We start from the raw sequence: 72,089 nt of genomic DNA, 5'->3' as shown, positions 1-72,089 counted from the left end.
GTAATTTTCTCTCTTAGATCACTCTATTCTCTCTAGAATGTATTTCTGAAGCAATTCTTTTGATCTCTTTCATAGTGAGGCTAGGTTACTATTTATAGAGACTTAATACATGAGGGATAGTTTCCCTTTTGCTTATAATGCACAAAATAGGAAATTACAATAATACGATAATTACAATGCATGAAATAGGAAACTAGGATAGGTTGCCATTTTTCTCTGACTCAATCCCACGATTATAGAGATTCTCTTCGCATCTTGACACAACGAGATTAGTCTTTGAAGTCACCATCTCTTGTACGTCGCTCGGCATAAACATGTTCGTATCTGGTCGGACATCTTCTTCACAATCATGCTCGAATAGCTAACCAATGCTGGTTAGTCGTTTATAGACTGCTAGGGATATCTTCCTCTGCCCAGGTATCAAAAATATGGAACATGTGTTATTCAATTCTATTTCCACGTTGAGGTGCAAAAAATAGGATAACACATCTCAAATGGAAATTGACTCTACATATCAAGAGATACTGTTAGTTTACATTATTATTATTATTATTATTATTTAATTGTAAAGTATATAATTTTTGTGATCAATATGATTATTTCTCTAAAAATAAGAAAAGAACAAGTCATGATATGTTATATAAATAGCCATGACCTAAGAGTGTAAAAGGATCCATCTATTCTAATTTTGTTGTACTTAGAAACCTATAAAAAGAGGAGTCTATTGTTAACTCTCTCCTATTCTTGTGAGAGAGAACTTTGTCTATTCTAATCACTCAAGCGCTTGCTATTCTGATTGTATATTTGACCATTGAAAACAATTAAACTTAAGTTAGGGTGTTCATCCAATCCGCATTATTTTACTCATAGTACATCCGATCCGCACTAAGTACGAATTTCATATTTTGGATCCAATTCAATCCGTCAAAGTACGGATCAAATCGATTATTTTGGATTGATTACTTTTAATATTAAACTATTTAATATTTATAAAAAATATTTTTTTTTTCACATAATTAGCAACAAAATAAAAATTGAATATACATTTAATTTATTAAATTTTGAAACATAGATGTATTGTATATATTAAATTTTAAAATTACTATTTTCTTGCATTAAAATTTTAATTGTATGTATAATTTTTTAATTTTTTTTCTAAATATGTGTGAATTGGATTGGATCGATTATTTTTACATGTCAATCAACATCCAATCCGCACAAGTTCGGATTTTGAATTTTCTATCCGCACTTTGTGAATTAGATTGGATTGGATCGTGCGAATTGGATTGGATCAGCTATTTTATGAACACCCCTATTAACAGAACTAACTAATTACCCTGTGAACTACTATATAAAATTTATCACTACATTGATAAAAGTCTTAAGTTCATCTCTGCTCGTTACAACCTTCTTAAATTAGTTAGTTGACAAAAAACGCTTCAACATAAAAAAAAAAAATAAAAAAACTACAAACATGTGTTTATGTTTTAAAACTTAAAAGGAGCCGTATAAGTTTTTGGTATATATCCCAATCCAATACACTATCTCCTCGGTACAGTTGAATGCTGATTTTCTTTTCACTGTCCATAACAATGTAAAAAAAGCATCTTGTTCGGCCACAAGTATTAATAGAACACAGCTAGTAACTCTACCTCTTTAGAAATTAACGTCTCTTATGTATCCTAATCTTATACGCACCAAACTCTAATATTATATTTACATGTATATATAAATTAACGTGAGCATTACATTATCCTTCAAACTCTATTTTGTACTAAATATCACACTACATTTTGAGTACTTTCATGATTTTATAATACTTCACATGATGCATATCAATGATATCACAACACTTTAACCTTTCTATTTTCAATCATTCTAGCTAAAAAGTGGTTTTGAGATTTTTATTATTATTAGCCATGAAGCTGAGGAGTGGATTTGGCTTGTTTTTCCAACAATACAAGGCCTTGTTCTGGAAGAACATTTTGCTTTCATGGAGGAACAGAAAGGCAACATTCTTTCAGCTTTTTGCTTCATTCTTCTTTATCTTCCTCATCTTTGTGACTCAGAAAGCTATCGATGCTCGCTTCTCTTACTCCACTTCTCACAGGACTCTCATGGATCCTCAGCCTTTGGTTGCTCCTTCAATCCCACCATGTGAGGATAAGTTTTATATCAACAATGGTTGCTTCGACTTCATCTGGAGCGGTAATGGAAGCGCCAGAATTCAAAGAATCGTTGGCTCCATCATGGAAAACAATCCCGGAAGGCCAATTCCTTCTACTAAAGTTAGTATAATATTACTTGAAAAAAACAAAAATCTCATGTACTAGAAAGAGTACTGATCTTCCTTGTCACATATACAACCTTCATTTGCTTCTGCAGGTTATGTCATTTGAATCAACAGCTGAAGTAGATGAGTGGCTGTTTTCTAATCCTATGATGACCCCGGGAGCCTTGCATTTTTCTGAACTAAATGCTTCTGTAATTAGTTATGGTATACAGACTAATTCAACTCCATTAGAGAAAAGAGGAAACTATGAAGACCCCACATTCAAGTTTCAAATACCACTTCAGATTGCAGCAGAGCGTGAAATTGCCAGGTCTCTCATTGGAGGTACCAATGTTATTGCATGATCATAAACTAAAAGAAGCTTTAACTTTCAAAGCATTCGGTTCGGTCTGTAACTGTACATGTGTTACTTGTTTTGTGTGATGAGCTTTTTGCATTGTCAGATCCAAACTTTAGCTGGGTGATTTCATTTAAGGAGTTTGCACACCCTAAGGTGGAGAGTCTCTCTGCAATGATCACTGTAGGACCACCATTTTTCATTGCAACTGCAATGTTTGGTTTTGTACTTCAGATGAGTTCTTTGGTGGTGGAGAAAGAACTAAAACTTCGACAGGTACACTAACTCAGCCAAACAATAATCATCAGATAAATAATTATCACTTTTAATCTAGTATTCTTCTTATCTTGCAGGCAATGACAATGATGGGTCTTTATGATTCGGCTTACTTGCTGTCATGTCTCACATGGGAAGGAATTCTTACATTTTTATCTTCATTACTCATTCTTCTCTTTGGCAACATTTTCAAATTTGACTTTTTCTTGAACAATAGTTCTGCTGTTATATTTCTTGTGTTCTTCCTATTCCAGATCAATATGGTGAGATTTTTCTCTCTGATTATCAGTCTTTCTTCTTATTCATGGTTCCTTTCTATACTGTTCCATAAGTCTCATTGATACTAATTAACATTCGATAACAGCTCGGCTTTGCCTTCATGTTATCTGTCTTTGTAAGCGACTCGTCAGCAGCTCCATCTATTGGTTTCACAATATTCATTATCTCCACGGTTAACCAGGCACGGTCTCATTTCCTCCCAATACAACTTTTCATGAGTACACTAGTAACAAAACACTTCATTTTGTCTCTGCAGCTACTTGGACCGATCCAAATCCCCTACAATAGAAGAATATCAAAACCTTTTCGAATCTTTTGGTCACTCTTCCCACCTAATCTTTTCAACAAAGCTGTATATCTGCTTGCTGATGCAACTTCCACGCCTCAAGATATTGGGATCAGCTGGAGCAGACAAGCAGAATGTGCACCAAATGATAATGAGTGTGTCATAACAATTGTATGAGACTAAATTCAAAGCTTAAACTACAAATCTTGGCAACGGCTCTTTTCTTAACTGTTACTCACATCTTCTTTCATTTGCTTTGCAGAGTGATATTCGTACCTGGTTTGTAACTACATTTGTTGTCTGGCTTGGTTTGGCAATTTACTTTGATAACATTATCCCAAATGAATATGGAGTACGGAAATCTGCTTTTTACTTTTTAAAACCTCATTATTGGACAGGAAAAGCTGGCAAAAAACATGAAGGTAAATGTGGTATTCAGCTAGTACCAGTTCTAGTAGGCTGGTTTTTAGAGCTTATGCTTTTATATTCCTTTTCTCTTCGTAGAAGGCGTCATTTGTAGTTGCGTGGATTTACCTCCATCAGAGGAGCAGATTCCTGCATATGATAAGGATGTCCTTGAAGAGGAGAACATCATAAAACAACAAGTTGGTAAGAGTGGAATTAAAAAAGTTGCTGTTCAAATCCGTGGCCTTGTAAGGACTTATCCAGGGTCAGTGAAACTCAGCTGTTTTAAATGCAAAAGAACTCCACCTTTCCATGCTCTAAAGGTACACAAAACATGTTTGACTGTTGAGTGGTGTGGATGGAAACGCTATTTCAGCATTCAACTGCATTAAAAGGAAGGAGAAAATAAATTGATTGCTTCTTGCTCTCACTTTTTTAATCATGAGAAAAGTTGTTCTTTTTACCATGCTTTCATAAAAGGAGATGCCTATTATGAGTTGTGTATTTTTGGGATTTTTCATTGTATTTCATTTGTTAATGTCAAAAGAAGGATAGTAATGTTTGGCTTATGAAATACAACATTCAGGGCTTATGGATGAACCTTGCAAGGAATCAGTTGTTTTGTCTGATTGGAACCAGTGGGGCAGGGAAGACCTCAGTAATCAATTGTTTGACTGGAATAACTCCATCTACGAGTGGTGATGGTAATATATGCATATAATGTTTGTGTCAATCAGTCAAAACTAGTATTGGTAAAAAAAAAATGTATCTAACTCTTTTACATCTGTGAACTGCCTCAACAGCATTAATATATGGAAATTCCATACAAAGCTCTTCTGGTATGTCCAGAATCCGAAAAATAGTTGGAGTCTGTCCCCAGGTTATAGCCTTCTTCTATCCCTGGAAATTTTCTTTGTCATATGCATAGTTCAAAGTTTAAGTTTCACATAAATTATCTGAAATCTGAGTCTAACCCTTCTTTTTGTTTATTTCCATTTGTAGTTTGACATTCTTTGGGATGAACTATCTGCAGAAGAGCACCTCCATATTTTTTCTAGTATTAAGGGCATGCCCCCAGCTTCAATACAATCTGTATGTACTTAATGCACAAATATGTTTTGTCCAAAAGAAAGAAAAAAAACACAAAAAGAAAGTTCTTTCACATGAACCTTTTTAAGTCCAAGAGTATAATGCCTAGTTCAAGTGCCTGCTACTGATATGAAAAACAACAGGTTATACAAAATTCTTTAGAGGATGTAAGACTTACCGAGGCAGCCAAAGTGAGAGCTGGCAGTTACAGTGGAGGAATGAGACGTCGCCTCAGCATTGCAATATCCTTTATCGGTGATCCAAAATTGGTCATCTTAGACGAACCTGTACTACCTACACACATTAAACAAGCTCTTTAAATCTTCCTTTAATAAAATGTTTTCACAGTTACTTGACCTGTACGTTATCTGATTTCCCAATTGATCTGCAGACAACTGGTATTGATCCGATAACAAGACGACATGTATGGAACATCATACAGAAAGCAAAGAGAAAGCGTGCAATTTTATTAACAACACACTCAATGGAAGAAGCTGACATTTTAAGTGACAGGATAGGAATAATGGCTAATGGCAGGTTAAGATGTATTGGAAGCTCAGCTGTATTGAAGTCAAGATTTGGAAACGGTTCCATTGTTCATGTGAGTTTCAAACAAAGCTCTGATAGAAAAATTCCACCTCATACTAGAGATGTGGTTGATACAACTCGACAACACCGTGAGGCTGTGAAGCTGTTCTTCAAAAGGGTAATTTGAATAAGTTAATGGTTTGATTTGAACTTTGATCTTAATTTTACTGTAATGAAAGGTCGGTTTCTAAATGGGATTTTTCTTTTGTGACAGCATTTAGATGTTCAACCAAAAGAAGAGAACAACTCCTCTTTGACTTTTGCCATTCCTCGTAATAGAGAGATGCTTTTTCCGGTAAGCATACACTCTTCTAATATGTTTCTTCTAGCTAGAAAAGAAAAAGTGAAAAAAATGAAGATTGTCTAAATTTGACTCAATAATGTGGGCATAAATTTGAAACACATTGTGCAAGTGGATGATTGACGAGGCCACTTTATTAATTCTGCGTATTGGTATTGTGTTCCAATCCAACACAGGATTGTTTTACTCAGCTCCAAGATAGACAAAATAAATTCAGAATAGCAGACTTTGGTATCAGTTTTACAAGCCTAGAAGAAGTTTTCTTAAGTATTGCTCGGCAGGCAGAGTTAGAGACCGCCATAGCTGAAGGAAGATTAGTTACTATCACTTTAACATCCGGACTATCACTTGAGGTAAGCAACCTTTCTCTTTCACCAAAGAAAACATAATACCTTGATTAATCCTACAGCTACAATCAAAGAACACTTTCATAATTTGATTATTCTAACTCAGATACCTGTGGGAGCTAAATTTGTGGGAATTCCCGGAACTGAATCTGCCGAAAATGGCAGAGGCCTAATGGTGGAAGTACACTGGAAGCAAGACCAACTGGGAGCTCTTTGCGTCTCAAAAATCTCCGACGAAATTCCAATACCATTGAACGTAGAATCAATGGCTCCTTTGGTTGCGACTCCAAGCAGAAATCCCTCAGACCCAACAGGAGCTATTCGTGGAGTTGTAATTGATCCCAATCAGATTACTTCATAGTAACTAATGTCTTAATTCGTTAGCATACTTCAGTGATTTTGAGAAAAATTATAAACGTTCCAAACTAAACTATGACTCTTGTAAATTAATTTCCGGAATAGTATTTTTAGTGCCGAAAATTTCATAGAAATAAGTAACAATTGAAAATACATCCTTTTCCATTAGAAAATAGACAGGTGCCATATAAGGGAACATTTTTAATGATTGTTGATGTTGTAGTTCTGAAAAGTTTCTGCCACGCAAAAAAGTTCTCAAGGAAATATTAGTATTTTTGGTTCATCAACCTTAAAGATGCTTCTTAAATCTTAAAACTATTTATTACTTTTTTTGAGAGAATAATTTTTCCACTCATAATTAAGGGCAAGGCCAGAACTAAGAAAACGTGCACAGATATGCTGTTAGTCACTAGATCATGACAAACATCGAATTTAAATGCATTGTAGAATGATAACCACTATACAGGATGTACCATGAACGGCCAGAAATAACGTCAAAACCAAACAAAGGGTTTTAGAATTGATGCAGATTGTTTCATAATAAAACTAGAAACCTATGATGTACATTCACTCGCAAACACCCACAGTGCAATAAAATTAGAAAGGAAAAAAATATCTCTTTGGCTCCACACACCACCCTCTTAACTATAGACACAGTCACACAAGTCACAACACTTGAAATCACAAATACATAAAATCAAAAACTCCCAACGAACATAATTTGGCATTTGTGTTGAAACTCCAAGAAACGAGTGCCATTCAGAATCACCTTTTCCACTCAGTTTGGGATACCTTTCCTGCAAAAACAATCAGAGGTACAATATTAGTACACAAAATCAATTTAAATTAGCTTTCAGATACATCTATGCATCAAGAAGGGAGACAAGTTCCTCTAGAACATCAATAGCAAGGCAAAAATAGCAATTAATCTGGATGAACACGCAACATTATAATGATCCTTTCTCATCACGAAAGCTCTATAAGCAACATTATCGCAAGTTCATGCTAACAAGTGCAAGGAAAAAGGAAATCATACCATTTCCCTCTCTGGAGGGCAGAGATCTATCACTTTTATTTGCTCCCTTGCCTCCAGTTTGGACCAATCTCTGTGTTCTCGGTGATTGTGAGCTGATTTTGTTATTAGTGGAAGATGGCAGAGAGTGACGGCGATTGACACTAGTTTTCTCAGTTGTCTCTTGTCCAATCCTAGGGGAGCCTTGTGCTCTCAGCTTTGCCTTTGCAGATTCAGTGGCAGCCATATAGCTTGGCAATGTAGGACTGTTCTGTACCCCATTCTCTACACGTTCTTGCTTGGCTGGAGTTGAACTTTTTCTGCCAGACTTCTGATTCTCCCCACCTGAGTCCTCCTTCAAGCTCAATCCCCCATTTTCTGTAATAGAATTCTCCTCTTTTCTGGTGCTCTCTGTTAAAACATTTGATTTATCTATCGCTTGATCGCCATGTAAATTTTCCTCTTTACCAGTGCTCTCCATTTGAGGTTTTATGTCAACCATGGGTTGATCACCAGATGATAAATCAGAGACTGCTTCAACATCAGGCAAATTGGATGTCTCTTTCTTTTCCTTCTCAATGAATATCTCTTTCTTTTCCTTCTCATTGAATGTTGTCTCTTTCTTTGCCTTCTCACTAGATACTATCTCTTTCTTTGCCTTCTCGCTCAATGCAGTTTCTTTCTTTGCCTTCTCACTAGATGCAGTTTCTTTCTTTGCCTTCTCACTGGATGCAATTTCTTTCTTTGCCTTCTCAGAAGCTGTCTCTTTTTTTAATTTCTCACTAGGTGCTGTTTCTTTCTTTACCTTCTCATTACTATTACTGATGTACTGTTCCAAACCATCATGACTTGAACTGGTAATTTCTTTTTCAATAACTGGTTTTGCATGTTCAGTTTCAGCTTCTGATGGGACAGAGTTCTCTACTATAGGGTTATGAACCTTTCTCAAGTTTCGTTTGATCTTTTCAAGCTCAATTTGTGGATTTTCCTGCACTGGCTCCGCTGAATGGCTTGAAACCTTCCTAAAGTTACGTTTGGGTTTCTCAACTTCAGAAGGTGCTTGTGCTGATATACTTTCTACATTTGCAGGACTAGGTCTACGGGTTCTCTTTGACCTGCTTGCTTGGGGTTCTGCCATCTGACCATTACCCAGCTTTTTGTGAGACTTTGAATCCAGAATTTTCTTTGGTTGAGGAACCGGTTTCCAAAAGTAGGTTGATGACCAGCATTCCAACCAGCTGGAGACGGAATTTGGTTCACCAGATTCATAGTGTACATACAAAGGCATCACATTGGGTGATGTAGCAAGAAGCTAAGCAACAAATTGGACCATCAGATGGAGATTATGAAAAAATAGCAAATATAATAGATGGAAGATCACGTTAGATTTTGAGTAAAACTGCATATATATTTCTTAAACAGCAGTAATAAAACTAAAAGAAAGCTGGCTTAGACCCAAGGATTTTATCATGTCAGCAACAAAACTACAATTCGTTTTTCCAACTACATATTACTACATGATCAGTAAATGATACTTTTATTTTAAAACATCGATGTGCATGTGGAAATCAAATTCATAAAATCTGAGAAGTTTAAACTTTAAATGCCATTATTTCATCTAAGAAAGTAGTGACTTAAATGCTCTAAGTCTCCAAAGTTCCAACATGGATTCATGGAGAACCTACATGCAATTTATTATATTCATAAGAACTATGCAGTGTGAATAATAATGCTGTAACATGAACCTCAATTAGAGAGCTGGGCTGATAGCTCATTGCCAATCAATGCATGCAGGTAAGAATATACAAGTAGTTACTCATCAAAATGGGTACAAAACAGTATCAATAAGCATTGACGGTTCTTGGCCATACCTTACGAATGAAAGCGTTTGTTGACAACTTTTCCATTTGCACAGAAAAATGAACTCCAAAAGGATCGACAGGCTTTCCTCCCTAATTCACATTGGAAAGAAAATTATGTTAAGTTAAATCGACCTGGCTTAAGTGTGTTTTTAAGATACAGTTCAATAAGTTACTCCAGAAGTTTAACTGAATAGTCCAAGTAATTCAACACTTGTTACTTATCATAAAAAAGAGAATGCCACCAAAGACTTCCATATAACTGTGTATGCATCTTTCATTTTTATTTTTTTATTTTTTTTTTTTGTGACATTAAACCAATCATCGATTAAATGATCTAAGAACTGAAATCATGATCTCATTTTTTTTTTCTGTGATACTAAGCAAATTATCCAACAAATGAGCTTAGAACTGAAAGCATGATCCGCCCATACTAAAGCCTCCTCTTAAGGTCTTAAATCTCAATACATAAATGAAGTTGAGATTTAAGACCTAAATCTCAATATATAAATCTCAATTCATTTCTTTGAAGATTATACTTCTGGAAATCTGAAAGCATGACCCATAGCCACCTCTTATAACCACAATACATTACATACGAAAAGGATGGCCAAATCGCAAAATGACTGATTTATATAACTTAGGAATAGTGACTTTTCCATATAAGAAATTTGATATTTGTAAGTTGCATTATGTTAAAGTGTGTGAACTGTAGTGGTTCATTTTCTTTTGAAAAGATTTGTCACGTCATTGTATTAATGTGATGAGTGATCATATTTGAGGAAAATCTCCATTCCCATGAAACCCAATTCTTTTTTTACCATATAATAATAGTAAGCCCATAAAAGTGACATGCACTAAGAATGCATATAAAATGCTCTTGTACAATAATAGTGTAACACAATCCATAAATTCACCCTCAATGTCACATTTTCTGACTCTTTTTTGGTAAAATTGGGTGACACCTTGACTAACCAGACAATATATGGAAAACAAGAAATAATAACAATTTCCATACACGTACCTAGGAGAGACTCAAATTTTAGACATTGTGGAAGAAACACAAGCACTATTGTTTGTGCTATCCCTCTTGGCTACATTTATTAACATATTTCAAAAATAAGCAAGGACAATTAAGAGGAGATACTTACTTGAGGCATCACTACATTGCATTTCCTTTCCACTTCAAGCCCAATATCAGAACTTCTGACCCTTCTTCCACGAACAAGTGCTTGAAACTTGACAATTCCCAGCATACTGGACAGGGTAGCAACAGCTTGTCTCCTAACCAAGTGCCCTCGGATAAGTGCCTGCAACCTTATGATGCCTTTGAGGGCCCAAAAGGCTCGCCGAGCCTGCACATGATATGCAAGAATCAGTGCTTCGTATAATCGTAATTTCAACATGAGCAGCATTTTATAATCAAGATATCATATTGCAAATAATTCAAAACAAGCCATTTCACAAATGTTGCTAGTAAAATCTTCAACTAATTATATCCATCAAACACAAGAGAAAATTTTAGTAACAAAGACAGCATCTTGGTGCAATAGCCCACTGGATATGATTGAGCGTTATAAGAATTGTTGGTTCTATAAAGCTAAAGCACACAGTCAAACCTCTCAAAGTGGGGCTCAATCCCTAGTTTAATAATCATTTAAGCAAGCAAGAAAGATGCAGCTTAATAATAAACAAATGTATCATTAAATAGACAATAATAATAGGAATAAACTACACATTGAACAAATTGAAATAAAAATGGAGGACAAAGGTGCACTGGCTTTAAACACAATGATGGAATAAATCCATCCCAAAACTTGAGTACATCAATGAAGCAAAAGAAACAAAAAGTGTTGCATATGAATATGATAAAGGCCTCAACTATTAAACTTTTGTATTAGTGCTAGTACTTACTTAAAAATCTAGATCCTGACCCTCAGTCTACTGGAATTCTAAGTTTCTGGAATCCAACAGTTTACACCAAATACCAGCATAACAAAAACAAAAAATAAATAAAATAAAATAAAAGGGGCATGTGATTACCAAATAACCTCTGAAAGTAGCTTGCACAAGTGATGCAGCTTGCTCTTTCTTAATTTGCTCAGGATCAGTTGATACTTCTTGGGGCATGGATTCTTGAGTTTCTGCATTTTCATTGCTTAACAATACTACCCCCCCATCACCAGATGAAATATCAGCTTCCCTGTTCTCCAAGTCCAACTTCACTTCTGCTCTTTCAGTGGTAGTGGTACTAGCGAATGGATGAGAAACTACAGGAGGAACTGAAGTAAACTCATCTCCAGATGCCTTGGCTGCAACCACCACCTCTCTCTCATTTGTAGTTTTCTACACATGATGATCGAGAGCATATAAAACCAGTTACAATTTACAAATGTTCTAGTACAATAGAAGAATATGGCACTCAAGTTGTCTAAACATCATTTTTAAAAGAAATATCAGAATGAAGTAGTTCCACTGAATTAACTTTACATATAGAATTATATTTAACAAAAAATAAAAAAGAAAATATAGTATTACCTCTCTTCCTTTAGAAATTTGACTTTTTGATGACTTCTTCCCAAAGAGTACAGTCTTGATCCATTTCCCTGGTGATTTTCCCATTGCAATTCCAGGATATGTATCTAAAATGAAAAAAATATGAAAAAATAAGCCCATACACACAACAAAATCATAACAGTTAAATGACACCGTAATATTAAATTCAACAACAAATATAGAGCAAAGAGAAAGTCTCGTTGCAAACGTGTGATAACAAAATCTCATCAGACAAGAAACAAATAAAAGGGTCTGTATATAGCTTCTTTTCCACAAAATATTTCTTATATCCAGATATTAATTTTTAAGTGACTAAATTCGAAGAAGAGAAGAAAAACAAATTCTGTGCAAAAGTAAAGACATTAAAATCCAGGTCACATTTTTACTGTTTAATAGCTTGAGTACTTAACATTAAAAAACTGTAATTATTACTTATGCATGCCATCATCTAAAATATGATACATTAAGATATCACTTTAATAGATCCAAATCAAATGATTATGAATTTGAAGTCCAATTAACACACACTCCTCTCGGTTCGGGAGCTATAAAAGATTAGCCTAATAGTAAACCAATAAAACAGAAACTTTTCGCAATTAATTAAATTCAAACAAAAAAAACAAATGCGACAAAAACTCACAGCTGCATAAATTGCATCAATTATCAGCCTAATTCCATCAGCAACACAACCAAAGTGGAAAGAAAGAAAGAAAGAAAAAATAAAATTGGAAAGAGAAAAACTAAACTCAACCAAAATGCAGCTTTAAGAAACCCTAGAACGCACAAGATCTAAGAATGCAAAACAAAAACAAAGAATAACAATTTAAAACACAATCCAAGCTAAACCTTACCAGATCTGAAGCTCACCTAACTAATGCGGCAGTTCCAAACTCCAAATCTACCATTCCTGGAAACAAAACTCAAATTATCAGAACATCTTCTCGAGAAAAAAACCATCTGTGCATAAATAGATACACATCTATAAACAAGTCTAAAATGCTTAGATTTCTACAACTAAGAGCAACACATAAAGGTATAGATATAGAAAGATGAAAAGAATCGTACCATGAGTAGGGATGGTTTAGAGAGAGAAAAAGAGAGCTTCGAAATCAAGGAAAAATGTTCTGATCTAAAGCTACTTCAGTTTTCTTAAGCTCTCTTCTCTGCTCGCTTTACTCTACTACTCTGTACCTCTTCGACTGATGAGCCCAAAAAAAAAAATTAACTCAGAAATTTGAAAAATAAATATAAATTGGATAAAATAGAAAGAAAGATTCTGTGTTGTAAAGCCTACGATAAAACATTTCAATTCTCACAGTTATCACCACTGGTTTGAAGTACTTTTTGGGATGTGAAGTCCAAAAATGGAGCTTACGATGGAGTTGGATGTATTGGATAATAGAACCACTTTTGAATAAAGGAAGGTGGTGGCGTTGGTTGTCCCGAGTGCAGTTACTTCAGAAACAAGTGTCTAGCTTCTTTATTCCGAAGCATTAGGCGAAATGACCTTTTTCACCATGGTACTTGAAATACTTAACCCACGCGCGCGAGTGTGGATTTGAGAGTCAACTAGTTTTTCTTAAAACTTAATTGTGTAATAATAATCTTTTTTTTTCGTGTATTAGTGCAATAATCTCGTGACTACAAAATTCATATTATTATTATTAGAAAAATTAGTAAATCTTACCCTAAATTTTCGATAATACTAATTTTATCTCCTAAAATATAGGGCTTATTAAAAATTCCTCAAACTTTTACATCTACAGATTTTTAATTCTTCTGTTAAGTTCCGTCCCATTATTCCATTTAAATGATGACGTGTTTATAAATTAGTAACTTTATTCCCTAAACTTTAATAATTATCAAATCGTACCCCTCAAAATAAACATGAGAAATATTTAACACTTTTTTTAGTAAATCTCAAAAAAATAATTTAGATCTTAAGAAAAAATTATTTTGAATGAATAAAAAAATTAAAATTTTAAAACTAATTAAGCAATTTCAAAAAAAATATTTATTTTTTATTAAAAAATTTATTTAGATATTAAAAATAATATACTAAAAATTTAATTTTTGTAAAAACTAAACTTTACATGAACAAACTTAAGTATATTTTAAAAAATACAAATTTGTTTAAGTAAACATAAACAAAAAAAAAAAAAAGTTTAATTTATAACTTTTTTTTAAAATAATTTTATATTTTTATTGAATTTTTAATTATTGTTCTTTATTTGTTAAGATATGAGTTTATAAATATAAATAAGTTTAATTTTTTCTTTAAAATATTTCAGTTTATTTAAATTATTTATTAGATTCTCAATAATTTAGATTTGATTTTTTAAGATACTTGCTTATAAATAAAATAAAGTTTGAAAATAGATTTTTTTTGGAATAATTTGAGTTTTTCTTAAATAAAATTAATATTTTTATCAAGTTTTTAAATAATTTTTATTCATTTTTTCCATAATTAATAGAATATTATAATCACTTTAAAAAAAATAAATATTATAATTTTTAAAATTAATTTTTTTTTTTAAAAAAAAAAAAAGGACAAAATTTTGTATTGGTCAAAGTTCAGGGGGTAAAAATACTAATTTTTAACGGTAAAATAAACGGAACGTAACAGAAGGGGCATAATTATGTAATTGTTATATTTTAGGAAGAATTTTTAACAAGCTGTATATTTTAGGAGGTAAAATCAAGTAGTATCGAAAGTTCAAGAGGCAAAAATGCTAATTATTCTTATTATTATTACTACTTCTAAGTAACTACCCTTTGTAATATTTTTATCTATATATTGTACTTATATTTTTCTTTTTTGAAAAATGAAGTTATCATTCAAATAATAATTAAACAAAAATGATTGAAAAAAAATTCATCAAAACAAGTTTTTTATCCACTCTAAATGTATACACAACTAATTCATCATATGTCATGAAATAAGGATATTTAGGAAAATTAGTAAGTAAACTTGTGAAATCAAATAATGATCGTACATCAGTGTAACATAGAGAAAGCAAAGCTTAATACCAAATTACAATCAATCTTAAAGTGTAAATGTAGACCAAACAACAAGCAACTACTTCAGACTCGCATCTATAAAATTTGCTTGAATGATTGTAAGAGCCCCTACAAAAATATTATAGCAAAAATAAGAGTCCAATAAACTAAAATATATACTACGAATTAATAAATCTAAATTGATTTGATAAAGAGGAATATAAAAACTTATCTCATCAACAGGATATCTGAATCTTCATTAAAAAAATTAGGATAGGCAATAAATCTTTAACATTATCACAACATCAAACTTTTTTTATAACTAACAAAATTTAACATTAACAAAACACAACCGAACAATAACAATATATGATTTATAATATAACATTTTGATGTGTGTGTGTTATGTATGCATTTTTTCTTTTGGGTGTTGGTTCGATAATTGTATTGAAGATAAGAAGGTTGTTTGTTTGGTTAGCTTGATTTTCCTTTGATAATCGGGCCTCCAATCATACCTTTGCTGGGGAGGAATTTTTCAAAATGTGCGATCCTCTCCTTTCAACATTTTTTTGTGCACGAGTAGACTATTGAGGTTCTTCTTCTGTGGGCAATTTGCCTTTCTTCATTTTTGCTTTCTTTGTACATCATGCAATTTTCCATCCTGGTTACGGTGAGTTTGGTGCCTAATACTCAGCCCAAATAATGATTAGGCTTTTGTATCTGGAGGGAGCCTATTCTCAGTAATTAAAGGGCTCCATATTTTAAATCTTTATTTTTGGATTTAATTTGGAGGTGCTAACTGCCGAATTTCGTTCTTGTCCTCAAATGAACGACGCATTGCGGGAGCTTCATTCACACAGTTTTTACGCCTGTGATCAAGAAATTGATTCTTTGTAATTAGAAGAAAATAGAATAGTGAGTTCGGGAACCCAAAAGAGTTCTTCTAAGAAAGAGGAAATTGTCGCAGCCTCAGTGGTCCCGCTAGTATACATTTTTCATGGTATGGTCCTTATGTGGGATCATGTGCACCGAGCTATTAGATGGGAAGCTGACAACTGCAGTCGTCCATGAGGTGCGTGTTGGGTTTTGTGCCCTAAATAAAATACATTTCAATATAATCAGATTTATTAATAAATAAAGATTAGAAATCGCTTTTATGTTGCATGGTTCACATGATTTATTTCATGATTATATTTAATGTATAAATTCTATTAAGTTCAGAACATATATATTTGTTTATGATTATAGTGTCGTCAGCACAGTGGAATATAATCATGGTTATATGTTCAAAAGTTTAATTCCCATAATTTGTCAGTTCACTAGATTTAGACTGGCATGATAATCGGCGATAATGTATACTTACACCTTAGATAAGTGTTATGTTCTTTTCAGGGCATTGGTAAAGTTTACCAGTATCGGATGTATGGAGTATATATTGGAAGGGACACTACTACAAAAAAGCCTTTTCCCAACTGTTAATAAGAGAGTCAATTATAAAAACCGTTGGAAAATATCAGTAAAAAAATTTCCCAACGGTTTAGAAATGAAGCAAATAAACCGTTGGGAAAAACTAATGCCAACGGTGGAAAACTGTGACCAATACTAAATGAAATATAAAAAAATAAAAATAAATGCCAACAACTTATAACTATTGGGACTACTAATATAACTGTTGGGAATACTAAGTATTCCCAACGGTTTATAACTGTTGGGAATAAGTATTCCCAACAGTTATAAATCGTTGGGAAACAGTTATAAACTGTTGGCAAAAATACTTTTTAACATTTCATTTTTTTATGAGATTTTACTTTATTTAAGTAAATAAATAATAAAATGATTAATTGAAGTGAAGTTAAATATTGTATCAGATTTTACTTTATTTTATATAATTAAATAATAAAATTATTAATTGGGGTAAAATTAAATATTGTATCAGATTTTAATTTATTTTAAATAAATAAATTATAAATTATTTTTTTATTTAAATAATAAAATTATTAATTGGGGTGAAATTAAATATTTTATCAGATTTTACTTTATTTTAAATAAATAATAAAATCATTAATTGGGATGAAATTAAATATTATATCAGATTTTACTTTATTTTAAATAATTAAATAATAAAATAATTAATTGGGGTGAAATTAAATATTGTGTCATATTTTATTTCATTTTAGATAATTAAATAATAAAATCATTAATTAGGGTGAAATTAAATATTGTATCAGATTTTACTATATTTTAAATAAATAAATAATAAAATTATTAATTGTGGTGAAATTAAATATTTTATCAGATTTTACTTTATTTTAAATAAATAAATAATAAAATTATTAATTGGGATGAAATTAAATATTGTATCAAATTTCAAAAAAAAAAATATTATATCACATTTACTTTATTTTAAATAAATAAATTATAAAATCAAGATATATATAGAAAAGGTTCTAACCCTAATTTGAAAAACCTAATTCAAAACACCATCTCTCACAGTCGCACATCTCAAAGTTTCTATCTCCTTCTCTCGGTCGCACGCAACAATAGAGGAGACGATGATGGGCTTTGCACAGGGCACGATGGAGGAGACGTCGATAAGCTTTGCGCAGGGGTGGTGGAGGAGATCATGGCGACGGGCTTTGCACAGTGAGGGTTGGATCGGGGTGATCGTCGGGGTTGCTCCCTCTCTCGTGTTCTCAGACGAGTCGTGTTCGGCAACAAAATTCATGGATTTCGACGGATCCGATTGAGTCGACATCTCCGTTTCTGGATTTTCGGTGTGTACTCTTTTCTCTTTTAGTCTATTTCATATTAGGTTTTAATCTTAAAAGATTTTATATTTTTGTTCATCCATGTGAATGCATTCTTTGCTTCGGTTGGTCTATTTTGTGCTGGTCTATTTCGAAAAATCATTGAAATCTGAGAAAAATAAGATGAAATCTTATATGAGGGAGTTGAAGACTAGCTGAGTTTTTTTATTGTGAAGAAGACCATTACTGTGAAGAAGAACATCATTGTGCTGAGGTTGGAGACATTTTTTGTTTAGAGATTAAGTTGTAATATATTTTTTTTATGAACAACAAAATCTGTAATATTATTATTACATATTTTTTGTTCAGATATTATTATTATTGCATATTTGTTTAAAGATTAAGTTGTAATATTCATGTTTATTATTTATTTTCAATTGTATTTTTTGTTCAGAATAATATTGTATACATTGTGAATTATTAAAATATATTATTTTTTAATAAAAATAAATATTATTATATATATTTAATATTTAAAATATATATTAAAAAGTAATTTAATTTTCATAATATTTTTGCCAACAATTATAAATTGTCATTTAAAGTGGTTTTCTCCAACAGTTATAAACTGTCATTTAAAGTGATTTTTTTTCCAACAGTTATAAACTGTCATTTAAATTCTGTATTTTTATGACACCCACATAGCCAACGGTTTTAGGAACCGTTAGAAAATAGTACAAAAGATAGTTATAAACTGTTGGGAAAATGCAATTTTGTAGTAGTGGGACCGATATTGATCTTAGACAAGTTATCATAAACTTACAGTTATATCCTTCTAAGTCAATATCAATGGTTGATCTTAGGTCTATGGATTTTAATCCTGATATGGTTTGGTTCAGCTTAGTTGTATTATTTATGTTCTTCAAGTTATTCGTGGATGCTAACATATGGTTCTAACAGATATTTATATCTTGGAAACATGGTAGTTCAATTGAGTGGGAGTGCTAATCATAGATATGGAACCTATAGCTTCTATAAGTATTTAGGAGTGAAACAATGATTTTTTTCGAGCTTGGCTGAATAGAGATAAATGATTCAGGTCTCATTTGAGTAATTATATTAGTTTACTGAAGTATCATTTATAGGTAGCTAAGTGTTTTAAGGATAAAATACATTGAAGGGTAGAACGGTAAAATTGTCCCTATTCAATATAGATCATCTATAGAGGATCTTTGACTATTAGGATTGTAACAATGGATAATCATAACGTATCTATATTGTGGTACATATAGAGCATTCTATGTAATTGAAAGTGTTATTCAATTCTAAATCTATAGTGGCGCAAGGCGGAATTAATAAGTTAGAGAATTTACTTGGTAAATTCTATACCTACTTATTGAAAGCTCGGTTATATAGGTTCATGGTCCCCTCACTAGTTGAGATTATACTACTTGTAGACTCAGTTAATTGATTTTAATTAATCAATTATAATTCTAAAATTAGACTATGTCTTATTTATGAATTTTCACTAAACAAGGGCTTAATTGTGAAGAAAAGAAGTTTCGGGTCAATTTATTGATTAAGATGCTTTGTATGGTCTAATTAATATATTATATAAATGGCAATTTTATTTGATAATTAATTATAATTATTAAATAAATAATTTTGGCATTTATAGGATTGAATTAGAAAATATGGTATTATTGAAAGAAGAATAAGTGGTTGAAAATAAAGTGGCAAAATTGTAACTAGAGAATGGTCCATTTAAGTGTCCGACCATTAAGTGATTTTTGCTCAATATTTTATTCTTTTTTAATCCATATAATTCAACCCTAATCTCTAGTTGAAACACTATATAAAGAACATGATACTCTCATCTCATCCAACTTTGCCAACTTGACTTTTCAGCCAAACTTAAATCTAGTTTTCATTCTTTGACAACTAGTAGATGAGAGAGTTCCTTCTAGAGTGATTTCAACCTCCTTCATTGTTCTTCACCATATTCAAACCCTTAGTGAAAGAGTACTATGCCCACACATAGCAAGTCAAGTACTCAATCATAGTGAGTAAGACGGTGGTAACCAAACCCGAATGAGAGAAAGAGATCCAAGCTCAGATCTTGATAATGCTCTGCGACAGAAAGGAATCAAGGGCTAGAGATATTGAGCGGAAGGAATCATTATATTCCGCTGCAATCAATGTAAGATTTTCTAATCCCTTATGTATTTAATTTCATTGTTTTAGTGATATTCATATTTAGGATTTTAATCAACATACTTGTTAGTAAATCTAGATCCTGGTAAAATATTATCAACAACTGGCCTCAAAGTCATGGTAATGATTTACTTTCATGTAATATGGATTTAAAACGATGAATTTATTTGTTTGTTGATTTGGATGTGTTCATGTTTGTTGTTGGAATATATTTTACCAAGATCTAGATTTACTAACAAGTATGTTTTTAATATCTTAAACATGAACTTCTAAAATAATATAAAATAAACACATAAAAGGTGTGAGAAACCTTACATTGGTTGCAGCAGAATTAAATGACTCCTTTCGCTCAGATCTCTAACTCTTGTATCCTTTCTCTAGCAGAGTATCACCAAGATCTAAGCCTGAAACTCCTTCAGTTGTTTGGATTCTTCACAGTCTTACACACTATGATTGACGACTAACTTTCTATGGGTGGGCATGCACTAAATCACTAAGGCTCGGATTTGATAGTGAAGAAGGCTATGGGATTTTTAAATTAGAAGAAGAAGAAGTCTCGTAAACCTAGTTGTCAGAGAGAAAGAAAACTAGGTTTAAAGTCTTTGAAGCATTAATTGGATAATGAGACCTTTCTTTTCTTTTTATACTAATTCACATAGGGTTAGGGTTGATTTATTTGGAATAAAAAAAATGATAAAAATAGAGCAAAAATACCCTTTAGTGGTCGGCCATGAAGTGGGCCCAACACTAGTTAGATTTTTGCCATTTTTCTTAACTATTTATCTATTTTTCACAAATACCACTTTTTGCACTTTCAACCCTATAAATTGTTGGTCTTTGTGCCCTAAATAAAACTTTATTTCAATGTAATGTTTTTTATTCAATTATCAATAAAAAAAACAGATTTATTTTTATTACTTATTTAGTATGACTTTTGGTTCATGTGATCATTTATATGTTTATTTGATTTATAAATTCATCCAAATCCTTATCACATTGATATTCTTGTTTATTGTGTCGTCAGCACAGTGGAAAGTAATCAAGATTATGTAATTAAATGTATTCTTATGATTTATCAGTACACATGGTTTAACTGATATGATAATCTAAATTGTAGTTTACTTGCACCTTGGATAAGTGCTATGTCATTTCCAGGGCATTGGTTAAAATAAGCTTGGGTTGGATGCATGGAGTATGCATCGGAAGGGACCGATATTGAACTTGAACTAGATATGATAAACTTACCGTAATATCTATTCAATTCAATATCACATAGTTGATCATAGATCAAATGATCTCAATCCTGAGATGGTTAGGTTCTAGTTCAGTTGCATTATTTGTGTTCTTTAATCTATTATTTTAAGTCGACCAAATGGTTCTTCCCGTGACGTATAGGTTAAGAACATGGTTGTAACGCCCTAATGCTAAGGCACGCTACAGTGCTTTTTCAATTATTGTGCAATCTTTGCTAATCAAAGAAATTTCTCGAAAAACGTGTCAAATTAAAACTTTTGCTTTAAATATTAAACTTTGTAATATAATATAATATTTACAAATCCCGGGATCCCGATTTCAAACTTTTAAAAATTTACTGTTTAAACTTTACATTTCAAAATACATAACTTCCAGGTCGCACAGCGACTTTCAAAATACAACTCCCAGATGTCCCGAGACCGAACACTCCAGGTCGCGCTGCTTGACATGTACAATCTCATCCGAGCTCAGGTTCATTCCTGTTCAGCCTTCGCCTTTCCTTTACCTACACATGGAAGCAGAAACTGTGAGTCAACAGACTCAGTAAGAAATGCATATAACATACCATATAATTTTCGACCTGTAAATAGGAGCCCATACACCTATTTACAGAGCTTAACAGATGAGTATGAACGTTCAATACCAGGGTACAACCACTATACCACATACACATCGTACCTCACTGTACGAGTGTTGGTAGGGTTTATCCCGATCACTGAGTAACACTGAGTGATGTACCACACACCTTAGCATTTTCCCATGCTTGTGTTGGTATCACTGTATCGTACTCACAATCACAACAATCACTGTACCAATACACTCTATAACTTATTCATACAAGTGTTGGTAGTGCTTAACATAATTCAAGCATGCATATATAAACACATATACACACATTCAGATAATCACATCATACATTATACACAGTTCTTACCTGTTTTCCGAATTCAAGTGTGTTGGCCGACCTGAACGGAATTCACGTGCTAGATGGATGCCCTAATCACAATAATTGCAACACAGATGAGTGACTCGCTAAATCACTTTCCGGGACTTAAACTTGAAACTAAAAGTTTCCCTATCGATAAACCTCATGGCAATACCCTAAATATCTCAAAATTGGCCAAAACTAGGGTTCTGGAAATTCCCCCAACAGCAGACCGGTTCCCAACCGCATCCCGGCTTCGGGTCACCAACCGGTCGACCGTTGGTATCGGCCTCCCGTAACCGAATTCCGGTTCTACTGCTGGGAACCAAAAATCATCCCCCTTAATTCAAATCAAGTCCAAACCTTACCAAACTCTCCAGTATACCTATACAATGCATACACAATAGAATCCAAGCAGTATTTCACAGAACAAACCAATAAATCCAATTATGCCATTAAAGCTCAAAGCTTGAGTTTCAAAACTCAAGCTTGCTTAAAACCATTCTCAAGCATCAAAAACAGTAGCTAGGGACTCAAATCAACTCAACCTAACCCCAGAATTCGAACCCTAAGCAATTCAAAACCTAACAACCACTAAACCTAGAAATTCATAGTGAAACTAAACTAAAACTTCAAAAACTTAAGGGGAGAAGAACTAGGGTTACCTTGCCTTGATTCCTCTTGAATCCTTTGCTGAAAACACAGAATTCAGCTCCCAAAACCCCTTGCCCTTGCTGCCTTCGAAGAGAGAAAGAGAGAAGAAAGAGCTTCTCACTACTTTTGGTTTTTCTTTGTTTTTTTCCTCAAATGAAAATGATTTTTCCCCTTAATTAATTCTTGCTGAAAAACAAAGTGCTAGGTGTCACACACTCATGGCAGCCACCTAATCAACCATTAAACAAAATGTCTAAAATGCCCTTAGACTTAAAACTAGGGTATTTCTAAAGCTAGGGGTAAAATGGTCAATTTCCATAACCCCGCTCAATCCCGATAATTTATTTTCTCTAAATTATTTCCCACTATGAAATAGGGTTCTAAACTTACCCATGTGATCAATCTAGCCATCCATCGCATTTTTCGTTGTCGCCGAGCAAAAATTACAAAATTAACATATTTCACATATAAACTAAATAATACCCCTAGAGTTTAATAAAATCTCCGGAATTGAGAAATTATAACTCTAATATTTATTTCTAAATATTGGGGTCCACATTTAAAATTAATTCACAAATAATAATAAAATAAATAAAATTAGTGCTAATTGCCTTTTCTAATCCACATTACTAGAGCTATCCCCCCGTTAATAGGATTTCGTCCCCGAAATCTAACCTGAATAGCTCTGGATGTTGAGTCCTCATATCTGACTCTAATTCCCAGGTGGCTTCTTCCACCTTACTGTTCCTCCAGAGCACCTTAACCAGTGCAATAGTCTTGTTTCGAAGAACTTTTTCTTTCATATCCAAAATCTGAACAGGTTGCTCTTCATAGGATAAGTCTGGTTGTAGTTCAAGGGCTTCATAACTCAAGACATGAGTCGGGTCTGACACGTATTTCCTTAACATAGAGATGTGAAATACGTCATGAACTGCTGATAATGCTGGTGGTAAGGCTAGCCGATACGCTACCTGCCCGACCTTCTCGAGTATCTGAAATGGCCCAATGAACCTAGGGCTTAACTTACCCTTCTTCCCGAAGCGCCTAATACCCTTCATTGGTGAAACCCGCAGGAAAACATGTTCCCCTGCCTGAAATGTAACATCTCTGGGCTTCGGATCGTTGATAACTTTTCTGCCTGCTTTGAGAAGCAAGCATCCGAGCCTAGATCTTATCAATAGCTTCATTGGTCCTTTGTACTAACTCTGGACCCAGGTACTTCCTTTCTCCTGTCTCGTCCCAATGAATAGGAGAACGACATTTTCTACCATATAACATCTCATAGGGAGCCATCCCTATTGTACTTTGGTAGCTGTTGTTGTAGGAGAATTCAATTAAAGGCAAGTACTTACTCCATGAACCCTCAAAGTCCATGACACAGGCTCGCAGTAGGTCTTCTAAAATCTGGATAGTTCTTTCCGACTGACCATCAGTCTGAGGGTGAAAGGCTGTACTAAACTTTAACTTGGTACCCATAGCCTTCTGAAGACTCACCCAAAACTTCGATGTGAACTTTGGATCCCTATCTGACACAATAGATTTAGGGGCTCCGTGGAGACGAACTATCTCCTTCACATACAATTCAGCATACTGATCTACTGAATAGGTAACTTTCACTGGTAGGAAGTGAGCTGACTTTGTGAATCTGTCCACGATGACCCATACAGAATCATACATCCCTGTAGTTCTAGGTAACCCAGTTACAAAGTCCATTGCGATGTCCTCCCACTTCCATTCTGGAAGGACTAAAGGTTGCAATAACCCTGCCGGCCTCTGATGTTCAAATTCTTAATCTGGGGCAGTGTTAAACACTTGGACACATAGTCCACCACATCTCTTTTCATCCCATACCACCAGAAGTAGGGTTTCAAATCCTGATACATCTTGGTGGTTCCCGGATGCAACGAATAAGGCGTGGTGTGAGCTTCATCCAGTATTTCTTTCTTAAGCTCATCAACACTAGGAACACAAACTCGAGCTTTATATAACAACATTCCACTGCTCGAGACTGAAAAGCCTCTAGGCCGACCAGCCACTACTTCATCTCGAACTTTAACTAGCTCGGGATCTTCCAGTTGTGCCTTTTTGATTCTCTCCAACAGATCAGATTGGAGTGTTAAATTATGTAATCTCCCGACCACGAACTCAATTCCCGCACTAATCATTTCTGAGGCTAGTTGAGGGGCTATCATAACCGTAGTACACACTTGCCCGGGACCCTTTCTGCTTAGAGCATCGGCCACAACATTGGCCTTCCCGGGGTGATACAGTATTTCGCAATCGTAGTCTTTAACTAACTCCAACCACCTTCTCTGCCTCATATTCAAATCTTTCTGGGTGAAAAAGTATTTAAGACTCTTATGATCAGTATAAATCTCACACTTTTCACCATAAAGATAATGTCGCCAAATCTTTAAAGCAAAAACCACAGCAGCGAGCTCTAAATCATGAGTTGGGTAACGCTGCTCATAATCCTTCAGTTGACGAGAGGCATAAGCTATGACTCTGTCAGCTTGCATCAGAACACATCCTGCACTCGTCCGGATGCATCACAATAAACAACAAATTTCTCTTGATCTGATGGCAAAGCTAACACCGGAGCTGTTATCAAACGCTGCTTCAACTCCTGAAAGCTTGACTCACACTTATCTGACCACACAAATCTCTGATTTTTCTTGGTCAATTCGGTTAGGGGCATAGAAAGTTTAGAAAATCCTTCGACGAAACGTCGATAATACCCTGCTAACCCGAGAAAACTTCGAACTTCTGTCACAGACTTGGGCCTCGGCCAATTCTTCACTGATTCTATTTTGTTTGGATCGACCATAATTCCATTTTTCCCAACAATATGACCCAGAAAGGACACCTCGGACAACCAGAATTTGCACTTTTTGAACTTGGCATACAGCTTGTGATCCCTAAGTCGCTGTAACACCATTCGAAGATGATGCTCGTGCTCCTCTTCTGACTGAGAGTATACAAGAATGTCATCGATAAACACTATAACGCAGTTATCGAGAAAATCCTTGAATACCCTATTCATGAGATCCATAAAGGCTGCAGGGGCATTAGTCAATCCGAACGACATTACCAGAAACTCATAGTGCCCATATCTGGTTCTAAAAGCAGTCTTCGGTATGTCCTCCTCCCGAATTCTGAGTTGATGATAACCCGACCGTAAATCAATCTTCGAAAACACTGTCTTTCCCTGAAGCTGATCGAACAAATCATCGATCCTGGGCAACGGGTACTTGTTTTTAATCGTCAGCTTGTTTAGTTCCCGATAATCAATACACATTCTGAGGGAACCATCTTTCTTTTTTACAAAAAGAACCGGAGCTCCCCAGGGCGATACACTGGGTCGAATAAACCCAATATCAAGCATCCCATGAAGTTGTAACTTAAGCTCCTTGAGTTCTGCTGGAGCCATCCTATATGGAGCTTTAGAAACAGGTTCGACTCCAGGTGCCAAATCAATTACAAAGTCAATCTCTCGCTGTGGCGGCAATCCCGGCAACTCCTCGGGAAACACATCAAGAAAATCTTTTACCACCCGTACTACCTCGAGCCCAAATGTTTCAGTGTCTCATTGGAGTCAAATACTACCGCTAGAAATCCTACACAACCATTGCATAGTAAATCCCTAGCTCTTAGCACAGAAATAACCGGGATCCGAGACCCCTGAACCGATCCAACATAAACAAATGGATCTTCACCTTCCGGCTGAAAAGTCACCATTTTACGCCTACAATCTATACTGGTCGAATACTTGGATAGAAAATCCATTCCCAGTATAATATCAAACTCAGTTAATTTCAATTCTATGAGGTCAGTACTCAATTCCCTATCTTCGATCCTAATCGGCATAGACCTAATGCGCCTATTAGAGATAACCAATTCCCCGCTAGGCATTAGGGTTCCAAACCCTCTTTCTAAAATATCATAAGGCCTACCCAAAAGATCAATCACTCTTGTAGCCACATATGAACGTGTAGCTCCCGAGTCAAATAATACTGTAAATAACAAGTTGTTGACGGGAAGCTGACCTGTCACAACAGAAGGACTGGCTGCAGCATCAGCTTGGGTAATGGCAAACACACGAGCAGGAACCGGTTTCACCTCAGCTTTCGGCTCCTCTTTCTTTGCCTGGGGGCAATCTTTCTTGAAATGCCCCACCATGCCACACAAAAAGCATGTCTTCCGGTTACACTCTCCCGGATGATGTTTCTTGCACCGTGGACACTCAGGGTAGGAGTAACCCTGGCGTCCTCCTCTGCCTTGGTTCCCACGGAATCGCTTGCTTTGCCCCGAGCCACCAGAAGCTGGAACAACTTTTCTTTTCTGCTCAGTGGTGGAGTCACCACCATCCCTACCATAAACGGTGAGTAGGAGCTGGGGGTTCCACCGACACTCGGAGTCACCCGGGGCTCCTGAAGAAATTTTACTGCACCCTCGGCTCTCAAAGCCTTCTCAACCATATCTGCATACGTGGTTGCTTCAGTAGTGGTAATAACCAGATCATGCCGGATCTTTGCACTCAAACCCGCTAAATATTTCTCTTTCTTACTGAAGTCAGTGGGCACAATTCCTGCTGCCAACTTAGCCAACCGATCAAACTTTGTCGTATATTCAAAGGATCGACATTCCCTCGGTCCGAACTAGATCGGTGAACTCTTTCCGCTTTGCACTCGCGACCGCTTCGTTGTAATACTTGGAGTTAAATAACTCCTTAAATTCTTCCTGTGTCATCACCGTGACGTCCCGAGTGAGGGTTATCAACTCCCACCACACGAGAGCATCTTCCCCGAAACCGGAAAGTGGCGCAGGTCACCGGTCATTTCCAACCACTCCCATAAAATTAAGGATGCGTTCAATCATTGAAAGCCACCGCTTCGCCTTCATCACATCGTGGCCTCCCGAAACACCTGGAGGTGCTCGTTTTCGAAATCTTTCGTACAACGGTTCCATACGGTTGCCAACAATAGGTTGTTCTCGCCGGCACCGCAGAACCGCAATGCTCGAACCACTTGAGGAGGCACGGCAGAGGACCCCGCCGCCTCAACCTTTGGATCTCTTCATCTTGCTGGCGGATTCTATCTTGCATCTCCGCAAATCTTTGCTCCCAATCAGGAGGAGCTTGAGGTGGATTTACAGGGCGACCACCCTGAGCTCTGCCACGACCACGGCCGCGACCACAAGGATTTTGAGGATTCCCCTGACCGCCTCCGGTCTCAACCATGCCACCCTGACTTCTTGTATTTCGCGGGGCGTCCATTTAATAGGACTTAGTCTGCGAATCCATAAGCCAGGCAGGTTAGACAGCGATCAAAATTAACACCGCTCTTAATAACTTAAAGGCAACACACTTTCTTTTCTTTTTTAAGAAAATATATTTAATTTAAATCTAATATGCTTCCTAACATGCTTTCACATTCATTTAAAATACTAAACAAGTACGGGCTTACTGAACCATGAACCGAGCTTTCTCTGATGAAGATTGTACATAACATAGCAAGCTTCGGTAGACAAACCTGGCGGCTCTGATACCAAAATTGTAACGCCCTAATGCTAAGGCACGCTACAGTGCTTTTTCAATTATTGTGCAATCTTTGCTAATCAAAGAAATTTCTCGAAAAACGTGTCAAATTAAAACTTTTGCTTTAAATATTAAACTTTGTAATATAATATAATATTTACAAATCCCGGGATCCCGATTTCAAACTTTTAAAAATTTACTGTTTAAACTTTACATTTCAAAATACATAACTTCCAGGTCGCACAGCGACTTTCAAAATACAACTCCCAGATGTCCCGAGACCGAACACTCCAGGTCGCGTTGCTTGACATGTACAATCTCATCCGAGCTCAGGTTCATTCCTGTTCAGCCTTCGCCTTTCCTTTACCTACACATGGAAGCAGAAACTGTGAGTCAACAGACTCAGTAAGAAATGCATATAACATACCATATAATTTTCGACCTGTAAATAGGCGCCCATACACCTATTTACAGAGCTTAACAGATGAGTATGAACGTTCAATACCAGGGTACAACCACTATACCACATACACATCGTACCTCACTGTACGAGTGTTGGTAGGGTTTATCCCGATCACTGAGTAACACTGAGTGATGTACCACACACCTTAGAATTTTCCCATGCTTGTGTTGGTATCACTGTATCGTACTCACAATCACAACAATCACTGTACCAATACACTCTATAACTTATTCATACAAGTGTTGGTAGTGCTTAACATAATTCAAGCATGCATATATAAACACATATACACACATTCAGATAATCACATCATACATTATACACAGTTTTTACCTGTTTTCCGAATTCAAGTGTCTTTGGCCAGGCACCCGAACGGAATTCACGTGCTAGATGGATGCCCTAATCACAATAATTGCAACACAGATGAGTGACTCGCTAAATCACTTTCCGGGACTTAAACTTGAAACTAAAAGTTTCCCTATCGATAAACCTCATGGCAATACCCTAAATATCTCAAAATTGGCCAAAACTAGGGTTCTAGAAATTCCCCCAACAGGCAGACCGGTTCCCAACCGGCATCCCGGTTCTGGGTCACCAACCGGTCGACCGGTTGGTACTGGCCTCCCAGAACCGGAATTCCGGTTCTACTGCTGAGAACCAAAAATCATCCCCCTTAATTCAAATCAAGTCCAAACCTTACCAAACTCTCCAGTATACCTATACAATGCATACACAAATAGAATCCAAGCAGTATTTCACAGAACAAACCAATAAATCCAATTATGCCATTAAAGCTCAAAGCTTGAGTTTCAAAACTCAAGCTTGCTTAAAACCATTCTCAAGCATCAAAAACAGTAGCTAGGGACTCAAATCAACTCAACCTAACCCCAGAATTCGAACCCTAAGCAATTCAAAACCTAACAGCCACTAAACCTAGAAATTCATAGTGAAACTAAACTAAAACTTCAAAAACTTAAGGGGAGAAGAACTAGGGTTACCTTGCCTTGATTCCTCTTGAATCCTTTGCTGAAAACACAGAATTCAGCTCCCAAAACCCCTTGCCCTTGCTGCCTTCGAAGAGAGAAAGAGAGAAGAAAGAGCTTCTCACTACTTTTGGTTTTTCTTTGTTTTTTTCCTCAAATGAAAATGATTTTTCCCCTTAATTAATTCTTGCTGAAAAACAAAGTGCTAGCTGTCACACACTCATGGCAGCCACCTAATCCACCATTAAACAAAATGTCTAAAATGCCCTTAGACTTAAAACTAGGGTATTTCTAAAGCTAGGGGTAAAATGGTCAATTTCCATAACCCCGCTCAATCCCGATAATTTATTTTCTCTAAATTATTTCCCACTATGAAATAGGGTTCTAAACTTACCCATGTGATCAATCTAGCCATCCATCGCATTTTCTGTTGTCGCCGAGCAAAAATTACAAAATTAACATATTTCACATATAAACTAAATAATACCCCTAGAGTTTAATAAAATCTCCGTAATTGAGAAATTATAACTCTAATATTTATTTCTAAATATTGGGGTCCACATTTAAAATTAATTCACAAATAATAATAAAATAAATAAAATTAGTGCTAATTGCCTTTTCTAATCCACATTACTAGAGCGGTCATTACAATGGTAGTTCAATTGAGTGAGAGCGCTAATCATAGATACGAAATCTGTAGCTTCTATCCGGATATATAAGTGAAACGATGATTTCCTTCGAGCTTGGCTTAACAAAGATAAATGGTTGAGTACTCATTTTAGTGATTATATTAGTTCACTAAAATATCATTTATAGGTAGCTAAGTGTTTTAAGGATAAAATACATTGAAGAGTGTAACGGTAAATTAATCCATATGCAATGTAAATCATCTATAGAAGATCATTGATTATTAGGATTATAACAATGGATAACTAATAGTGTATCTATATTGTGGAACATATAGAGCGTTCTATATAACTGAGAGTACATTTCCAAGTTCTACAGTGGTGCAATGAGGAATTAATAAGTTAGAGAGTTTACTTGGTAAATTCTAGATCTGCTTATTGGGAGCTCTGTTATATAGACCCATGGTCCCCATACTAGTTGAGACAAACTGCTTGTAAGACTCAGTTAATTGATTTTAGTTAATCAATTATAATTCTAAAATTAGACTATGTTTAGTTTACGAATTTTCACTAAGATATGGCTTGATTGTGAAGAAATAGGATTTTAGGGTTGATTTATTAATTGAGGGACTTTATGGAGTCTAATTAATAAATATTATAAATGACAATTTTATTTGATAATTATTTTAATTATTAAATAAATAGTTTTGGTATTTATAGGGTTGAAAGTGCAAAAAATAGTATTTGTGAAAAATAGATAAATAGTTAAGAAAAATGGCAAAAATCTAACTTGTGAAGGGCTCAATTCATGGCCGGCCACTAGGTGCTATTTTTGCTCTATTTTTATCATTTTTTTATTCCAAACAAATCAACCCTAACCCTAGGAGAAATTAGTATAAAAGGAAAACTATGGTCTCATTATCCAACTAATGCTTCAAAAGCTAAAAACCTAGAGGTTGTTTGGCTGTGTTTTCAGTTTTTAGTTTTCAAAAACAGTTTTTAAAAGTGAGAACAGAAAACAGTTTTTTGTCATTTTAAAAACTAAATAATGTTTGGCTAATATTTTTTCAAAACATTTTTTAAACAACAAAAACTGAAAACATATTTGGATAGTAAAAACAACATATTTTTAAAAATTACTTTTTTTTAAAAAAAAGAATATATATAAACAAAAAAAAGATTACTGTTATTTTTTTTTTCTTTTTTTTTGTGCTGTTTTTTTTTTTTTTGAAAAATAAATATCACAAATTTTAATTTAATTCAATAATATATTAATATCTAATTTATTTAAAAAAAACAATTTTAAATAATAAGTAAATATAATATTATAATACTTAAAAATATAATTATGAAATTCTTAAAGAATTTTTTCATCTAAAATAGACATAAAATAACTATTTGTCTACAATATATCCTTATAAAAAAAATTTAATCTTGAATGTATCATCAAACATTAAAATATAATTGACTAATTTCTATTATTATAAGCCGTCCACATAGTTTGAGCAATACGATCTCGAACACGTGCCATTGTCGTGGCAGATTCATCAGACAAATTAACTTCATATCTTGACACACTGGTTTCACGTCCTTCTATGTTGTCTTCACTCTCAAGTTCCTTTTCTTCCCATTCTCTAAACATATGATCATATTGGGTGCGTTGTCGAATAAAATTATGAAGTGTACAACAAGCAATTACTATTAAAGTTTGTCGACTCAATTTGTAAGGTGGCATTATCTTTGATATAGGAAAACGAGCTTTCAGCACACCAAAGCACCGTTCAATGACATTTCTAAGTGAAGAATGTCTATAATTGAATAGTTCTTTCATGCAACGCGGTCCATTACGTCCACTATTGTATTCTTGCAAATGGTATCTTTCACCACGATATGGTGGGAGAAAACCTTTTGTACATGAAAATCTAGAATCCAAAACATAATATTCACCTACAAAAGAATTCATTTTCTATAAGCACCATCACTAAATAATAAAATAATAATTCAATTTCGATTACAGATACCTTCTTTACAAGTGAAAACTTATATTCAGGTATTGTAATTGCATCTATAAACACCATGGAATTATTTGTAGTGCCCTCCCAACCAGCAAATACAAAAGTAAAGAACATGTCGAAGTTACAAGCACATAAAACATTTTGTGTTACTACATTTTTTTAACCGTGTAACTGACTTGCTTATCTGCAGGGACACATGCACTCACATGTGTTCCATCAATTGCACCTATACAATTCTGATTAAAAAAAGTAAATAAAACTTAATAAAAAAATATACACTAATAATGTGTGAAAGTATTATTTATCTTACACTAGATGTAGTTAAAGACCTGAAACCATGGATAGTATTTCGAGGAATTGACAATACAAGAAGGTAATGGAGACTGAGTTAGACGAATGATATCTTGTCCAAATTTACATATTGCCTTCAATGTTAGATGAAAATGCCTATCAATGGTTTCAAGGAATGTTGAAATCGATCTGCTATAAGTCTCATTCTCATATTTTGACCAACAATCATAAGAAAAATAGCAACTGACTCTTCAACTTTAACCTCTCGGGTGTCCTTAATGTATTCTTTTTGTTTTAAACAAGTACAAAGCTCAACAAATACATTCTTATCCATTCGCAATAATTCGTAACATGTTCTCTCATGACCACCTAATAATTGTTTCACAGAATCCTCTCCACTTAAAACAGATGTTCGTTGAGGGATTTTCTCAATAAACTTCTCATTATAATCACTTAGAAGGTGTAGCATCAAAAAATCTGAAAAGTCATCGAAATCGCTATCTGTAGAAGATGAACTAGAACTAGAATCATCCATTTGATTGTTCTTAGTCCTGAAAATCATATTAGCATGCAAAACATTAACTTAGGAAAAGAACATAAGCAAGAAGATATATAAAAAAGACACATAATGTTTGAAATTAATAACAAAGTCATCCGCTGTTCAAAAAAAGAAATAGGTACCAGTTAACTGTTGGCCTTTGTGCCCTAAATAAAATTCTATTTCAATGTAATCTTTATTATTCAATTATCAATAAAGATACATAAATATTTTCATCATTTATTTAGTATGTCATTTGGTTCATGTGATCATTTATATATTTATTTGATTTGTAAATTCATCCAAATCCTTATCACATTAATATTCTTGTTTATTGTGTCATCAGCACAGTGGAAAGTAATCAAGTTTATGTGATTGAATGTATTCCTAGATTTATCAGTATACAGGGTTTAACTGATATGATAATCTACAATATAGTTTACTTACATCTTGGATAAGTGCTATGTCCTTTCTAGGGCATTGGTTAAAGTAAAGCTTGGATTGGATGCATGGAGTATACATTGGAAGGGACCGATATTTAACTTGGATTAGATATGATAAATTTACCGCAATATCTATTCGATTCAATATCACCTAGTTGATACTAGATCAAATGATCTTAATCCTGACATGGTTAGGTTCAATCTCAAGAGTGTTATTTGTGTTCTTTGATTTCTTAGTTAAGCCTACCTTTTGGTCTGGGTGATACGTACATTTTGGGAACATGGTAATACAATTGAGTGGGAGTGCTAATCATAGATATGGAATCTATAGCTTCTATTTGGACATAGAAGTAAAACGATGATTTCCTTCGAGCTTGGCTAAATAGAGATAAATAGTTGAGTACTCATTTCAGTGATTATATTAGTTCACTGAAATATCATTTATAGGTGGCTAAATGTTTTAAGGATAAAATACATTGAAGAGTGTAACGGTAAATTAATCCATATTCAATGTAGATCATCTATAGAGGATCACTGATTATTGGGATTATAACAATGGATAATTAATAGAGTATCTATATCGTGGAATATATAGAGCGTTCTATATAACTGAGAGTGCAATTCCAAGTTCTATGGTTGAGGAATTAATAAGATAGTGGATTTACTTGGTAAATTCTAGATCTGCTTATTGGAAGCTCGATTATATAGGCCCACGGTCTCCATACTAGTTGAGACAAACTGTTTGTAAGACTCAGTTAATTGATTTTAGTTAATCAATTATAATTCTAAAATTAGACTATGTCTAGTTTATGAATTTTTCACTAAGATATGGCTTGATTGTGAAGAAGTAGTATTTTAGGGTTTATTTGTTAATTAAGAGACTTTATGGAGTCTAATTAATAAATATTATAAATGACAATTTTATTTGATAATTATTTTAATTATTAAATAAATAGTTTTGACATTTATAGGGTTGAAAGTGCAAAAAGTGGTATTTGTAAAAAATAGATAAAATAGTTGAGAAAAATGACAAAGCCCAAACTAATGTAGGGCCCATCATGTGGCCGACCATTAGGTGGTTTTTTCACTCTATTTTTATCAATTTTTTATTCCTAATAATTCAACCCTAACCTTATTGGAAAATAGTATAAAAGGAAGGCTATGGTCTCATTATCCAACTTATGCCTCCAAAGCTAAAAAGTTAGTTTTCTCTCTAGGTTTATGAGACCTCTTCCTTCTTCTTCCTCTTCAATTTTCAAAACACTATAGCATCTATTCACAAATATTTTCAAGCCTTAGTGATTGAGTGCATGCCCACACATATCAAGCAAGTCCTTAATCATAGTGTATAAGAATGTGAAGAATCCAAACACAAGGAAGGAGTTTCGGGCTCAGATCTTGGTGATACTCTGCTACATAAAGGATACAAGGGATAGAGATCTGAGCGGAATGACTCATTTAATTTCGCTGCAACCATTGTAAGGTTTCTCATACCTTTTATGTGTTTATTTTATATCGTTTTAGAAGTTTATATTTAGGATGTTAAAAACATACTTGCTAGTAAATCTAGATCCTGGTAAAATATATTCCAATAACAACATCATTATAGCATAACAAACTATAATAATATATAGGGATATTGGCGGCTAAACCACCTGAACTTTACAGTTTGTAACACTTAACCACAAAAACTGGAATTTTGGCGGCTAAACTACCTTAACCCTAGTTTCGTTTTGCTCTGCACACCTCCGTCCAAAAATCACAGTTAAGTGACACGGTGGACTCTCCACGTGTACACACTTGTACACATGGCAAATTTTTAGTAGTCCACGTAATTTTAATTTTAAGTATACTAAAAATAATTTAAAAATTAAAAAAAAAACAATTTATAAAAATTAAAAAATATATATATTTGTTTCTTTTTTTTTTCTCTTTTTCTTTGTCTTTGTCTTTCTCTTTCTTTTTCTTCTTGACAGGTCCCTGGCCCTCAAAATCCATATCACTATATCATATCAGAAGAACACATTAGAGCAAAAAACACACACGAAATGCATCATCAACAACACAACAATGGTTTACTTAGCTGCCATTATTGCAATGAAATCTTCGTATCGGATCTTCCCATCGGAACCGGCCTCAACCTCTCGGATCCACTCATCGAATTAGGCTGGCTCAAGCTTCTCGCCAATGTTGGTTAGGATGTGCCGGAGCTCAGTGACGAAGACGTAGCCAGCGCACTCCTTATCGAGGACCTTGAAAGCATCACGAAGCTGGCGATCGAAGGGTTCAGGCTTCATGTGCTTAGCCATGAGGTCCTAGAATCGAGGGAAATTGAAGGGCGCGGTGAGCTTTTCCTTGGTGATAATGGATTTCAGCTGGGCTTGGGTCGGGTTTCCTCCCAGAGACCGCATCAGAATCCCTAGCTTCGACTGTAACACCCTAATCTATAGGGACGCCACGTGTGTGATTTTATAAACTAGTTTAATACTAATAGAATAATTAATTATTAAAAACCGTGATAATATTAAAAACTTGACTGAAATAAAGCACTAAAAACGGACATTATAACGACATAAAAAGTGTGTTCCGGGAATCCCTGTTATAAAAAGTTTTGCTAAAGAAATATATACGACAACCATTTAAATATAAAATCAAAATACATAGCAGATACAGCCAGTCCAAAACAACTCCTGGCAACTCGGCACGCAGGCCGGTGAGGTCAATATGTACATTCCTGGAGAAGACTGCCACCTCATGGTTGATCTAGCTTTTCTTTGCCTTTACCTGCACCACATAGCACCCGTGAGTCACAATGACTCAGCAAGAAAAGTAATAATAACAATCATATAGTTTATTATTCGAATATTATCATTTATACACAATAAGAATCAAACCATCACACTTTGTTCATAACATGAAATTCAAATCACTACTGGCATCTTCCACGAATAAACATCAGTATATAGATATTTGGTAATACAAAACTATTATACCAATAATGAAATTCATATTCATTTAATCATATAAATAATATATATGCTACCTCATAAAGCAACCATCTTCATTTCATTACGCTGCCTAATCAGGCAAGTTGATACTTTAATCTGATAATCTTGTATTGTATCGCCTAATTGCCATAGCCTGGCATCCATATGTCGCATAACTGCATCATCTAATCAGGTGAGCTTGTGCCAAAAACCTGCACCCATATATCATATAATTGCATCACCTAATCAGGTGAGCCCGTGCCACAATCTGGCACCAATATATCGCATCGTCTAATTAGACGAGCTCGTACCTCCCCCAGTACTTATCATGTCACTCACGCCCGTACTTACGCCAAGTATGTCGCCAGGAAAATCGCATCACCTAATCAGGTGAGCCCGTACCTACACTCGATACTCATCATATATCACTGACACGCGTACTTATGCCCAGTACGTCACCAGGAAAATCGCATCACATAATCAGTTGAGCCCGTACCTACACTCGGTACTCATCATATAGATATTTAAATAATTATTTATACTGTTATTGTTGAATTCTGAAATGCATTTTATGTCATTTAGTGATTTTCATAATTTTGCATTTTCGGTGCCCGGTAACATGGAACTCGGTGTTTGGCTCAGTAAAATCACAACTTAGTATGTTAGTATTGTGGGACAGTTTATTAGACATTGGGAATGTTGGGATTGATCGGGAAGTTAGAATTTCCTAAAATACTCCTTTAGTGTTATTTATGATATTTTAGTGTGAGGGGGCAAAATGGTCATTTTGCCCCATTACTGTTTTGTCCTTTTGTGGACTTAGTATGTGGAAAATAAGTGTTTATTATGTTAAGTGTTGGCTTAATATAGTGTTGATATTTCATTATTCTTTTATTTTCAAAGTTAGAAAAAAAATCAAGAAAATCAAACCATTTTCTCTCAACTCTCTCTCTCTATTTTCGGCCTCCTTGAGCAGCAAGGATCTTTGAATTTTTCTTGTGAATTCATCTCCTTTTTGGTGTTCTAATCAAGCTAGGTTAGCTCCTAATCTCTCTCTCTTTAAGTTTGTTGAAAATGATGAAAAATGAGTAATGCATGTATGGTTTTTGATGTTGTTGCTGCTGTTAATTGTTGTTGTTGTTTCTTGGATTATAATGCTTGAATTAAATGAATTTGAGTAGGTTTGAAGCATGCTAGATGGTTTAACCAAGTTTGGATCTTTTTAGTTCAAAAATTATATTTTTATGAAAAGTTGAGAAATTAGTTGCTGTGATTGTTGCATGAGTTTGTGTATGTTTTCTGCAGTTTCTAAATGCATATTTATGTAGTTTAAATCAAGTTTAAATGCTTGTAGGTGAGCTTTAGCCAAGTTTGAGTTTTGAACTCAAAGCTTGGAGCTCACATGGCATTTTTGGTATCTGAGGTTTCTGGATGGTTTTGTTGCTTTAGACTTGTTCTTTAGGGTATTTAGAACAGGTCTGGAAGTTTTGGTGTGGTTTGGAATTCATTTGAGCAAAGTATGAATTTTTGAGTTTAGTCTGCGAGGAACCGGAATTTCGGTTGTGCATCCAGAATTCCGGATGGGGTTCAGGAATTTCCAGAACTGGAATTCCGGTTATGCAACCGGTCTGCCGGTTGGGAAATTTTCAGGAACCCTAGATTTTCTCGTTTTTATGTTATCTGGGGTATTGCCATGCTTTTTATCGATAGGGAAACTTTTATTTTCTAGTTTAAGTCCCCGGGAAGTGATTTAGCGTATCACTTATTAGTGTTCTGATTGTTATGGTTTAGGAGCCTTTAAACCGCCGCGCAGTTCGTTCCACTCAGGTTGACCGGCACACCTGAATTCGAAATTGAGGTAAGATTAGTATAACAATATGCATATGTATTACATGTTTAGCGTGCATGTTAGGAAGCCTGTTAGATTACATTAGATATGTATGTTGGCTTCGTACCATCCGACCATATCACATCTGTTAGGCTAGAGTATGACTAGCAACTAGAGTATGACCAGTATACCGAGTATAGGCTGATACTAGGGTTGGTGGTACAGTGCTATGTGACCGTATCACATCGGTTAGGCTAGAGTATGACTAGCAGCTGGAGTATGACCAGTGAACCGAGTATAGGCTGATACTGTAACACATCGGTACAGGCTAGAGTATGACTAGCAGCTGGAGTATGACCAGTGTACCGAGTATAGGCTGTTACTTGTCAATAGTACCGTCTTTTGAACGTTCGGGACTCAATATCGTGTGGGACACGACAGTTAGGGTTATGGTCAGGGGTATGGGCGTCTGATCATAACCCGGGATTTATGTATGTTTATGATTTATGTTTTTCTTACTGAGTCTGTCGACTCACAGTGCTATGTTTATGTGTACGTAAGGGCAAGGCTAAAGCTGAAGAACCGTGAGAGCGAGCCGGTGAAGATTGTACATGTCGGGGAGGTTAGGCCTAGAGCGTACGATCCTCGGGACAGCAGTGCTATTTTGTAATTAGTCGCTAGGCGACAAGTATTTTGATTAGTCAGTAAACTTTTGTAAAGTGTTTTGTAATCGGGATCCCAAGTATTTTTGTATAAATATTTTATGAGTTTAATTAAAAGCAAAAATTTTAATGAATCACGATTTCCATAAACCTCGTTGATTAGCAACGAGCTGCACAGTATGTTTAAAAATCACGTAATACGCCTATGCTAGTTAGGGTGTTACATAAATCTTCGCAATTAACAAATTATGATTATTTACTCACTTATAACAAAAATTTAAATTTTATGCTAAAATAAATTAGTAGGATCATAATCCCACTTATTACCTCATTAACTCATAATATAAATACAAACCCTAATTATTTACCATTAGACTAATTGGGTGTCGAACAGGGTGAAAGCCTCCTTCATTGAAGATACTTGGTCGTCGCTCAGATCCTTTCCCATGGCTATCGAATTAACGGAGTGAGTGGGTTTGGTTCCTTTGTCGCTCTAGAAAAAGAAATCTCTCGTTTTGCGGGGTGTTTTGTTGAGAAGAAGAAGAAGGGTTAGGGGAGGGGGGTTCTGTCAAGAAGAAAGAGAAAGAAAAAGAAAAAGAGAAAAAAGAAAAAGGAAAAAAAAGAAAAAAAAATATTAAATTTTTTTTCTGATTTTTTTAATTTTTTTATAAATATTTATAATTATTTTTTAAAACTAATATTACGTGGACCACTAAAAATTTGCCACGTGTACAAGTGTGTACACGTGGACAGTCCACCGTGGCACTTAATTGTGATTTTTGGACAGAGGTGTGTAGAGCAAAACGGAACCAGGGTTTAGGTAGTTTAGCCACCAAAAATTCAATTTTTGTGGTTAAGTGTTACAAACTGTAAAGGTCAGGTGGTCTAGCTGCCAATATCCCTAATATATATATATAAAAGAAATAAGTATCAATAATCATCTTAGCATAACAAACTATAATAATATCAAAGCCTATCTAGCCAAGCCCTCTTTCTAGCAGTAGACATATTAATAAAAATCTCTCTCCAATCCGAATCTTTGAACTTCTCGACAGCTTTCATGTAAACATCATCATCAACTCCTTAAATTCCTTCAAGGATCTGCATGCATTTTGTGAGAGAAAATTTATCTTTTTGACTTCCTCCTACTTCACTTTTACTCTTGTATTTTTCGGCTTTAGCTAAAGTAGCCTCAGCTCTTACTTTAGCTATCTCGGTCCATGCAACAATTGCATCACTCATCTGTTTTGATCTTTGTCTTTTCACTCGCTCTGCACTTGTTGTTGCTGAATTTTTTGCTGAACGTTTAAAAATATCATCAACAAGACGAGAGCCTATACAACTAGCACTATCATTATCATCAATATCCTGTATGTCTACATGATCTAAATCATTTTCCATCTCCCTTTCATCATCAGTATTGGGTGGACCTGAAGCAACAGAACGATGGTGTAAACCAGTCGCAGTTGATTTACTAAAAATTAGTTCCAACAATCTAAAATGATCACATCCTTTCTTTCGATATTGTGCTGCCCTTGGATGTGCCTAAACAAAGAAAATGAACTAACTTATCACTTTATTTGATTAAATACTAACTTTTTTAAATAATAAACTTAGTTAGTTCTTACCCTTATATAATTCTGTCATACTTCTTCAGGAGCAGTCACAGTATCGTTTTCACGACTCCATCCAAATCCAGTTTGTTTTAACAATTCAGAAAACTCACGATACCTGGTGCGTAACCTATGAAACTTTTGCTTAACTTGTTTCATTACATACTTTCGCTTACTTTTACTTTGCAAATCCTCAAGAATTCTTGCCCATGTCTTTGAGCTAAACTGACCACTTGTCATATTTCCCTTATTCACTTCATCAACCATGATATCAATAAATATTTTCTCTATAGTTGGTCCCCACAAACATGTATCATCATCTGTGTTCTCAGTTGTAATATTTCAAATCTAGCAATATGCCATAGCAAAAATTATCTTCATGTGTATGTAAGTCTAAAATTCTAAGTTATAACAACAATTCTACATAACCCCCTATCAAATAATCTAAAAATCTCAATTGCACTTGCAACAAACAAAAAGAGTGTTTTGGAATCATCACTGAAATCATAATCAATTTTAAAGTCATGCCCTCTCTTGTAAATAAAAGGCAAAAATACCAGAAAAGAAAAGATAGTGAGAAAATCCAATCGGAGAAACTAAATATAATCCGATCAAAGTGATTAGCTCTAACTAGTCAAAGATATACCTAGCTAAAAACAGACCATGATAGTTGTAATCAACAATTAAAAAAACTAATTAAAACATAATAAGTTTCTCTGCATAAGTGGACTAAACAGTAAATACCACAAATTGCAGACTCGAGAAGGATCAAGTCAGATGCAACTAGAACATAATCTGTTCTATTTTCTAAGGGATAACTAAGCACGAGTCACATATGTTTCTGTTTTATATAGGTGTGGATTCTTACATATAAAAATATTGTTAAACTTTGGAAAAAGAAATGAAATTTTGGCAAGAGTGAACTGGTGTGCTTTTGAGGTTGTTCTTCTTTGATTGCCTTCGACAATGAGTGTTAGGCTAAAATTAGTCTAAGTTTCGGGTCATATTTTTGGTTAGTTTTCACTCTTTGTTTCTAGTTTTAGGGCTATTTTACGCTTGATTCTTTTGTTTCAGGTCCTCGGGTGTTTAAAGAAAGTATGTACAAGAATTGAGGACAAGTGGTGAAGGAATTGAGAAGAAAAACCAAGAAAATGTGTGCTGCCTAATCCCGTCGCGATGGGAAATGTCCCAATCGCGACAGGGATTGGCAGAAAGAATCTTGAAAAAAGGATGCTTAACCCCGTCGCGTGACAGGATTTTTGGGCAGTTTTGTAATTTTGCGAATTTTAAAGATGAGACTTGGTTTAAATAGAGAGAGTTCGTGAAAATTAGGGTTCATTCAGATTTGGAGCCCTAGAAACAAAGGAGGAGGCTAGAAGAGCGGCTTGTGGCGATCCGGATCAATTGCTTCAACTAGTTCTTTCTCTTCTCTTTAATTTTTCTATGCTATTTTCTGTTTCAATGTTAATTATGGATTTGATTATGGATGTTTTGAACTAAAACTCCTATTTAGGGAGGATGATGAATGTTGTTTTAAGTTTTGCCTAGTTAATGAATATTTGCCATTCCTCTATCTTGATTGTGAAATTATCTATATTTGTGCTTAATTCCATGTGTAAGCTTGATCACCTTCTATATGTTCTATGATCTCAATTCAAAATCTGAGAAGTGAGAATTGAGAATGCTAAAATTGAATAATCTAGGTTTTGATGTGAAACAAAAGTTAGTGCATAGCCTATGTGACACTTAGATTATTGCTTAATGCTGATTTCATGTTAGTTTAATTAAGAGATTAATTAGAGAACAAGTGATTTAGAACCTAAAAGATCTGAAAAGAGTTAGGTTAATTTATAATCTGTCATTCACTTCAAGAAAATGATAGCAATTAGGCATTAACGATTGGGTAAACTAACAACAGGATTCTCCTCCCTAATCTCTCATCTTGATTAATATTCACTTGTTTCTTTAAGTTTCTTGAATTTCTTTCTTCCTTTTTCAATCATGAATACTTTTGTTTTGCCAAATAGAATTATAAGTATAGTTGAGTAGTAATTAATCCAATTCCCTGTGGTTCGACCTAACTTGCGTGAGTATACTACTTGATTGCGTGCACTTGCGTAGTAATTAATAATTTTCGTAACAATGAGAAGTTTGTTATAGTTGTTATTGTATTTATATTGTTTTAATAAGAAAACAGAACAACAGGTTTGAGAAAATGTTAGAGTTTCATTTGAAAAAAGATACAAAACCGGATAGAACAATCTTCTGTGAAAATTAGAATAGTCTTCTCTCAAAGTCAATATATAATTAACTAGGGCCCACCAATATTTGTTCATAATTAAACCTAAATGCAGTTGCCTGCATATATTGTGAATGTCTAACTATAGTAAATAATTACTACTGTGTCTCTCGGCCTCATTGAGGAGGTAAAAAAGGCATTAAAGGGGGCTTTGAAATATTTGATTTGAACTTTATAATTATTCTATCTCATGATACGCTTCTCTTCTAATGGGTAATTCTTCACTGTAACTTTTCCAGAGTAATAAAAGTATGGCTTTACAAGGTGAAGTCATCATCAATAGGGTTGAATCTGACCTTCACAGCAAGCAGAGGTTTATTTAGTTTTTCTTTTATCTATAGATATTCTTATGGGGTAGTTCTTTGTTAAGATAGATTCTTAGAATTAAGGATAGTACTACTCTATTAAGTAGGATTAATTCTTTTTACATTACCCGGAATTAATATTTTCGCCTTAAAGAAACCAAAAAGCTATATAGCAATTATTTTTAAATGATGATAATACAATCTCTGTATCACAAAAAATCGAAAGATCCAAAAGAGTTTCTATAGAATAGAAGTAACTTAAAGTATTTTTCTCAGAATCAGTCATCTCCTAGAGTACTACCACAGAATCAATCAGCATCAACAAACTTAACTATTTGAATAGAACCCACAATATACTGAGAAATAGCTTAAAATTTATTAAGGAAAACATACCTTATCACTGAAATTAAACATCACAGAAGAATCCACATCACAATATTCATACTAACAACCCCAAATCACAATACTCATACTCAAGCAACAAAACATAATGAACTTAATCAAATTTTTTCTTATACAAACTGAATAAACAGAATATAGGCAACTAATGTAAGAAAATCTCAATTATCTCACACAATACAATTGAAACCCAAAAAATCCATAAGAAAATGTATCAAAAAGTATTGCTCAATCTGAACTAACCTTTTGTCAACTTGTCTTCTATTTAGAACTCAAATCTGGAGTAAGCCCATTGCAATTCAAAACCTAATTAAAGTGAATCAGAAAAATAAAATAGAAAAATCAAAAGGCCTTTTCTAGGGCACAAAAGAAGAAGAAAATGAAGATAAAGAAGAAGAAGATGAGAAGAGTTGTAAATACTTTCTAGGAAAAAGAAGAAGAAGAAGAAACCTGATTACACTGTAGGATAGAGAGAATACTTTCAGAGAACTCGTTCTTTTTTTTTTTGTTTGAGAATTTTTGCTGAGTTTTTAAAAATTCAGAGAACATCATTTTGATGTTTTCAATTTTTTATTTTTTTTATCAAGTTTTTAAAAATGATTTTTAAAATTTTTAGCCAAACACTATCAATTAGTTTTAAAAAACTATTTTTAGTTTTTAAAAAGTGAAAATAGTTTTTAAACTGCAAAGCCAAACAAGCTCCTAGTTTCTTTCTCTTTGATAACTAGGTTTATGAGACTTCATCTTCTTCCTTTCTTCTTCTAATTTCAAATTCCTATAACCTTCTTCACAAACCAAAGTCGAGACTTAGTGATTGAGTGCATGCCCACACATAACAAGTGAGTCCTCAATCATAGTGTGTAAGACTGTGAAGAATCCAAATAACAGAAGGAGTTTCGGGCTCAGATCTTAATGATACTCTGCTACAAAAAGGATACAAGGGTTAGAGATCTGAGCAGAAGGAGTCATTTAATTCTGCTGCAACCAATGTAAGGTTTCTCATACCTTTTATGTGTTCATTTTATATCGTTTTAGAAGTTCATGTTTAGGATGTTAAAAACATACTTGTTAGTAAATCTAGATCCTGGTAAAATATATTCCAACATAAATGCCAAAACAATTTATTTAATAATTAAAGTAATTATCAAATAAAATTGTCATTTATAATATTTATTAATTAAATTCCACAGAGTCTCTTAATTAACAAATAAACCCCAAAATCCTATTTCTTCACAATCAAGCCATAACTTAGTGAAAATTCATAAACTAGACAAAGTCTAATTTTAGAATTATAATTGATTAACTAAAATCAATTAATTGAGTCTTACAAGCAGTTTGTCTCAACTAGTATGGGGACCATGAGCCTATATAACCGAGCTTCCAATAAGCTGATCCAGAACTTACCAAGTAAATTCTCTAACTTATTAATTCCTCCTTGCACCACTATAGAATTTGGAATTGCACTCTCAATTATATAGAACACTCTATATGTTCCACGATATAGATACCCTATAAGATTATCCATTTGTTATTATCCCAATAATCAATGATCCTATATAGATGATTTACATTGCATAGGGATTAATTTACCGTTACACCATTCAATGTATTTTATTCTTAAAACACTTAGCTACTTATAAATGATACTTCGGTGAACTAATATAATCACTGAAATGAGTACTCAACCATTTATCTCTGTTAAGCCAAGCTTGAAGGAAATCATCGTTTGACTTCTATATCCGGATAGAAGCTATAGATTCTGTATCTATGATTAGCGCTCCCACTCAATTGAACTACCATGTCCTTAACCTATATGTCACGGGAAGAACCATTTGGTCGACTTTAACGAATAGATTCAAGAACACAAATAATGCAACTGAACTAGAACCTAACCATCTCAGGATTGAGATCATTTGATCTAGGATCAACTAGGTGACATTGAATTGAATAGATATTACGATAAGTTTATCATATCTAGTTCAAGTTCAATATCAGTCCTGTAAAGACCGCTTAGTTTAAATTTAAATATTAGCTGATAATTAGGATTTAATTATGAAAATTATTTATGGATATTTAAATAATTATTTATATTGATTTATTTGAATTCAGAATGCATTTTTATGTCATATAGTGAAATCTCATAATTTTGCATTTTCGGTGCCCGACAACATGGAACGCGGTGTATGGCTCAGTAGAATCACAATTTAGTATTTTAGTATAGGGGGACGGTTTAGTTAGACATTGGGAATGTCGGGATGGGTCAGGAATTTAGAATTTCCCAAATTACCCCTAGTGCCATTTTTATAACTTTTAGTGTTGGAGGGGCAAAATAGTCATTTTGCTTATGTGAGTTTTGTCTTTTGTGAATTTTATTAAAGATTATTAATGTGATTCGTAGTTATGTTGTATGCTGATTGCTAAGTAAAGAAAATCAATTTCTTTCTCATTTTTATTGAAAAAATCAAAATTAAGGTTGCATTTTTCTTTCAAAGTCTTCCTCTCTCTTTCGAACCCACCTAGAGCAACTAGGTTTTGGTTGATTTCTCTGCATTTTCAAGCTGGTTTTAGCAAGAAATTGTGATCTCAAGTTGTTGGTAAGATTCTTGTAGCTTTCTCTTAACTTTCTTGAGTTTTAAGAAAAAGATGTTTTGCATGCTTTGAGGTTTTATTTGATATAGTTGTTGTAGTTGTTTGTTGTTGTATTCAGAGGCTTAGTGTTGAGTTTTTATGTTGATCCATGCATGATTTGGTGGTTATTAGGTTGTTTGAGCAAGCTTTGGAGTTTTGAACTCAAGTTTGGCTCATTAGTGATGAAATGTTGTTTAGCTTGTTGTGCTTGTTGTAGTTGATTGCTGTTGTTTTCAGAGGCTTAATTATACTTAATTGAGTGGATTAGAAAAGGTTTTGATGCATGTTAGTGGGATTTAACCAAGTTTAAGTTTTGAACTCAAACCTTGGAGCTTTAATGGTGAATTGTGTTTCTGTGTATGGGTGGCTGTTTTATTGCTTTAGAAATGTTCTTTGGGGTCTATTTAGCAGGTCTGGAAGGTTGCATGAGGTTTGGGGTTGAATTGGTTGAGAAATGAATTTTTGAAAAATTCCTGCATTGAACCGGAATTCCAGTTCAGGGAGGCTTGTAGGAACCGGTCGACCGGTTGGCTTCTAGGAATTTTTCCCAGAACTAGAATTCCGGTTGGGAAACCGGTCTACCGGTTGGGGCAAATTTGGGAACCCTAGTTCTTCCCATTTTTGTGTTATTTAGGGTATTGCCATGCTATTTATCGATAGGGAAACTTTTAGTTTCAAGTTTAAGTCCTCGGGAAGTGATTTAGCGTGTCACTTATCAGTGTTGTGATTATTATAATTTAGGAGCCTGTAATTCGCCGAGCAGATTGTTCCACTCAGGTTGACCAGCACACCTGAATTCAGAATCGAGGTAAGATTAGTATAACAGTATGCATATGTATTTACATGTTTAGCGTGCATGTTAGGAAGCCTGTTAGATTACATTATATATGTATGTTGGCTTCGTACCATCCGACAGTATCACATCAGTACGGCTAGAGTATGACTAGCGTACCGAGTATAGGCTGATATTAGGGTCGATGGTACTGTACTGTTTGACCCGTATCACATTGGTATGCTCAGAGTATGACTGACATACCGAGTATAGGCTGATACTGTAACACATCGGTACGGCTAGAGTATGACTAGCGTACCGAGTATAGGCTGTTACTCTGTCAAAAGTACCGTCGTACGAACGTTCGAGACTCAGTACCGTGTGGGACACGGGGATTAGGGTTATGGTCAGGGGTATGGGCGTCTGATCATAACCCGAGATATATGTATGTTATATGATTTATGCTTTTCTACTAAGTCTGTCGACTCTCACAGTGCTATGTTTACGTGTAGGTAAGGGCGAGGCCAAAGCTGAGGAACCGTGAGGACGAGCAGATGAAGATTGTACATGTCGGGGCAGTTAGGCCTGGAGCGTACGATCCTCGGGACAACAGTGCTTTTGTAGTTAGTCGCTAGGCGACGAATATTATGTATTGAAGAGTAAACTTTCGTAAAGTATTTTGCAAATGGAATCCCGAAATATTTTGTATGTGATATTATAAGTTTTAATTAAATAGCAAAATTTTAATTAATCACGATTTTCATTAACCTCGTTGATTAGCAACGAGCTGTACAGTACGTTTAAAATTACGTCAACACGCCTATGCTAGTTAGGGTGTTACAGGTCCCTTCCAATGCATACTCCATGCATCCAACCCAAGCTTACTTTAACCAATGCCTTAGAAAGGACATAGCACTTATTCAAGGTGTAAGTAAACTACATTGTAGATTATCCTATTAGTTAAATCTTGTGTACTTATAAATCATAGGAATACATTTAATCACATAATCTTGATTACTTTCCACTGTGTTGACGACACAATAAACAAGAATATCAATGTGATAAGGATTTGGATGAATTTATAAATCAAATAAACATATAAATGATCACATGAACCAAATGACATACTAAATAATTTAATGAAAATAAATATGTTTCTTTATTGATAATTGAATAGAAAAGATTACATTGAAATAGAGTTTTATTTAGGGCACAAAGCCCAACAGCCCACACATATTAAGTCAAGTACTCAATCATAGTGAGTAAGACAGTGGTAACCAAACCCGAAGGAGAGAAAGAGATCCAGGATCCAATCTTGATAATGCTCTGTGACAGAAAGGAATTAAGGGCTAGAGATCTTGAGTGGAAGGAATCATTATATTCTGCTACAATCAATCTGAGGTTTTCTAATCCCTTATGTGTTTAATTTTATTGTTTTAGTGATATTCATATTTAGGATTTTATTCAGCATACTTGTTAGTAAATCTAGATCATGGTAAAATATTCCTAACAACTGGCCTCAGAGCCATGGTAATGATTTACTTTCATGTAATATAGATTTAAAATGATGAGTTTGTTTGTTTGTTGATTTGGATGTGTTCATGTTGGTTTATGTGTTATTTGATGAATGTATGTGAATCACGAAATTTTTCCATGAAAATAATTTTATTTTTATTCTAAAAATAATTTATTTGGATTTCTTGTGAAAAATTAAGCAATTTTGGTTTTTACAGAACTCGATTCCGCTAAAAATTGAAAAAGTTATGGAGGTTTGAAAATTGGATTGAAGGTGCATCGTGTGCACCAGGCACTCAGACAAGCTCGGCCTTACGCGCGCGTGCCTAGGATAGGAGTTGTCTGAAGACACGAGAATGTGCCTCGCTCAGACACGAGAGGCTCCTAGTTCTTTATGTTGATGACATTTAACTTATTAGAAACAATGTAGAAAGGTTATCAGATGTAAAGAAGTGGTTAGCCGACAAAGTCCAAATGAAGGATTTGGGATAAGTAACCTATGTTCTTGGGATCAAAATCTATAGAGATAGAAAGCGGAAAATATTAGCACTTTCTCAAGCATCTTATATCGATAAGGTGCTAGAAAGATTCTCAATGGAGAATGCCAAGAAAGGACAATTACCATCAAGATATGGAATTACTCTATGTAAGGAATAATGTCCAAAGACTCCTCAAGAGGAGGAGGACATGTGAAAGTACCCTTATGCATCAGTAGTTGGGAGCTTGATGTATGCAATGTTGTGTACAAGGACTGACATATGCTACATTATAGGGATTGTTAGTCGTTATCAATCTAATCCATGTGTTTGGAACAATGATAGTTGTAAAGCACATTCTCAAGTATCTTTGGAGAACGAGAGATCTCATGCTTATATAATTAAGGGGAGAATTAAATCCTAATGGATATACTGATTTTGATTTTCAATCAAACAAAGATAGATGAAAGTCGACATCTAGATCAGTATTTACTCTTGGTGGAGGAGATGTAGTCTTGAGAAGCATTAAGCAAACTAGTATTGTAGATTCAACCATGGAAGCCGAATATAGAGTAGCTTGTGAAACAGCTAAGGAATCGGTTTGGTTGAAAAAATTCTATATTGCTCTGGAAGTAGTTCTAGAAGTAGAAAAACTACTAGTGCTCTATTGTGACAACAGTGGAGCGGTGGATAACTCCAAAGAACCAAGGAGCCACAAGAGAGGCAAGCATATTGAGATGAAATACCATCTACTAAGAGTTATAGTAGAGAGAGATGATTTGACGATCTTAGAGATCGCATGGCAGATCCTTTCACAAAGACGTTACTAGAAAAATCTTTTATGGGTCACAACTAAGGGAGATGCCCAATTTTCTTTTAGGGCAAGTGGGGGATTGTTGGAGTTTTTTATCCCTATTTTTTCTCACCTGACGTGGCATGTCTACGTGGCCAACATTGGTGCCACGTTGTAGTACAACTCACCAAGAAGAAGGCCAAGCCATCTACTTTATACAAAAATAACCCTAGCTGCCTCCAACCCCTTTGTCGCAATCTCCTTCTTCTTCCCCAATTTTGTCATATCATCAACTCCACCATGTTCATCCTCAGCTGCATCTATAGGAAATACTTCCTTAGGAGAAATCAAAATCTACACACAAAGAAAACAATATAATCAAATTACTATTTACTACAAAGTCAAAATTGAAAAAATAGAAAAAGCAAAGGAAGATCAAATCTCAACCTTCTTCCCAAAAACTGTAACAGCATGAACTTATTGTCCACCATAATTCACGTCCTCAGCCGCAACCCAAGCTAAAGTCTTGTCCTCGACCTGAACCTTCGAGCCTTTTTGTAAACTCATCGCAGGTTCCTGTAAAAAAATATTAACGAAATCGAAACCCTAGATAACAGTAATGGAATCAAAGAACAAAGAATGAAAACCCCTAGTGAGAGAGAGGAGTTACGAGCATGAGAGTGATTCGAAACGAAACGAGTCGAGTCGAGTCAAGGTGAAAACCCTTTCCCATTTTCAAAATCTCATTACAAAATAAACGATCCAAATCTCACTATAATAGTTAGATCCCAACGAAAAAACAATCAAAAAATTAAAGGAGAGAGAGAGAGAGAGAGAGAGAGAGAGAGAGAGAGAGAGAGAGAGAACAAATGCGAAGGGTTGGTTGTCGTCGGAGAAGTCGACTGTGTGTCTCAAGGTCGATGCCGATTTCTTTGTTGAGAGAGAGAGAGAGAGAGAGAGAGAGAGAGAGAGAGAGAGAGAGAAGTGAGAGCGAGAAGGCAAGAGGTCTCGGGGGTCTCGTCGCCTGGGGTCTTCAGGTTTTTGAGATTTGGTTGTCGCCAGAGTAGGGAGGCTGAGATAGGGAGAAGAGAAGATTTTGGTTGTCGCCAGAGTTGGGAGGCTGAGAGATAGGAAGAAGAGATTGATCTGTGGAAGAGGAAGAAGAAAGAGAAAAAAAAAATTATTTTTATTTTAATTTTTTTTAATTATTTTATTAAAATTATGTGGATAAATTAAAACATTACATAGGTACAATTGTGTACACATAAACCTCCACTTTGACACTTAAATGTCGAAATTTGACAAAAAAGGTAAAAACCACGTTAATGCAACTAAAAATTGGGTTTGTGAGTTAAGCATAACTAAATGTGTAGTTTGGATAATTTAGCCACCAATATTCCTTAATTATTTATATTGGCAATTTATGAGGTGACTCTCTATTTTTTTTTTTTCTTTCTTTCTAATTTAGCTTTTTATTTTCCTTAAAGAAATTTTAATTTTATTAGCTGTTAATATTTTTAATTTTGAACTAATATTTTGTCGATTAATTTTGTTATTTCTTTTAATCTGTTAAAGCCCATTAAAAATTGCATTCTCATTTATATTTAATTCGTTTAGTTGTTACATTATTATTATTCAATAATTACTATATCTCTTATTAGTTGTTATCTCTTATACTTTAAATTTGATATCTTAATTATTTTTACCATATATATTTATTTATATATATGTTATTTGTATTTAATTATACTAATATTACCAACTATTACTATTTTTCTAAATATTTCCATTTCTATTGTCTTAATAGAATTATTAGAGAAAGACATAATAAATTTTGGATAGTTGTGGGCGTGGATACACGGGGAGAATGCGAGCGTGGGCAAAGGATGGTAGGAAGGGTTGTTGCATGCAGGGACAAGAATGGTATGGGCAAATGGTGAAGATGGGAAGTGAAATAATAATAATAATTAATAAAATTTGATGAATAAGATAAATAGAATAACATAAAATTAAGATGGGATATGAGAACTGATTGTATTGTATTAACTGTCAAGCGGGTGGGGAGAATAGTGGGGGCTTTATTTGGGAACTCATTATTAACCTCATCAAACTCTCCTACTAACCCCACAATCTCAATCTATATTTGGACTATGGGTCCCAAATTGCGGTGTAAATGACTTATATACCTATGTACTACATATTTATTTACAGATTGAATATTCTTTGTTAGGCTAACTAGTAAATAATCCGCGCTTCGCATCGAATGTTTAAAAAAATTTAAATTATATATGAAATAAATTATAATTTTTATCTTTCATATGATTTTACTTTGACTTGTATGAAAATAAATATACAAACGGGCTGACCCGACCCGTATTTACTAAATCTCACTTTTATAATAAAAATCTAGCACAACTTGTATAACAATATGTCAAATTTGCTTCTATTTTGAGTGTCAGACCTAACAAAACCAATAAACATAAATTGTTCTTATAAACATAAAATTAAATTTTTAGATTGATATTTTTAGTATTTTTTTTTTCTTAGATAAAACAAAATAATGAAAACACAACTATAAATTTCCTTTTAACTCAAAATAAAATTATGTGAATGAGCGAATACTAAAGTTAACATCTGTAACTCAAAATATATTTTGAGAGTATATGTAAATTAACCACTAAAAATAAATAATATAATTATAGAATGTTTAAAATATTATTAGAAAGAATACTTTGAAGCAACACACAAACACACTATATTCAATGTAGATCAATAATAAAATAATTTAGATACTTAGATATATTATGAAATATTAGTATTATGTAATATTATAATTTAGAGAAAGAAAATAGAGAAGAGATGAGAATTTTCTAAGTGTTTTATTCCAATAGGTGATCTCCTATTTATACACATATAAGAGTCAAATATTAAGAAACTAAGAGAAAGGAAAACTAAGAAAAAGGGAATGTTGATTACATTAATGGTAATAAATAAAAGATTTGGACATCCACATAATTAATACTATTTATAACACTCCCCCTTGGATGTCCATAATAACTGCCTCATTAAAAACCTTGCCGAGAAAACCCAGTGGGACAAAACTCGGTCAAGGAAAAAAGAGTGCAGTATGAAATTACTCCCCCTCATTTTGGCATTCGTGGAGATCCTTTAATCGACGCATTCCAATCTTGTGAACCATCTTCTCAAAAGTTGATGTTGGTAATGACTTCGTGAATAAGTCTGCAAGATTATCGCTTGATCGAATTTGTTGAACATCGATATCACCATTTTCTTGAAGATTGTGTGTAAAGAAGAATTTTGGTGAAATATGTTTAGTTCTGTCTCCTTTAATGTACCCTCCTTTAAGTTGAGCGATGCAAGCAGCATTATCTTCATAGAGAATTGTTGGTACTTCTTTATTAGATGTTAATCCACATGTTCCTCGAATATGTTGTGTCATTGATCTTAACCAAACACATTCTCGACTTGCCTCGTGAATTGCAAGTATCTCAGCATGACTTGAGGAAGTAGCCACCAGAGTTTGCTTTGTTGATCGCCAGGATATAGCAGTGTCACCGCAAGTGAACAAATAGCCAGTTTGAGATCTGGCTTTATGTGGATCAGATAAATATCCTGCATCTGCGTAGCCAATAAGTTGTGACCCACAATTATTAGAATATAATAATCCTTTATCAATAGTACCCTGGAGATAGCGGAGTATGTGCTTAATCCCTTTCCAATGTCTATATGTTGGAGCAGAACTAAATCTTGCTAATAAATTGACAGAGAAAGCTATATCAGGTCTTGTACAATTAGCAAGATACATCAATGCTCCTATTGCACTAAGATATGGTACTTCTGGACCAAGGAGATCTTCATGTTCTTCTCTAGGTCGAAAAGGATCTTTTTCTACATCAAGTGACCTAACTACCATTGGGCTACTCAATGGGTGTGATTTATCCATATAAAACCGTCTCAAAATCTTTTCAGTATAAGTTGATTGATGAATGAAAATTCCACATTTTAAATGCTCAATTTGTAGACCAAGACAAAATTTTGTTTTTCCTAAATCTTTCATTTCGAACTCTTTCTTTAGATATTCCACGGCTTTCGAAAGTTTTTCAGGAGTTCCAATAATATTCAAATCATCAACATATACAGCAATGATAACAAACTTAGGACTTGAACTTTTTATAAAAACACATGGGCAAATAGGATCATTTTTATATCCTTCTTTTAATAAATATTCACTAAGTCGATTGTACCACATGCGTCCTGATTGTTTTAATCCATACAATGATCTTTGTAATTTAATTGAGCACATTTCTCGATTGCTTGAATTATATGCATCAGGCATCTTAAATCCTTCAGGGATCTTCATGTAAATATCACTATCTAGTGATCCATATAAATAAGCTGTGACTACATCCATTAATCGCATATCGAGTTTTTCACTCACAGCCAAGCTAACCAAATATCTTAATGTTATTGCATCCACCACAGGAGAATATGTCTCCTCATAATCAATACCTGGCCTTTGAGAAAAACCTTGAGCTACAAGTCTTGCTTTGTATCTCACAACTTCATTTTTCTCATTTCTTTTACGTAAACATACCCATTTGTATCCAACGGGTTTCACACCTTCAGGTGTTTGGACTATAGGTCCAAATACTTTGCGTTTAGCAAGTGAATTCAATTCTGCTTGAATTGCTTCTTTCCATTTTGGCCAATCTTTTCTATTTTGACATTCTTTGATAGATTTAGGTTCAAGATCCTCATTTTCATTCATAATTTCTAGCGCTACATTATAAGCAAAAATATTGTCGACAATTACTTCGAGTCGGTTCCATTCTTTTCTTGTATTGACATAATTTATTGAGATCTCATTATTGCTAATATTTTCAGGTACCTGAATCTCTTCAAGAGATTTGTTTATGTCAACATCTTCCTCGAAATTTTCAGCCTCTTCATTAGGGCCATCTTGATTATTTGCTCCCTTTCTTTTTCGAGGATTTTTATCTTTGGAACCGACTGGTCTACCACGTTTCAAACGTGCTTTAGAACCATTAATTAATTGTCCTTCTGGGACTTCAATTCGAATTGGAGCATTTTCAGCTGGAATATGTGATTTTGTAATTTTCTTTGGGTCAGTGAATGCATTTGGTAATTGATTTGCAATATTTTGCAAATGAATTATTCTTTGAACTTCAAGTTCACATTGATTTGTACGAGGATCAAATTGAGATAATGATTGTGCATTCCATATAATTTCTTTTTCCAGCTGTTTCTTTTCCCCTCCCCCTAAAGCTGGGAAACTTGTCTCATCAAAATGACAATCAGCAAAACGTGCTGTAAATACATCTCCAGTTGTGGGTTCGAGATATTTAATGATAGATGGAGATTCATACCCAACATATATTCCCAGCCTCCTTTGAGGACCCATCTTTGTTCGTTGTGGTGGAGCAATCGGAACATATACTGTACAACCAAAGATTCTTAGATGGGAAATATTTGGCTCCTGACCAAAAGCCAATTGTAGTGGGGAGAATTTGTGATATGATGTTGGCCTAATGCGTACAAGTGCCGCAGCATGTAAAATAGCATGTCCCCAAGCTATAATTGGGAGTTTTGTTCTCATAAGTAATGGTCTTGCGATTAATTGGAGGCGCTTAATAAATGATTCTGCTAGACCATTTTGTGTATGTACATGAGCAACAGGATGTTCAACATTTATCCCTATTGACATACAATAATCATTAAAAGCCTGTGATGTAAATTCACCAGCATTATCAAGGCGGATTGTCTTGATTGCATAGTCTGGGAATTGTGCTCGTAATCGGATTATTTGAGCAAGCAATCTTGCAAATGCTACATTACGAGTAGATAATAAGCAAACATGTGACCATCTAGTTGATGCATCTATCAATACCATAAAATATCTGAATGGTCCACATGGTGGGCAAATAGGCCCACATATGTCGCCCTGAATTCGTTCAAGAAATCCAGGGGATTCAATTCCAACCTTTACCGGTGAGGGCTTAATGATTAACTTTCCTTGAGAACAAGCAGCACATGAGAACTCACTGGATAAAAGAATCTTTTGGTTCTTCAATGGATGACCATGTGAGTTCTCTATTATTCTACGCATCATAATTGAACCGGGATGGCCTAACCGGTCATGCCAAATAACAAATAAATTTTTCTGGTTTGCGAACTTCTCGTTCACAATAACATGAGTTTCTATTGTACTTATACGTGTAACGTACAAACCTGAAGACAAACCAGGTAATTTTTCTATCATGCATTTTTTTCTTGAAACAATAGATGTAATGCAAAGATATTCAAAATTATTTTCATCTATTGTCTCAATATGATATCCATTACGACGTATATCTTTGAAACTCAACAGATTCCTTTTTGATTTGGTGGATAATAAGGCATCATCTATAATAATTTTTGTTCCTCTAGGCATCAATATAATGGCTCTTCCGGAGCCTTCAATTAAATTTGCAGTGCCTGATATTGTATTAACATTTGCCTTCATTCTTGATAAATTTGAAAAATATTTATCACTTCTGAGTATTGTATGAGTGGTTGCGCTATCCACCAAACACATATCATCACCATTATTTGTAGAATCATGTATAGAATGATAAATGTCCATTACTTCATTAACAAAAAAAACATAATAAGTTCAAAATATAAATGCTTAAATAATAAAATTTCATTACATAAATATGCCAAATAAAATAAACACCTTAAAGTAAATAAATGATAATAATAAAAAAAAACATAACAAAGAAAAGTGACTAATTGTGGACATTCCCATCTCCATTATCGATATTCATGTTGTTATTAATGAGATCTTCATTAAAGAAATCTGCAACATCTAAGTGCGTAATATCCAAAGGCTCTTTGAGAAAACCATCATCTTGATAGGCAAAATTTGCTTCTATTTTCTCCTTTCCTTTCACAGATGCTTGATAAAGATCAGCAAGGTGTTTTGCCGTACGACAAGCACGTGCCCAGTGTCCTTTTATTCCACATCTGGAACATAAATTTTCAGAATTTCTATGATTATTATTTTGAGGACCTTTTCCCTTGTTCTCAGTAGTTGTGCTTTTCATTGGAGTATATGAATTTTTATTTTGACCATTACGATGCCAAACATTGCTTCGACCGCGATCGCGACCACGACCGCGACTTTGATTATGGTCACGACCACGTCTATTACTTCGATTATGATCACGACTATGACTATGATTATGATTGTCAGCAATTGTAGCATTCACTTCAGGGAATGGAGCAGACCCAGTTGGGCGAGATTCATGATTTTTCATCAAAAGTTCATTATTCTGCTCAGCTACTAGAAGACATGAAATCAATTCTGAATATTTTTTAAAATTTCGCTCTCTATATTCTTCGCGGGAGCACATTAGAGGCATGAAAAGTAGTATATGTTTTTTCTAACATTTCATAGTCAGTAACTTTTTCTCCACACAACATTAATTTAGAAGTGATATTAAACATTGCAGAATTATAATCACTTACTGATTTAAAATCTTGCAACCTCAGGTGCAACCAATCATTCTTAGCCTTTGGCAATATGACAGTTTTTTGATGGTCATATCTTTCTTTCAAATTTTGCCAAAGCACAAGAGGATCTTTTACGGTTAAATATTCAGATTTTAACCCCTCATGGAGATGATGGCGAAGGAAAATCATAGCCTTGGCCTTATTTTGTTTTGTTTCAGTATTTTGATCTTTGATGGTGTCTCCAAGACCCATAGCATCTAAATGGATTTCAGCATCAAGAATCCATGACAAATAGTTTTTTCCAGAAATATCAAGTGCCACAAAATCAAGTTTTGCAAGGTTTGCCATGGATAAAACTATATCAATATAAAGTGTAAATTATTAGACATATACATAAACTTTGAAAAAAAATACAACAAAATATAGTACAATATAGAATAAGATAATAAGATTAAACAATATAATATGATAAACAAATCAACACACATATATAATATATAAGCATCTATATAGATATATATAAGCATAGACATATATTGTATAAATATTAATTCATTAGAAAAAAATGGCTAACTCGAATGTGTTTCAGTCAGATGAGTATATATACATATATATATTTAGTGTATCATGACTTTGAAGCAATTCGAGATCACATAACAAAAACATTGTCATACCTTGGTTAGAGGCTCGTGCTGATAACGTATTATGAAATATTAGTATTATGTAATATTATAATTTAGAGAAAGAAAATAGAGAAGAGATGAGAATTTTCTAAGTGTTTTATTCCAATAGGTGATCTCCTATTTATACACATACAAGAGTCAAATATTAAGAAACTAAGAGAAAGGGAAACTAAGAAAAAGGGAATGTTGATTACATTAATGGTAATAAATAAAAGATTTGGACATCCACATAATTAATACTATTTATAACAAGATATATATACTAGGTGATTGTTACGTGCCAAGCCACGTAGTGTTAGTTTTATTTAATATTTTAGTTTTTTATTTTAATTAATAATTAAAATAGTATAATTATTTGAACAATTTGTTTTATAAAAATAAAATATGTGTCAGTATATTTAGTAAGTAAAACATAGTTGTGTTATAATAATGTATGTTATTAATAATAAAATGTACATTAATCTTCTAATTGAAAAAAGTTCTATTATCTCATTTCATATCTAATAATAGCTACACAACTATATATTTATAGACTTTCACATTTTTTGTAAATTACTAATAAGCACCAATAATATTTTCATATTCTAATATTTTTCAACATTCTCCTCTTGGTGGTAATTAAAAATAAAACTAAAAATAAGCACAAACATATAATGTAAATACTCATATACAGTTTCACATTTATATTATCTTTTCTAGATATTTTATCTATATATTTTTTTTTAAAAAGATAAATAAAAAAATTATTAATATTCTCCCTTTGTTAGAGATAGATGGGGTAAGATGTTTTTTTTAATTTAAAAAGAGATTATTAATATTTAAATGATTGTTTAATTTTTTGGGTTTAATTATTGGGTTTATTTATTAACGGGAGATCAAACGTAATCGTTAAATTTAACAGAATATTCTTTTATTTTTTAAGTATATTCTGTTAAACCAAGAAATGTCGTTAGATAGTCACTTTTAATATATAAAGATATTTGAATAATAAAAGAATTTTAAATTTTTCTAAGAGACTTAGTTAATATTAAAAAGAAAAAGAAAAAAAAGAAGATAGTTAAGTTCTTAGATTAAACTAACCTGCAAAAAATTAAAAGACAAAAAAGAAATATATGAATTAATAATATTCTTTCATCATCGATAATAATAAAAGGAAAGAAAATATAAAAGTTAGAAAAGGAAATAAAAATATAGTGAACTAAAAAGGAAAAAAAAGGAAATATTCATTAATGGAAATTTAATTAACGTAAAAGAATGAAATGATCATGCATAAATATATAGATAGATTACGTAGGTGTTTTTAAAATTGGTTAGGAATAAATAGATTTTTTAAACTTTTTAAATTATTATTAATTAATAATTTTAAAAAGTAAGAATAAAAATAAGTAATGATCAATCATCAATATTAATAAACCTAATAAAAAAATTAAAAAAAATAAGAAAAATTAAGGAGAGAATAGATAGAGGCTTTTAGAGTGACATGTCACCGCCTCATACTTCTTCTTTATATATATATAGATAGATTAGGATTTTTACCCCTAAAATTTAACATGTACTAAATCATACCTTCTGAATTTTTCTAAGCGTTGAAAATTCCTCCTGAACTATTGAGATTGTTAAATTTAAGGACTTTAATTTAATTTTATTCAATTTTACAATTTCAGATTTTGTTTATGTACTAAAAACCATGCTCCCCAAAGTTTGATATCTACCAAATCATGTCTCTCGAACTTTGACATATACTAAATCATGCCCCTGAACTTTTATCCATGTTAGATTTTTTTACTATAATTAGACAAAAGTCCTTAAATCCAACAATCTCAATAGTTCAGGAGTATTTTTAACTACCTTAAAAGTTCAGTGAACATCATTTGGTACATATCAAAGTTCGGGAGTAAAAATCCTAATTAACTTTTTTTTAAAAGATAAAAATAAAAAATTTCACCCGTTCAACATATATCTTCATTCTTATAGATTAAATACTTAAAACTATATTTTCGTTAATTCAAATCATATTCAAACAAATTTTACCATATAGATTTTAAATGTTTTTAATTTGATATACTTATAGAATATTGATTTTTTCCTAACAAATTAAATATGTAAAGTTACATTATATGATTTTTATCAGTCCTGAAATCATATTAAATCAGATTAAGTTGACATATATCAATATATTTGTGGCCTATTCATATTTTCAATATACTAACACATGTCAATTTAGTATTTTTATTGAATATATAGGTGGACTATTAATGTGTTGACACATGTCAACTTAGTCAATTTTAATAAGATTTAACATCTTCGTGGTGATGTAAGTAACAAAGTAACAAAAATATAATTTTACATATTTAATTTGGTGGAAAAAAAAAAACAAGTAGTAGATAAGTGCATGAAATTGAAAATATTATTTATGCCACAAATATCTTTTTGTTTTGGATATGATTTAATGAATCGGTAGTCACAGAAGTATCAAAAATATAACTTGTATTTAATCTAACGAAAAAATATATAATATACTAGTGTATAAAATTAAAAATATAAAATATTTATACCCTTAATATTCTTAAAAAAATGATATTTATTATACTAAAAAGCACGTTAAAAAACATATGTTGAAATAGGAAAAACATCCCAAATTCAATATTGAATTAAAAACTCAATTATGTATGGTGCTATTTCTTTTTATATTGTTTTAAATGTTCCTAAAAAAACAAAAACAAAAACAAAAAGGGTGATGAAATGTTGTAAGTAATTTTACTCAATTACCATTGAGGAAATTATACTCTATATCCTTTTTATATTGTCCTCTTTTGTTTTTATTCTCTTTTTTAAAGTCTATCATTTTTACCTCTTTTTTTAAACATTGTACTAATTTTGTCACTGTCATTTTAAGATACTCTCCATGTGACTCTCTTATCTCATGGTATTTTGAGTACAATACATATAAAAAGAGGTATGTTTCAATTAAATATAAAATTAAAGGTAGATTTGATTAATTGATTAATAAAAGTGGTTTTTTTTTTACTTACCCCATTATTTTTAGTAATGATTTAGTTAATATGAGTCCAATCTGTTAAAAAAAAAAATATCGTTAAAAAAGAAAAACACTCGCCCCTTTTCTGTCTTGGCTAGTTGGGTGACTGTATATACAGTATAACCTCTATTTAAGAATACCCATCTCAAGAATAATATCTAATTTGTTATAAAAAAATCAAATCCCAATTTGGGCCAATTATAAATAAGAATAACCTCTAAATTGTAATTAGTTATACATTTTCTAATTCCCGTATTAACAAAGTATACCTCTAAGAAGTATACCTCTAAGAATAATTATATCTTAATAAAATATATACATGTATTTTATAAAATTATACTAAATAATTATTCACTCAAAAATAATTCTATTATGTTATAATATTAAGGATTGTTAAATGTCATTGTTGTTACATTGATATTTTTTTATATTTTTGTGTTTTTTTTTCTAGTGTAATTCTATTTAGTTATAATTTTTTAATTAGAATATAATTTACTTAATATAAGTGTTATTAGATAGAGGTTCTCTCTATATATACATACTAGAAAAAAATTACGTGCAAGGCACGTATATTTAGTTTTATGTTAGGTCTTTTTACTTTATTTAAAATAATACAATAGATAATTGAAAAAAAATATTTTTAGTTATTGTTTGAAATTATTTTTACGTATATTCCATTAATTAATGAAAATAACGATGTTGCAAATTAAAAGTTAATACTCTTAATGGTTGAGTTTTAATCTTCTTTTGATTCGACAAAGAAGAGAGTGTAATGTTGATTTAATATCACCATATATTTGGGGAATATATGGAATAGATGTATGATTGAGCTGATTTTAATCTATTCTATATATTTATATAGAATAGATGTATGATTGAGCTGATTTTAAGGATAATTAGAGTAGAATTGTGTTTAGGACCCTTACCCAATTGAAGCCCCCAAAAAATAAATTACTTCATATTATAATATAAAAAGTTAACAATACTAATATATAATTGTATTATTGACGGTAAGCACTTCGGTAGTAGTGCTATTAGGCGCCACTAAGCCAATTCAAACTATAGTTAATATAAGTACAAAATGTTATTATTATTCTTTTTTTTGACATAATGTACAAAATGTCCTTTAATTATTTAAAGTCTCATAATTCTATTATTTCTTTACTCTCCATATTTTCTTGGACCGCCCTCATATGTGATATACTCTGTATAATTAATAATATAACATAATTAATGGATATAGTATCTTAAACATAGGCAGGCTTTTATACATTTGGTGTGATTTCACTTTTTACCAGGAAATGGATTGTATACTGTAGTAGTTTAAAAAAATGCTTAGGTATTTTGAAGCTTTAAAACCTAATTGAAATAGTAATTGTGGAATAGAAGATTAATAATAAGATCTTTAGTGGGTTGTATTTATGGTAAGATTTCTTTTTTCATGTTTTCAGGTATAAATCAGACCCTTTGTAAACTAGTTCCTCCTAGTCCTTTTGTAAAACGCTTTAGCATAAAGTACATTAAAAGCTCAAGAATATTTCTTTTATTAAGTCAAGAATATTATTTTTAAGTCATTAACGTTCTTCATAAACCTTCCTTTAAAAAAACAAAAGTCATTAACGTTCTTCTTTATAAAAAAAAAAAAAAATTATTACATAAAAAAAAAAAAATTGACACTTTATTTACAAAACTACGTCATAAGGTAAAGACAATATTTATACTTTTTATGTAATTTTAATTACCAAAATACCACTTACACTATTATTGACACAATCAGACGATAGTTGCTGGGTGGTTGCATCAAATGAAGGTTTCAATCAGACGATGGTTGCAGGGTGGTTGGCCGAAGGTTACATCAGACGAATGTTTCAATGATACGAAAGTTTATGGGTGGTTGGCCGAAGGTTGCATCAGACGAATGTTTCAATCAGGCAAAATAACTGTTAGGAAAATATTTATGCAACTGTTGTGAAACATGAAAAATTAGAATAGTGTTTCCACATATGTAACTCTATCTACATGTCTCTCTATGATTTAATATGAACAAGTTCACTGTTAGAAATTTGGAAAAGAGAAATGTAAGTAAATGACCCTATTTCTAACTCTATAGATAGTTAATGTTCCTTTTTTAAAATAATAAAGCAAATGTCCCTTTTTACTTTTTAATACCTAAAATACCCTTCATTATATAAAAGGTATTATATGTTTATTTCTTTAATAGAAATTATGAAAACCAATAAATCAAAACCTCTCTACTGAATTTTTATCAACTATTTTTTCATTATATAAAAGGTATTATATATTTTATTTTTTTTAGATTTTACTGCTGCTGTTGTTGTTTAATATGTTATTTAACCATATAATTAATTTTTTATTAATACATCGTATGATATACAAGCAATATACCTTAAACTAATATAAATATATCACAAACTTAAACTAATATACTATTAAATGAATTCTTTTCCACAATATACAGTAGCATACAAAAACTATATACCACAATCATAAGCAGATATACCATAGTTAAAAATTAATATACCACCAACATAGTGAAAAAAAAATTATACAAAAAACTTAATTTAATATTCCACGAGTTTTTTTTTTTCTTGTTCTTTCCTTCATGAAATACCAATGAACATAAAATCAATATACCTCAGTCAAATATAACTATACCTCATACTTAAATTAATATTTAATAGTTTTTTTTTCTTTATATCTTTCACGATATACATATCACATACAAACGATATACCTTAGACCAATATAAATATACCATAAACTTAAAGTAATATACTATTAAATGATCACAATATATAATAGCATATAAAAACTATATTCTGCAATCATAAACATAAATACTATAGTGAAAAATTAATATACCACCAATATAGTGAAAAATATATATATACTAAAAACTTAATTTAATATTCCACATGTTTTTTTTTCTTTTTCTTTCCTTTATGATATACTAATGAACATAAAGACAATATTTCCTAGTGAAATATAACTATACCTCAAACTTAAACTAATATTTCATATTTTTTAATTTTCGTCTTTCGTTCATTATATACCATAGCACATTAAAATAATATACTACTGTTAATTCCATTTTTGGCATATTTAATTGACAACAATATTTTATTATTCTTTGTATATTTCGGCTGGCATTTATTGATATGGTTTCCCTATTTGTGTAAATCTAAACTTGGAAGGAAAGTTGACTAGCTTTCCTATTTATGGAAATTGAGGTAAAAATGGTAAGTTTTGATTACACATTGATTCTTTGCTAACCAGCTGTTATTCTGATCTTGTGTTGAGTTTCCCATTTTCTAAGATCAGGTTTCTTGAAGAGAAAACCGGAGCTAAACTTTCCTTTTCTATAAAAGGAAAGTTGTAGTTACTGTCCACGATTCTGTAGGTACAGAAACGGAAATTCCTGGACTGATTGAAGAATTATTTTAGGGAAGTTTCTAGTGGGTTGAGGTCTTGTTCAGACCGAATGTAAGCTGTCTATGAGATGTATATTCATTATAAATACATCTTATAGCTGCTAGGTTTTGTATCTCTTTCACACACTTAGAATTGCTTTCCTATCTTAAGGAAATAGTGTCTTTGTTTAGTACCTCTCTTGGTACCTCTCTTGTATATTTGAATTCCATTCATATCTTTAGAAAAGAGAGTCTTTGTTTTGTAGAGAAGAGTTGTTCTACTCTTACTCTGTTTATTTGTTGTTTGTATTGTCTTGAGTCTGTATTCAAGTCTACAACGAAGAAGAACATCAGTGCACCTTCGGGAGAAGGGTATTTACAAGCTTTCGGGAGATTGCTTTTGAAGTCTTGCATCGGGAGGATACAAGCACACAACCTTCGGGAGATGGTTGTATAGGCTTTCGGGAGATAGCCTTTAAGCCTTAAATCGGGAGGATTCAAGCACTCTTCAAGGTGATCGAAGGGAGTTCGAGCACTTGGAGTTTTATCAAGATTCGGTTAGTAGGTGGAATACATCAAGCTTGCGGCATACAATAAGAGGGAGTCTATTTATGCATAAGTCAATTACTTTGTATTTTTGATACCGATCTAATGAATCTTATCTCTGGGCGTGGCCCCGTGGACTAGTAACAATCTGAAAGGATTGTTGAAACCACGTACAAAAATCTTGTGTGTTTTTACTTTTATGCACTGTTTGTTTTTCTGGGTTTCTCTGGAGTTACAGAGTTGTATTCTGTAACTACGGAAAAACTATTTTCAGTACCAGTTTCTTTATTCCGCATTTAATTAATCACTTAATTAAATAATTAAACTGGGAACATTAAAATACGGAATTTCAACTACAATCTTAAACTAATATACTACCTTTCAGTTTTTTTTAATATATTAGTACACATAAAAACGATATAATATTGTGTAAAATAACTATACCAAACACTTAATTATTCAAGGTTATAATTGTAATTTTATCATCAAATTTTTAACTAAAAGGACATTTTGTTAATTTTCTTAAAAAATGGACATTTTGTTAATTTTCTTAAAAAATGGACATTTATTAACTTAATTGTTAAATTTAGAGACATTTTGCATCTTGGCCCTTTACTCTTTCGGATTCAGCCTGTCTGCAGCCAAGCCCAAACAGCTAGGCCCGTAAAACCAATTTCGTATTGGACCAACCCCAATGGGCCATAGAAAGAGACAAAAACCCATTAATATAAGCCCGACCGAAAGGACAAAAAAATATTTCCCTTATCTTCAACCATACCCCATCTTAAAACCGCAAAAGCAGTTTCAACGGTACTCGATTTGAAATTCGAATTTCGAATTTTATCAGAGTTTTTTTTTAAAAAATTTTATTTTCCTTCTTTTCTTCATAACATACACAATATGTGGGTCCCACATAGCAGCGCCAGCCGTTGAAGAGTGCCGAATCATGATCATGATCTCACTCAGAGTCAGACACATGCTCAAAGGCAACCCACTCTCAATCCCTGCCACGTGTAATCCACCCACCCCACTTATTATAGTTAAGATAATTCCAATTTCCATATTACACATTTATTATTACATCGATCACATTTTTTCCCATTAAAAAAATATATTATATTCCATTTAATAAAAAATATTGACCATCCAATTATGGTCAATGTAGTTAAGAAAATTGAGATCAACCAGCTCACCACACCCATTCATATTTCTTCTTCTTCTTTTCTGACAATATTTTTAATCTGTTTTTGTTTTTTTTTTTCACTATGGGGGCGCGTGGCAATGAATTTAAGTTTTTTCTGTTTTTTTTAACCAAAAAATTTGAGTTTTTAACTTTGTAGGGTCCACTTAGGCCATCTCCCGCCCAAAAGACCAAGAATAATAGTCTTTGCTTTGCTCTTCTTTTGTGTAAGAAGTTATTTATTAACATATAGCAACTCCATTATAAATACGAGAATTTCATTTCAGTTCACTTTAATCCAATCAAATTATAGAGATTACCGTTATTTTTAATAGTTCCAATTTCAGAAGCAAAAATCACCAACGAAGTAGAAAGATCTGAATCATCTGATCTCTCAATTATGGAGGACGCTCAAACTTTTCAATCAGGTAACTTTTCTTTCTGCTGCTTTGGTTTTGGTTTTGATTTTATGAATTTATTTTTGGTTTTTTTTTATTCTGTGTTTTAGGGAACAATGGCAAATCCAAGCTTCTTCGTTACGCGTTGCGATCGGGGACTAAAACGAAGGAGGAAAAGCCTTCGAGTTCTGAAATCCCCAACTCCTCCACTAAGAGGTACTTTCTGCTTATTTTCAATTAATAATATTTTTTTTTTGAATTCTGTATTTTTGTAATTGTTTGTGTGATCTACGAACTACGATGTAATTGAGTTTGTAGTAGTTGTTTGAGGTTTTTTTTTTTTAATAGAATTTTGAATTTGGTAGTTTTGATAGAAAGTTCATAAAGTTGATATCATCAATTCAAAATGATATGAATGCAAATTGTCTTTTAATAAAAGTAAACCACACCGATCAAGGCTGGAACTCAGATTGTAAGAACTAAAAATTATGATTTTTGCTATGTTATTTGTAATGAAATAAATGAAACTTGAATTTTTTCTCTTCGCAGAATTTAGAAGCATGTTTGATTTCATATATATAAAAACCATTGAATTTTCCTGTGCATGAAATGTTATGAGACGACATGGACTGGATTATATTATTTTGAATCTTTCCTTTGTTGCTTTTACCTGGTTTCGGTTCTTCATATCGTTTTATCTTTTGATGGAGACGTGCTTATTGTTATTATATTAAGGATGAGAGTTACATCGAGTGTAAGCAAAAGTGTTAGTGTTCTTGATCTCTCCGACAAGGACAAGTCTGCTAAGCCACCTAGGAGGCTTTCTATTCCAGCCAAGTCTTCTGCAAGTCCAGCCCCAAGACTAGCGAGCAGTATCACTCCAATTGCAGAGGTTAAAATGAAGAGGTCTGAAAATATTCAGAAGAGAACAGAAACACCATTTTTAACAAGATCAACAAGCCGAAAGAAGTTCAGTGTTCTGTCCTCAGCCTCTTATTGGCTTTCTCAGATTAAACTCTCCGAATCTTCCAACAAGCACTCAATTTCACTTGGGTTTTTCAAGCTAGCCTTGGAGGCAGGATGTGAGGTACATAAAGTTGTAACTTTTACCAGTTTTGTTTTACGACGTTTATATTAGTATCATGTTGTAGATTGTCTTAGTTGTTGTTCTATTTTCTATGCATATTGTCCCGATTTCAAATGCTCGAGTTAATTTTGACCCCGTTCAATTTTTCTTTTCTCTCTTACGTGATTTCATAGCCTCTTCAACGAGTGAAAGATGAGCTTGCATCCTATGCGCGCCGTCATGACCTAGATGATGAACTTGGAGAGCCTTTAAAGGAATTGTTCAGGAGCTATAATATTGTAGAAAGTTCAACGCAGTTGCAGGTCTCTGAGTCCATTTCTCAGGTACCTGAAGAAGGAAGCCGCTCCTCTGATGATGAAACCCGGAGCACGTCTTCCATTGTGTGTACAAGGAACCAGGAACTGAAACCAAGGGCGTTGAACATTGATGCTGCTCAAGTTTCCCCAGTTGCAGGTTCAACCAAAAAGAACACTACTCAGAAATCTAACCCCACAAGCAGAACTAGGGGATCTGTGGCAAAAGACTTGGCAAACACGAGATCTCTTACTGCCACTGGAGCCAATAATAATAAGTCCACTAAGAAACCCCAGAAACCAATTAAGCAAGAAGTCAAAAAAGAAAAGGATCTGATGAAGAAAAAGGGAAAGAAACTTGCTGATAAAGAAGGTATGTCTTCCTTCTTCCTTAAGTTTGGGAGTAGCATGTGACTGTACATAGTTCTTAATGCTCTTATGTGATTGCAGGTTCAGTTAGTCCTACTCGCCCAGAGAATGCACTGCAAGAGAACAAAGAAAATATGGTAAGTCACTTCAAACTTTTGGATTAAATGTTCAACTTTGTTTGCATTAGTTCTTTTCTTTGAGGCTCTTACGTTGGCTCTCTTTGTCACTGAGTTGGCTTGTACATGCAACCTTAAACATTCTTCTATTCTATGTAGGGGGCTGCATCAGTGGAAGAGATCAGTTTGACTGAGGTCATATAATCGTTCTGCTACTAAAACTTGGCTGGACAAGATGATTGTCACAATTGATGGGTTTGTCTTCAGTGTTTTTTTAAAGTGGGGACTTTTCCTATGTATAGAAAGGATTGTATTGCAACTTGCAAGTTTTTCAGTCTGTGTGTGTAAGAAAGAACGAAAATTTCTTTCACCCTTTTATTTTTTTTTTCTTTGGGGGATTGGTTTAAACTTGAAAGTGGATTGATGTGTGTTTAGTATTTCTTTATACACTTGCCGATTACAAGTTAATGTAGTAACACATGAATTTACACTATCATTGTTCGTTTGAAAGTTGTGTAGTATAATCTTTGTTTGGTATAGCTAAATGATACGGAACATATAAGCAAATACAAGTTCAAAGCAACTTGGTAACTTTGTGTCAATTGTTAGGATCACAGTTCTAATTCCAATCTCATCAACTTGCACAAACAACACTAAGAAAGTTTCAATGTCAAGAACAAATCATCAAACATAGTAAGAACATAAAATTAAAATAAACACAATGAATTAAAGAGGTTTCAGTTTCTAGCCATTGATGATGTCTCAGATGGATTACAAACCAGGAGCAGGCCTTGACAATAACACTACTGCAATAATCCAACCTCCAACACTCGGAGAAATCTCTCTCTCAAGCTCTTGATCTCACCACATCTCTCTCTCTCTCTCTCTCTCTCTACTCACAATCTAGCTCTAACTAACCGACTAACAATTTACCTAAGTAGTTGGTTTTATAGGTGAGCTCTACTCTAGACTTGACAACTAGACAAGACAGTCATAATAGAAATTCAACTAACATAACTAACAAATCCAAGCGGTCAAAGTCTTGACATGTTGGCAATCCGAGTGAAAGGGTTAGAGACCAATAGGCTAGAGACATGTGGCATGTGACTAGGATGAGCTAAACTAACAAATTCTACCCTAGTTTATTCTGTCACAAAGAAGTAGCTATGCCACAGGAAGTTCAGATATCCAATCTGATCAACATATTGCAATCCTTACCAGTGCCTTATAGTGGTTGAATTTGTTCATTGTAATCACTTTAGTTGACATGTCAGATGGATTTTCACTAGTGTGTACCTTCTCAATCTCTACCAGGCCTTGCATCACTTTTTCTCTTATAAAAAAGTACTTGATGTCAATGTGCTTTGTTCCATCATGGTACATAGGGTTCTCGCAAAGGTGAGCAACACTTTGGTTGTCCAAATTTATTACTACAGTACCTTCAAACAACTTGAGTTCTTTTAGAATACCTTTTATCCATTGGCACTCTTTTGTAGCCTCTGTTGTAGCAATAAATTCAACTTTAATAGCGGACAGAGCCATTATGGGTTGGAGCTGTGATATCTAACTAACACAGTTCCCACATACAAGGATTTGAAATGCTGAAGTGGACATCCTAGAGTCCCTGTAACCAGCATAATTAGAGTCACTAAACCATTCAATAGTGATTTTTTTTCCTTCTTTTATATACTAAGCAATCTTTAGTTGTACCAACTAGGTATCTTAGCAGCCATTTCATAGCTAACCAATGATCCTTCCCTAGATTGTTCATGTATTTGCTCAAGCAACTTATGTTGTGAGCTAAATAAGGCCTGGTGCACAACATTACATACATGAAAGAGCCAACTGCAACATCATAGGGAACTTTGTCCATCTCAGCTTCTCTTTCTCTGTACTTGGACATTGCTTCTCTAAGACTTGATATTGGCTTGTCATAGGTTGCCTTGTAAGTTTAGAACCAACCATCAAGTGATGAGAAAGCTTGTATGGGCGTGTGAGAGAGAGTGAGGAAGAGAGTTATCAAACTTAGACCTTTTTCACTTGGAGGCTAGTATCAGGCTTAGAGAGAGATTTTTTAGGTTAAAGTTGAGGCCTTTATATAGGAAGCCTAAACCCTAATTTATAACTTGAAACCCTAGATATTTGTATATGAAATTAGTGAATTACAAATGACCAAAATACCCTTGAATATAGATACTATTCAACTATTTTATTGGGCTTTTAGGGCCCAATTCCCAGCCCAATCATGCAGTCCACGTGTAGAATTGCACAAAAAATCCTGCAGGCCTTCTCTTAGCTGGCCAGACACCTACAGGGAGCAGGCTGCCCGGCAGCTTCTGTGAAGAAGCTGGTCTGTCATTTGAGGCTCGTTTGAGTGCCGGGTCCCCGTTTACTAAGGTAATGACTTGGCCTTCTTGTTGGTGAGCTGTACTGCCATGTGAGTATGTGACACTAATTTTTTCCACGTAAACACTGCCACATCAGGTGGGAAAAATCAAGATAACATTTAGCATGTTTGGCTTGATGGAAAGAAAGATTCTAATAGAATCATTATTACCATTACATTGTTTATTTTAACTTTTATAGCTTCGTAATGACTTTACATTGTAATGGCCATCACATCATATATTGTAATTCCCATTACATTATAAAACCAATGTAATGGTAATTACATAGTTAGGAAAGACATATTTTACCCTTCTTTTTTACTTTTATCTAAATTTAAATATTAAAATTAATAAAATTAAGAATATTTTTGTCAATATACTTCTTACTTTATTTGATAACAATTCTCATTACAGTGTTAAACCAAACATCATAATACCATTTATATTACAATTCTTATTTCATTACATTACCATTATCATTCTTATTACATTACATTACATCAAAACAAACATCACCTTACATCTAACCATCTAATATTTACTACCACTAGAATACAAACTTACTTCAGCTACAACCTTAAGTACAATAATACAGTAGTGATGGTACATATCCCCACCTAAACCAACATAGAAAAATTACAAAATATCTTGTACTTTTAGGTGGCGTTTCGTTGGAAGAAATGAAAATATAAGAATAAGAATGAGAATGAGAATAAAATTTAAAATACATAAAAGAAATTGATAAAAAAATCATTAATTTTTTTTTCTCATGTTACATTGAAATGGTCTTTCTTTCCGTTTTAAAATGGCATAATTATTTCACCAAAATGGTGGAAAAGACATTTCATTGGAATGCATTCTAATACTTTAAAATGCAACCAAAAAAAAAAAAAATAAAATAAAAATTGTTTCCTTTACCTTCCATCTATATCATTACCTCCAACCAAACCTCACCGCTGCATATCAGCCCCGTTATTCACACCTTGCGGAATTTACCTCTTCATTGTTCCACCTCAACCAGGTTACAAGAATTACCGACTATGGGAGGTAAACTCCTCTACCTCCAATCCAACTA

The 72,089-nt window shown here is 33.4% G+C and overlaps 4 protein-coding genes across 8 annotated transcripts; 2 read left to right on the top strand and 2 right to left on the bottom strand.

Annotated features, from left to right (window-relative positions):
• The first annotated feature begins 1,782 nt into the window (after positions 1–1,782).
• LOC115710314 (ABC transporter A family member 2) lies at positions 1,783–6,664 on the top strand. The gene is made up of 15 exons (XM_061112150.1): positions 1,783–2,288; positions 2,386–2,617; positions 2,737–2,906; positions 2,984–3,169; positions 3,271–3,642; positions 3,734–3,893; positions 3,979–4,199; positions 4,463–4,580; positions 4,680–4,756; positions 4,879–4,968; positions 5,109–5,252; positions 5,357–5,671; positions 5,768–5,848; positions 6,031–6,207; positions 6,308–6,664. The coding sequence occupies exons 1-15, from the start codon at positions 1,920–1,922 to the stop codon at positions 6,560–6,562; spliced, it is 2,967 nt and encodes a 988-aa protein (XP_060968133.1). The 5' UTR covers positions 1,783–1,919; the 3' UTR covers positions 6,563–6,664.
• A 383-nt stretch (positions 6,665–7,047) lies between these two features.
• On the bottom strand, positions 7,048–13,434 carry LOC115709940 (protein IQ-DOMAIN 31). 5 transcript variants are annotated; one of them, XM_030638205.2, is made up of 9 exons: positions 13,302–13,434; positions 13,051–13,184; positions 12,837–12,892; positions 11,968–12,071; positions 11,473–11,775; positions 10,581–10,784; positions 9,442–9,522; positions 7,595–8,882; positions 7,048–7,355 (listed from the first exon to the last, which is right to left on the bottom strand). In XM_030638205.2, exons 4-9 carry the CDS (start codon positions 12,049–12,051, stop codon positions 7,324–7,326), a joined length of 1,992 nt encoding a protein of 663 aa, XP_030494065.2. In that variant the 5' UTR covers positions 12,052–12,071; positions 12,837–12,892; positions 13,051–13,184; positions 13,302–13,434; the 3' UTR covers positions 7,048–7,323. The 5 variants fall into 5 exon arrangements, with proteins under 5 accessions (XP_030494065.2, XP_060968130.1, XP_060968132.1 ...); XM_061112147.1 differs by having other exon boundaries at positions 12,853–12,892; XM_061112149.1 differs by having other exon boundaries at positions 13,361–13,378.
• Positions 13,435–31,855: 18,421 nt separating this feature from the next.
• On the bottom strand, positions 31,856–35,983 carry LOC115710424 (uncharacterized). The gene is made up of 5 exons (XM_061112681.1): positions 35,880–35,983; positions 32,917–33,244; positions 32,732–32,827; positions 32,556–32,638; positions 31,856–32,309 (listed from the first exon to the last, which is right to left on the bottom strand). The coding sequence occupies exons 1-5, from the start codon at positions 35,981–35,983 to the stop codon at positions 31,856–31,858; spliced, it is 1,065 nt and encodes a 354-aa protein (XP_060968664.1).
• Positions 35,984–66,159: 30,176 nt separating this feature from the next.
• On the top strand, positions 66,160–69,137 carry LOC115710152 (uncharacterized). The gene is made up of 7 exons (XM_030638488.2): positions 66,160–66,591; positions 66,712–66,792; positions 66,873–66,978; positions 67,498–67,849; positions 68,023–68,515; positions 68,593–68,648; positions 68,787–69,137. The coding sequence occupies exons 2-7, from the start codon at positions 66,765–66,767 to the stop codon at positions 68,829–68,831; spliced, it is 1,080 nt and encodes a 359-aa protein (XP_030494348.2). The 5' UTR covers positions 66,160–66,591; positions 66,712–66,764; the 3' UTR covers positions 68,832–69,137.
• The last annotated feature ends 2,952 nt before the right edge of the window (positions 69,138–72,089 follow it).

The sequence above is a fragment of the Cannabis sativa genome, chromosome 3 (assembly GCF_029168945.1).
Source record: "Cannabis sativa cultivar Pink pepper isolate KNU-18-1 chromosome 3, ASM2916894v1, whole genome shotgun sequence".
Lineage (NCBI taxonomy): Eukaryota > Viridiplantae > Streptophyta > Magnoliopsida > Rosales > Cannabaceae > Cannabis > Cannabis sativa.
Note: the sequence above shows the minus strand (reverse complement) of the source record. Positions and strands in the feature narration are given on the sequence as shown.

Coding starts and splice junctions, on each gene's coding strand:
- LOC115710314 (XM_061112150.1), top strand. CDS start 1,920: ATGAAGCTGAGGAGTGGATTTGGCTTGTTTTTCCAACAATACAAGGCC. Junction 3,170..3,270: donor TCCTATTCCAGATCAATATG/GTGAGATTTTTC, acceptor ATTCGATAACAG/CTCGGCTTTGCCTTCATGTT. Junction 4,200..4,462: donor CACCTTTCCATGCTCTAAAG/GTACACAAAACA, acceptor TACAACATTCAG/GGCTTATGGATGAACCTTGC.
- LOC115709940 (XM_030638205.2), bottom strand. CDS start 12,051: ATGGGAAAATCACCAGGGAAATGGATCAAGACTGTACTCTTTGGGAAG. Junction 9,523..10,580: donor GCAATGTAGTGATGCCTCAA/GTAAGTATCTCC, acceptor AATGTGAATTAG/GGAGGAAAGCCTGTCGATCC. Junction 8,883..9,441: donor CAAACGCTTTCATTCGTAAG/GTATGGCCAAGA, acceptor TTTGTTGCTTAG/CTTCTTGCTACATCACCCAA.
- LOC115710424 (XM_061112681.1), bottom strand. CDS start 35,983: ATGGCTAAGCACATGAAGCCTGAACCCTTCGATCGCCAGCTTCGTGAT. Junction 33,245..35,879: donor GTCTTCGTCACTGAGCTCCG/GCACATCCTAAC, acceptor TATGATTTTCAG/GACTAAGAACAATCAAATGG. Junction 32,639..32,731: donor AATACTATCCATGGTTTCAG/GTCTTTAACTAC, acceptor TTTTTTAATCAG/AATTGTATAGGTGCAATTGA.
- LOC115710152 (XM_030638488.2), top strand. CDS start 66,765: ATGGAGGACGCTCAAACTTTTCAATCAG. Junction 68,516..68,592: donor GAAACTTGCTGATAAAGAAG/GTATGTCTTCCT, acceptor ATGTGATTGCAG/GTTCAGTTAGTCCTACTCGC. Junction 68,649..68,786: donor AAGAGAACAAAGAAAATATG/GTAAGTCACTTC, acceptor TATTCTATGTAG/GGGGCTGCATCAGTGGAAGA.